Raw genomic sequence first — 72,089 nt, forward strand, 5'->3', positions numbered from 1 at the left:
AGCAAACACTCATTCGACCATTAAGCCTAAGGGCTACTCTTACTTCGAGTTTGAGCAAACACTCACTCGACCATAAAGCCTAAGGGCTACATTAACTCGAGTTCGAGCAAACACTCACTCGACCATAAGGCCTAAGGGCTACATTACTTTGAGTTCGAGCAAACACTCACTCGACCATTAAGGCTAAGGGCTACATTAGTTCGAGTTCGAGCAAACACTCACTCGGCCATTAAGCCTAAGGGCTACTCTTACTTTGAGTTCGAGCAAACACTCACTCGACCATTAAACCTAAGGGCTACTCTCACTTCGAGGTCGAGCAAACACTCACTCGACTATTAAGCCTAAGGGCTACATTAACTCGAGTTCGAGCAAACACTCACTCGACCATTAAAGCCTAAAGGCTACTCTTACTTCGAGTTCGAGCAAACACTCATTCGACCTTCGAATAATTATTCAATGCTAAGGCACTTTTGACTTGTGTATAAATTAACAAAAAAGCAAAAAGATTCGGAAGCCATAAAAGGGAAAAAGTTTTATATACAAATCTTTTACAAAGGCAACTCGGCTCGAAGGAAGTTCTTTACAAAGACCGGAAGCAGCCTCAATAGAAATAACAACAACTACCTATGATCCTAAATGGCTTGGTCTTCATCGGAGGCCGCGTCCTCGGCATCTTCCCCGCCTTTAGATTCGCTCGAGCTATCGGAGTCTTCCTCATGGAAGGCCAGCCTTCGAGCCTTGTTTTCCTCCGCCTTGGCAATTTCAATCTCGGCTCCAACATCGAATCCCTGAGCACTGACCTCCTCAAGAGCTTTTCTCCGAGCCTGCCATTTAGCATGCTCGAATGGCTTTGTCTTGGTTGACCTCAACATCGATCCTGAACTAAGCCACAACTGTAACAGAAAAGAAAGAGTGGATCAAGAAAATGAAAGGCGGCCCCATATTAAAATGCTTGAAAGGAAGTAAATACTCACGACTCATATTCCATTTCTCAGGAAACGGCATGTAGGCAGCAGAAATCAGGTCCGAGGTTTTGACTCGAACAAACCGGCCTATCCAACCTCGATCACGAGTTTCATCTATACTTGAGAACGACGCTTTAGTGGCTCGGCGAGCTAGCTTGATCAGCCCTCCTCGATAGAGTCGGGGACTATAAAGGCACATAAGGTGATCGAGGGTGAAAAGATACCCCTCGATTTTACATGAGAAGAATCACTATTCTCCAAAATGAAGGATGAATTTGACCAAGGGTCATGTCGTATCTTTTACAAAAAGCGACGATGACGGGATCTAATGGACCCAATCTGAAAGGGTAAGTATAAACACTTAAGAACCCTTCCACGTGGGTAATAATTGATTCTTCGGGCGATGGGACTATCACATGCTTGTCGCCCCAGTTGCATTCTTTTTTTACCTTTTCGAGAATTTTCTCGGTGATTAAACACTGGTACCTCGAGACCGGCTCACATCGGCCCAGTACCGAAGAGGGTTTTTCGACTTTGAAATCAATGACAGTCGAGCACCCTACCAGAACGAACTCCTCGGGGCGGGGCTCCGCCGCATCCTCGCCGCCGGTAGGCCACGATGAAGAAGCGGCCTCTTTCCACGGCACCGTTTTAGAGGTTTTCGCCATTAATGAATAAAGGAAAAGAGAATTGGGTTTGTTTGTGATGTAAAGTAGATGAAGCAGAGGGATTTTTGAAGAAGATACGAGAGTAGAGGAAAAAATTTGGATGTGAATAAAAGTTTGAATATTTATAGGCCTCATGATGACGGTTCAGAACCGGTAGTAGTCGACCAACGACTGACAAACATTTAATGTCTTGGTAACTGGACCGATGGGACATTTTTCGCATACGTCATAATTGGGATCATCACTATTGCCATCGCCCACCTAGTTAGAGTTTGGAAAATCATGTCGTTTCTCGCCATATTCCTTCCAAGAAACGAGGGGACTATCTGTATACAGTCAAAATCGGTTTTTCCCTTCGTGTAATTAGTTGAGATTGGAACATGATGGACCGAGGGTCGTCATCATAATATCGAGATGAGATCTGAAGGCAGGTTATCGAGCTCAAGATTCAGGGACCGATCAATACCGAGCTCGAAGTCAATATCGAGCTCAAGTCCAAATCGAACTATGATGTGAAATGGTGTTATCGAGCTCGAGATCTAGACCGATCAATACCGAGCTTGAATGAATATCGAGCTCGAGATCCAGAGATCGACCAATACCAAGACCGACCAAGATCGAGCTAAGAGACAAAGTGCTGTTATAGCAGCACCAGGGGAGAGAATCTCGGCGGGAGTTAAGGAAAAACTAATTAACTAATCTATCATGGGATCTCCACTATGTATTTTTAATTATATCTAAAGTGGGATTCCTCCACTATATGAAGAGTGACTATCATTTCTGTAAGGGGCATTGAAGATTCAGACATCAATGCACTCTCACATTTCAAAGATTATTACTGATATATAGTAGAGATTATCCTTTTTTGGGCTTTGGACATTGATTCATCTTGCTTGTTTATAAATCATTCTCTACTCAATTTGGTTTGTATTTTCATTCCTTTTTTACAGTCAATATTCGATATATTTCTACTTATTTTTCCAATTTGTACCAAGTTATACCACGTATCCTTAGAACTACGTATAAATTCAACTCTATCCGTTTTTCGGGTAAACACGAGCATTGTGATTATTACATTCATGATGTTTGTAGTAAATTTCCTAAAGAAATTCGCCATGATTTTCACCATACTCTTAGGGTGTGTTTGGTATGAAGTAAAATATTTTCCGAAAAATATTTTTCAATTTTTTCATGTTTGATTGGCTTAAATATTTTGAAAAATATTTTTCTTATGAACTCATTTTTCTCCAATTGGAGGAAAATATTTTCCTTATAAAGAGAAGGGAAAATATTTTCCAAAACTCAATCTCAACCTTCCACACCCTCACCCCCCCCCCCCCCACACACACCCTCACACCCACCCACCTAACCCCACACCCTCTCTCCAATAAAGCTTTTTCTTTTTCAAATTTCAGTTTTTTTTCCGTCACCACCCACCCTACACCCCCGCCCCCCCAACTTTTTTTTTTTTGTAATTTCAAATTTTTATTTTTTCGTTTTTCTACACTCCCCCCCCCCTCCCCCGCCCCCCACCCCGCACAAAAAAAATTTACTTTTTTTTTGTAATTTTGAAATTTATGTTTTTTTTTCCAGCACCATCCACCCCCTCCCCCCACCTCACTGCCCCCCACTCCGCACAAAAAAAAGTTTTTTTTTAAACTTTTTTTTTTGCAATTTCAAATTTCTATTTTTTCGTTTTTCTGCACCTCACTCCTACCAGGAAAAAAATATTTTTTTTATATATTTTCATTTTTCGGTTTACAAGTTCTAAAGTTATGAATTCGGAGGTTTATGTATTTAGAAGTTTACGAGTTTAGAAATTATAAAGTTTACGGGTTCGAAATTTCGCGATTTCAAAAGTTTAGCTGTTCGGAAGTTTATGAAATTTGTGGGTTCGAAAGGTTGTTGGTTCGAAAGTTTATGACTTCATGTTTATTGTATCTAAATTATTTATGAATACTCTTGAGAAGTTATTTTCCTTAATTTGCGTACAAAACACCAAAAAATGAATAAGATTACTACTTGTTTTTCAAGAAAATATTTTCTTGAAAATATTTTCCGTTATATCAAACACACCCTTATTCTCAGGCCCTTTCAATCCAGAAGCGGCCGAGAGCAGGTTTCGTTGCGATGCGTAGTAATAACGCTGATCTTTCCCTGTTCCAATCATATTATAGTTGTGACTCGTGCAGTTTCAATCTTCATGTTATATATATGTGCTTCTATACCCATAACCTTGAACCAAGAAATGAAATACCCTCTTCCTCTCTTCTTTTCCTTTCCTATAACCAGTGAGGCCACTACTCCTTTTTGTTCCCTTTGTGCTAAAGTTGTTCCCGCTTCCGGCTGCTGGGTATTTTACAACCACGATCATGATTACATCTGTCACTTCCACGGTGCTGTAGCACAATACGTAAAGGAGATTAATTATGATATAAAACTATAAAAGGTGGCCTTATTTTTAGGCTTTTTATTTGTAAGCCCTGTTGGCATATTTGGAGCCTTTTATTTAAGGCCTTGTTGGCCAAATAAATGGCCTTGTATTTTGAGAGGATGTGGCCAATTGTTGGCCAAGCATTTCTTTCCTCTCTTCCTATATAATGAGGACTCTCTACTCATTTGGAGACACACCAACAAGACTTGAGTCTTCATTTCTTGTTTCTTTCTTTCTTCCTTTATTAAGAGTGTTTTGTATGAGAGTTAGTGTGAACCCTTTCTTTGGAGTGATCTTGTGAGGTTAATCCCTTAGGGTATTTGGGATTAATTAGAGTATTTACTCTAATTTTGTACTCTTATTTTTATAGTAAATTGCCCCTCTCCGCTTGTGGACGTAGTTCACTTTGACCGAACTATGTTAAATTTGTGTCTTCTTTATCTACTTTAATTGTCGTTGTTATCAACTTCCATTGTCTTTGTTATTGCCATTATACCGTTGTTTGGCTATATTTCGCACTACCCGGGTTCCCGATCCTAACAAATTGGTATCAAAGCCGGATCTAACCGGGTTAGTTTCAATAACCAAAATGACTCTAACAAAGACCTATGTTGAGAAATTTGATCGAAGTGTAAATTTCGGAATGTGGCAATTAAAGATGGAAGCTATCCTAATTCAGGATGGCTTAGACTTGGCGTTGCAAGGAAAGGAGAAGAAGCCGGATAAAATGACGGATGAGGAGTTTGTCGTCATAGACAAAAGAAAAAAAGCATGTATCATTTTAAATCCCTCAAATGAGGTTTTACATGAAGTTTCTGTAGAAACCACAGCCAAAGGCATGTGGAAAAAATTGAAAACCTTATATATGAAGAGGACGGTAGAAAATAGATTTTACCTGAAGCAGAAACTTTATACAATTCGTATGGGCGAAGGTACCTCTATTCTCTCTCATCTTGATACCTTTGATTCCATTCTTATGGATTTGAGTAATATAGATGCTGAAATTAAAGATGAGGATCAAGTCGTGTTACTGCTTTGTTCTCTACCCCCATCTTTTAAGCATATAAGAGATACTATGCTTTATGCAAAGGATAATATCTCTTATAAGGATATTAAATCTATCTTAAAATCAAAAGAACAGATAGATAGTGATATTACTGGGGAAGCTAGTGGAACTCAAGCGGAAGTTGGCTTGTTTGTTAGGGGCAAATCCGACTCCAATTTCGGATACAATAATTTAGAGTATCGCTATTGTCATAAGAAACGTCACAATATCTCTGAATGTTATAAACTGAAAAATAAAGAAAAGCATAAAGAAAGAAAAAATGAGCACAAAAATACTGACACCGCCGAAGCTAGTGTAGCAACTGATGAGATTGAGGGAACTATATTTTTAGCAACTGAAACTAGTTTCAGATTAGACAATGAGTGGATTTTAGATTTTGGATGTTCATATCATATGTGTCCTAGTAGGGACTTGTTTTCTACATATGATTCAGTTGCAGGTGGAGTTGTCCAACTGGGTAACAATGTTACTTGTAACGTTATTGGCAAATGTACAATTCGGGTCAGAATGCACGATGATGTGGTGAGAACTCTCACCGATGTTAGATATGTTCCTAAGTTGAAGAAAAATCTCATATCTTTGGGCATTTTAGAATCCCTTGGGTGCAAATTCACTAGTGAAGGTGGAGTTTTAAAAGTTTTTCAAGATGCTCTTGTGATCATGAAAGTACATAGATCTAGTTCGTTGTATACTTTATTGGGCTCCACTGTTATAGGCCCTACTGCAGTTTCAGTATCAGACAACTTGTCTGATTTTGATAGCATTAAATTTTGACATATTCCCATTGGAGATTTTGCGGAGAAGGTGAAGCAAATTTACTATATCAGCCAAAATTAGGCCAAGGTGGAGATTTGTAAAAGGTGGCCTTATTTTTAGGCTTTTTATTTGTGAGCCTTGTTGGCACATTTGGAACCTTTTATTTAAGGCCTTGTTGGCCAAATAAATGGCCTTGTATTTTGAGAGGATGTGGCTAATTGTTGGCCAAGTATTTCTTTCTTATCTTCCTATATAATGAGGACTCTCTACTCATTTGGAGACAGACCAACAAGACTTGAGTCTTCATTTCTTGTTTCTTCTTTTCTTCCTTTATTAAGAGTGTTTTATATGAGAGTTAGTGTTGGGAAACACTTGTGTGAACCCTTTCTTTGGAGTGATCTTGTGAGATTATTCCCGTAGGGTATTTGGGATTAATTAGAGTATTTACTCTAATTTTGTACTCTCTTTTGTACTCTTATTGTTATAGTAAATTGCTCATCTCCGCTTGTGGACGTAGGTCACTTTGACCAAACCACGTTAAATTTGTGTCTTCTTTACCTACTTTAATTGTCATTGTTATTAACATCCATTGTCTTTGTTATTGCCATTATACCGTTGTTTGACTATATTCCGCACTACCCGAATTCCCGATCCTAACAAAATCCGACTTCAGTCCCTTTCTGTAACAAATCGTCCTCCTACACTGGCAAGTGGGGAGGTCACGCATTTCACTCACCGCCATGCTCTCAAGGTATATAACTCGGACAATCCCCTGAGTTGCAACTTCGAATTCTCAACAGGTTATATTTGCAGTGGTTGCGATTACTTTATCGATTCGATTTGCTTTACCGTTCCATCCAATATTCAACATATGTCTCATCCCCAACACCCTCTCAAATTGACTTGCTACTTAGATTTTCAAAATGAAAATATCAATTGCCCGGGCTGCCAAGGTGATTCCAGTGTTGGTCGTACTATTGCGCCCGTTGTAAATTTTATATTAATCGTCAATGTGCTGGAGCTCCCAAGACATTGTACTTGGGGGATAATGTCTCTTACGAGCTCTTCTTTTCATTCCCGTTTAAATATGAGAATGCAGAGATCAAGTGCAACATTTCCTCCTAAATAATAGTGACCAAAGATGGACTGTTATACTATATTTGTATCGATCCGACTTGTCGTTTTGAGTAATTACTCTCCTTTCTACTATTTGAAATCTTGAATAGCTTCATATGATGTATTACAAGCTCTTCTTTTCCTTTCTACTATGTGAATCGTCGGTTTTGATTTTTTCAGGTGTTTCGGAATTAGTTCGTAAGAATGAATTTCATGTTGGAAGCTTAAATTAAAAGGGTTGATCGGAGTTTGACTTTTGTGCAAACTACCCCGGAATAGAGTTTTGATGATTCCAACAGCTCCGTATGGTGATTTTGGAATTAGGTGCGTGTCCGAAAAATTATTTGGAAGTTCGTAGTTAAATTAGGCTTGAAATGGCGAAAATAGGAAAATAGAAAATTGGAAGTTTGACCGGGGAGTTGACCTTTTGATATCGGGTCGGAATGCGATTCTGAAAATTTGGAATAGGTCCGTTATGTCATTTATGACTTGTGTGCAAAATTTGAGGTCGATCCGACTTTATTTGATAGGTTTCGTCATCGAATGTAGAAGTTGGATATTTCTAGTCGGTTTCGACGTCGTTTCTTCAAGATTTAAGTGGTATCACATTAATCAAATGAGTTTCAAATTCAGTTTTGATTGAAGCATTAGATCCGTATTGAAATTACAGAGCCATAGCAAAAAGAATCGTCGAATTCGGACATTGTATGAGTAAGTTATGCCCATTTCCGTGTCAGGAACGATTTTCCGTGTCAGGTTATCTATTCAACGCTTAAACGAAATGAGGATAGTTGATTAAACCGAACTTAGTTCCTCAGCGAGACTACAGTAGTTTGGAAGTTGCAGTAAGTCTCTTGTCAGGAACAGGTTCACCCTAGAGGTGTTTGTTTTTGGGAGTATGTTACGTTTTGGTGTTTTTGTTTCTGCTGTCTGATTTTAGTACTGTTTCTGTTGTGTGTTAATCTTTGAATGAAAACTCAGTTGCCCTTCTTTTTTTATGGTTAAGCATAATTTCTGCTGAAATGTCTAAATAGTGAAAAAGGAAAACAGAGTTGAATTAGAATTATATTCATGCCCAGTAAGCGTACTAGTGAACTTGTATGCCACACAAAGCTAGACAAACTTCCTAATAAACTTTATCTTCACCTACAATTCATTTTTTCTACAGAAAATATGATCATTTTGCGTTATACTATGATTTTTGATAAATAAGACGTCCAGAATTTAAGAAACCAAGAGAAAAATATCACGAGGACATGCAGCAGCACCACCTTCCCAACAAGAATTAATTCATCGTCTTAGTGCTTTAGAGAATAAAATAACATGGATCCTCTTAGAGAAAAATAACCAATAATAATAATAATACCTTCACATTCTGAATTTTAAATAAAATCTTACGAGCGTGTCTCAAGTCAATTCAACCATCAAGAACACAAACTCTTGAAAACATTTTAAAAGGTATATATTGACACAACCCATTTTAACCCAAGTGAACTTTGTGTGGGGTTGCGTCCATCTTGACCAGCTCACACTAACTCATCTAAATTGAAACGGAGGAAGTAGTTGTTAATGTGCTGGAGCTCCTAAGATGTTGACCTTGACGGATAATGTATCGTACGAGCTGGTGTGCACATCTGCTGTTTAATTGGTTTTAGTTATAGTGTTTGTATTTGTTTTAGTTTTTCTTCTTTTCTTGATTTGTGTCTTCAACGGATATGCAGTTCAAATTAGCTTCTGTTGGCCCTTTAACCTGTTATAAATCTCAAGCTATTAGTCCGTAATCAAATTGCTTTTTTCCTTTTAATTTCAATTTCAATTTACTCTGCTTATAAACCTGAGGCATTCTACGATATGTTTTGGTGAACTTATCAATTGCATTGGTTCAAATTAATTTACTTAAGTACAAGCGAAGTAGAATGCTTTGAGTAGGCTAATGAACATAAATTCAGGCTCCTGACCTTGAATCCAGCAAGATAGAAGTGAATTTGCAAATTAGTTAGCTTGCCAAGAACAAACGAATACATTATCTATAGTAGTTTTTACCATGAAAAACAACAGACAGGAAAAACAGGGAATAGACAAGGGTTGCTTATTAACTGAAGAAGCATGTTAACATGCAAGATAAGAAGCCCTTTTTTATAGTATCCATCTCTCTGTCCCAAAATATTCTTCTATAAAGAATTACTCAAATTATACTCTACAAAAGAAATTCATTTTGCAAATTGATTCAAGTTTATTGTACCCATCCATCTCTATAATCTGAAATAGAAAAAGATAACGAATAAAGAGCTTCCATATAGGATGTCGTTACAAGAATGGTGGAATCCTCCTATTTTTTGGGTGAAATCCTAAACAAACTCAGTGGATTAAATTTAGAGTCCAAGTTGTCTTATACAGTTATACTACTATTTCCTTATATATTATTTAATAAATATTAAAAAGTGAAAATAATTGAGAATATTGGTAGATATTGGTTAAAATCATGTACGTTCAAGCTCTTGTACAGAGGTTTCCGTGTATATCGGCCTTACTAGATTGCTAGATTTTTCAATTTTTGTACTGTATGTATATCTTTAATTAGTGTTCGATGTGAAGCGAGGACACCAAGAGGTAATTTTCTATAAATATGTTATTAAGCAAGGTAATTTTTCCTTCAGCCTCTTTGGCTTCATCTTTTTCAGCTTTCGACAAAGGTAAGAGATGTATATTGCTGACAATAAACCGCTGGATATGAATGAAAACAAAACTCAAGATAAAATTGGACACAAAAATCGAAGAATAATGACGAAGTTACTAAGAGCTGCTTTTGTTGATGCCTCAGATCCTCCTCCTCCTCGTGAGGGTGACTTGAATCACTTCATCCATTGCTGCGATTACGCCTTTGAGAGAGTGAAGGCATCAAGTGCAACTTTTGCGATATTATCATCTCTGGTCGAGGTTTTGCTTGCGAGCATTGTGATTATTAGCTTCATGAGGTGTGTAGTAAGTTTCCTAGAGAAATTCGCCATCCCGGTTATGACCGCACTCTTGTGCTTAGGCCCTTTAAATGAGCAGTTTCATTGCGCTGCTTGTGGCTATGGTGATGATTCCCTGTTTCAGTCATACTATTGCTGCGAGTCGTGCAATTTCAATCTTCATGTCGAATGTGTTTCTATACCCATAACCTTGTCCCGAAAAGTGAAATACCCACTTCACCTGTTCCTTTCCTTTCCAATAACCAGTGAGGCTGCTGCTCTCTCTTGCTCAATTTGTGCTAAAGCAGTTCTTACTTCGGGTTGCTGGGTATTTTACAATCATGATCATGATTACTTGTGTCAATGAGAAGGTCGAATGCCCGGGCTGCCAAGGCAGTACTGTCAATGTTGGTCCTGTCAGGGCGTACTATTGCACCCCATGCAAATTTTATATTAATCGTCAATGTGCTGGAGCTCCCAAGACCTTGACGCTGGCGGATAATGTCTCTTACGAGCTCTTCTTTTCCTTCCCATTCAAACATGAGAAGGCAGAGATCGAGTGCAACATTTGTTTCCAGAAAGTGGTGGCCAAAGACGGACTGTTATACTATAGTCTGGAGCGTGAGAAGCTTTGCACGTTTACTGTGCCCTCAAGGAAGAAAGGTTATCTATTCAACGCTTAAACGAACTGAGGATGGCTGATTAAGCAGGATTTTTTTGCCTCAGCAAGACTTTAGTTTGTCCAAGTTGCAGTATGTTTCTTGTCACGAACTCGGTTCGCCACTTTCCTAATAGGTGTCTGTTTTTGGTAGTGTGTTAAGTCTTGGTGTGTTTGTTTCTTTTTCTTTTTTCTTTTTTCTTTCCGCCTAATGTATTTGATTCTGCTGTTTGATTCTAGTAATGTGTCTGCTGTGTTTAATCTTGGAATGAGAACTCTGTTGCCCTTCTTTTTGATAGTTAGGTTTTAATTTACTGTGGATTTTGCTCTTCCTTTGCTGAAGTCTCTAATACTGATAGTTGAACTAGTAAGCAACTTCATGAACTGTATAGACACAAAGCTAGATAAGCTTTCTAATCAACTTCATTGTCGATAACAATTATCTATTCTACAGAAAGAAAAAATCATTTCCAGTTATAGTAGGATTTTGGATAAAATAAACAAACTTCTATATGAGAAGGAAGGCAAGAATTCAAGCAACCAAGAGAAAAGATCACGAGGACATGCAGCAGCCACCACTTTTCCCACCAGAATCCGATTCCTGTCCAGGGACAATGATCCTGGTGCCCTTTAAAGATTGTGACTTCCCGTAATCTGCACCTGGATTTGCAGTGAGTGTGTTCTTGCTAATGATTCGATAAATTTCTGTTAAAATTGTCATAAATGCATCCTCGACGTTTGTGGATTGAAGGGCTGATGTTTCCATAAAGAATAGATTCTCCCTTTCTGCAAATTCTTGAGCATCTTCAACTGGTACAGCTCGAAGACTCCCTAGATCACATTTGTTACCAATGAGCATTATAACTATGTTCTTGTCTGCGTGACCTCTTAGTTCCTCCAGCCATCTAACCATATGGTCAAATGATTGACGTTTTGTTAAGTCGTAGACTAGCATTGCGCCAACTGCACCTCGATAGTATGCACTTGTTACTGCTCTATATCTGTGTGAGAGAGAGGAGATATTTGTTGTGTTAAAACAATTATCCAATTGGCAAAAGTTAATAGTATGAGCCTATGACAGGGAAAAATACTGACACCTCAATCCCAAAGTATAACATCTTAAGTAGAATTAATCCAATCAAAGTGTAGGTCTCTGCCCTTTCCTTCCACCTATTGTACTATATTACCTCTAAAGGAGGAAGATAAACCAGGAGAATAAATCCATCTACTTAGCTAGACATACACTAGATTGAGATACTTACGGATTCCCCAAAATTTTCTTCATTAACACTATAATGCTATTCTAGAAGACAACATGTCTTTACCGTGTACGCCTTATTTTAAATGTTTTGTCACTGAAGCTTTCTTGCTGGCCTTAAATACTTTACAGGATGCTCGTATACAAGCTGCTGTAAATTGTGCTAGGTGCTCTTTGAATTGCAAAAATAGAAGAAAAAAAACAAACAAGAAAGGAATGCAGTGATGTAGAAGGGTTCTCTTGAAGCGTACGTTATGCACTTGTTAGAGATAACATCAGCAAGATAGAATCGCATAAATTTTCTAGTAGTAGCTTTGTCAGCTGTGTGTGAACAAAGTCTCGCGTGGAAGGTAGAAAAGAAAAAGAAGCTACTTATAACAAGTTAGATGTTCTTAAGGGTGTAAGGCCTGTTGAAATTGGCAAAAGTACCACATCGGTGGATGACAATTTTGAATGAGAATTTCACCCTATAAAAGGAGGCCTAATGTTTAGGATTTAAACACACCTCTCATTTGCCTTTTATCTTCTTAAGGCATTTGTATCTTCTCTCTTTAGTATTATTTCACTTGTAATTTTGGAGTGGAATAAAATATTGATTGTGTCCGAGGAAGTAGGCAAAATTGGCCGAACCTCGTAAATTCTGGTGTTCTTTTATTGTTGTCTTATTGTCTTGTTTATTATTTAGTGGTTGTCATAATTTTTGGTATAGTAGTTGTGACTCATTCACACTATATACATTTGGCTTCCGCAACAATTGGTATCAAAGCCAAGGTACTGTCTAAGTATGCTCTGTGGTTGCAGCATAGTCTGATCTTCCACATCAGAAAAGATCTATCTTGGTAACTGAGTCAAGGTTCTATCTGAGTATGCTCTGTGGTTGCAGCTTAGTCTGATCTTCCACACCAGAAAAGAAATAATCTTGATTTGTGTCGTCAGCTACTAAATAATATTTGTGTCAAAATGGGAGACAGTAAACAAGAAGAATCTACATCAAGTGTCAATAATACGTCATCGTTGGCATCTTCGCTTATGACAAGAATTGTGTCAAATGCGAAATTTGCGGTAGAAATTTTTGACGGGTCAGGACATTTTGGGATGTGGCAAGGCGAGGTTCTAGATGTTCTTTTTCAACAAGGGCTAGATCTTGCCATTGAAGAAAAGAAGCCAGATGTTATTGGAGAAGAAGATTGGAAAATTATCAATCGTGTTGCTTGCGGTACCATTCGATCCTACCTTGCTAGAGAGCAGAAATATCCATACACAAAGGAAACTTCTGCAAGTAAATTATGGAAAGCACTGGAGGATAAATTTTTGAAGAAAAACAGTCAAAATAAATTGTACATGAAGAAGAGACTGTTTCGCTTTACCTATGTTCCTGGTACCACAATGAATGAACATATCACCAGTTTCAATAAGTTGGTCACAGATTTGCAAAATATGGATGCAACTTTTGATGATGGTGACTTGGCCTTGATGTTATTGGGGTCACTTCCTAATGAGTACGAGCACCTTGAAACTACTCTACTCCATGGAAATGACGAAATTTCTCTCAGAGAAGTTTGTTCAGCTTTGTACAGCTATGAACAAAGAAAGGGAGAAAAACAGAAGGGCGGAGAAGAAGAAGCACTAATTGTGAGGGGTCGTCCTCAAAATCAAACGAGGACTAAGAAGGGAAGATCCAAGTCGAGATCTAGACCCAGCAAAGATGAATGTGCCTTTTGTCGAGAAAAGGGGCACTGGAAGAAAGACTGTCCGAAGTTGAAGAATAAGGCCAGACATAACAATGGAAAGGCCATTATGGATTCAAATGTAGCTGATTGTGATGATTCAGACTTCTCATTAGTTACAACAGAGTTATCAACATCATCAGACATATGGTTGATGGACTCGGCTTGTAGCTACCATATGTGTCCCAACAAGGACTGGTTCGTGAATTTTCAAGAAGGAGAATATGGAGTCATCCACACAGCGGATAACAGCCCTCTTACCTCATATGGCATTGGTTCAATAAGATTAAGGATCCATGATGGAATGATCAGAACATTAACAGATGTTCGATATGTACCGGGTTTGAAGAAGAATCTCATCTCTGTGGGAGCCCTAGAATCAAAAGGGTTCAAAATCATTGTAGAAAATGGAGTGATGAGAATATGCTCCGGTGCACTAGTGGTAATGAAGGCCAATCGGAAGAACAATAACATGTACTGCTATCGTGGTAGCACAGTTATTGGGACAGCAACAGTGACATCCAGTGATGACAAAGAGGCAGAAGCAACCAGGCTATGGCACATGCGCTTGGGACATGCTGGAGGAAAATCCTTGAAAGCTTTATCTAATCAAGGATTGTTAAAAGGCGTAAAGACTTGCAACTTGGAGTTTTGCGAGCATTGTGTCAAAGGGAAACAGACAAGGGTTAAATTTGGTATAGCGATCCATAATACTAAAGGCATTTTGGATTATGTACACTCTGATGTTTGGGGTGCTTCCAAAACACCTTCATTGGGTGGGAAGCACTATTTTGTAACCTTTGTTGATGATTTTTCCCGAAGAGTGTGGGTGTATACAATGAAGAGGAAAGATGAAGTGTTGGGAATTTTTCTTAAATGGAAAACGATAGTGGAGAATCAAACAGGCAGGAGGATCAAGTGTATTCGCACAGACAATGGAGGTGAATACAAAAATGATCATTTCAATAAGGTCTGTGAAAATGATGGCATCGTCCGACACTTCACTGTCAGAAATACACCACAACAGAATGGAGTGGCAGAACGTATGAACCGGACTTTACTGGAGAAGGTACGGTGTATGTTGTCCAATGCTGGCTTGGGCAAAGAATTTTGGGCTGAGGCAATTACATATGCATGCCACCTCATTAATCGTCTACCATCTGCTGCTATTGATGGCAAGACACCATTTGAAAAATGGTATGGAAAACCTGCTGTAGATTATGATTCTTTGCACGTGTTTGGCTCAATTGCATACTATCATGTGAAAGAGTCAAAATTGGATCCGAGAGCAAAGAAGGCTATATTTATGGGGATTACTTCTGGAGTCAAAGGATACCGCTTATGGTGTCCAGAGACAAGGAATATTATATTCAGCAGAGATGTTACCTTTGATGAATCTACCATAACAAATAAGATGACAGTTGAAGATGTCAAACAAACTGGTGGTGCATCAAAGCAGGTGGAGTTTGAGGGAAAATTTATTTTTCCTACACAAGAAGCAGAGGAGGAAACTCATGAAGATTACCCTCTGGAAGAAGAGCCAGTAGAAAGGGAGATTCCAACTCAGGAACCTCGACAACAACTTGAATCAATAGCAACCAGCAGGCCAAAAAGGACAATAACGAAACCTGTTCGTCTTATAGAGACGGTTGCTTGTGCAACCTCAATTGTAGCTGATGGTGTTCCTACCACTTATAAAGACGCAATCCAAAGTTCAGAAGAAGATAAGTGGAGGATTGCCATGAATGAAGAAATGCAGTCCCTTCATCAGAATCATACATGGAAATTGGCCAATCTCCCGAAGGGAAAGAAAGCAATTGGGTGCAAATGGGTATTTGCAAAGAAAGAAGGATTTCCTAACCAAGAAGATGTTCGCTACAAAGCAAGATTGGTGGCCAAAGGATATGCTCAAAAGGAGGGAATTGATTACAATGAAGTATTTTCTCCAGTTGTAAAACATTCCTCCATTAGAATTATGTTGGCTTTGGTAGCACAGTTGGATTTGGAACTAGTTCAGATGGATGTAAAAACTGCGTTTTTACATGGAAACTTGGAGGAGGAAATCTACATGACTCAGCCAGAAGGATTCAAAGTTGCTGGAAAAGAAAATATAGTATGCAAACTTGAAAAATCGTTGTACGGATTGAAACAATCTTCTAGACAATGGTACAAGCGATTTGACAAGTTTATGTTGCGGCAAGGGTACAAGAGAAGCAAATACGATCATTGTGTGTATTTGCACAAACTTAATGATGGTTCCTTTGTATATCTTCTCCTATATGTTGATGATATGTTGATAACTTCCAAGAATTCGGAAGAAATTGATAAGTTGAAGATTCAACTGAAGGAGGAGTTCGAGATGAAGGATCTGGGTGAGGCAAAGAAAATTCTTGGCATGGAGATAATAAGAGATAGACGTACAAAGAAACTCTGTTTATCTCAGAAAGAATATTTGAAGAGAGTACTAAAGCGTTTTGGCATAGATAAGAAGACTAAGCCAATTAGTACGCCACTTGCTCCCCATTTTAAGCTAAGTACTACTATGTCGCCAAAGGATGAAACTGAACAGGAGTATATGTCAAGGGTACCATACGCAAATGTTGTTGGTAGCTTGATGTATGCAATGGTTTGTACGAGACCTGACATTTCACAAGCCGTTAGAGTTATTAGCAGATATATGCATAATCCAGGAAAGGAGCATTGGCAAGCTGTGAAATGGATTCTACGGTATATTCATAGTACTGTAGATGTTGGGTTAGTTTTTGAGCAGGAAGGCAATCGGTCTGTAGTTGGATATTGTGACTCAGATTTTGCGGGTGATCTGGACAAACGAAGGTCAACTACTGGTTATGTGTTTACTTTTGCAAAGGCACCAGTTAGTTGGAAGTCTACTTTGCAGTCAACAGTTGCTTTGTCTACAACAGAGGCAGAGTACATGGCTATTACGGAGGCTGTGAAGGAGGCAATTTGGCTTCAGGGGTTGCTAAAGGAGCTTGGTATTGAACAAAAAAATATTACAATTTTTTGTGATAGTCAAAGTGCTATTCAATTAGCGAAGAACCAAGTTTATCATGCAAGGACGAAGCACATTGATGTTCGGTATCATTTCGTACGAGAAATCATAGAAGAAGGTGGAGTCACGGTGAAGAAAATTCATACTACGGAGAACCCTGCTGATATGCTGACAAAAGTGGTGACTGCGGTCAAGTTTCAACATTGTTTGGATTTGATCAACATTGTTGAACACTAAAGATTGAAGATGAAGACACAACCAAAATTTGTTATTGAGAGAAAATTGAAGATGTGGAATTTTGCCAAGGTGGAGATTTGTTGAAATTGGCAAAAGTACCACATCGGTGGATGACAATTTTGAATGAGAATTTCACCCTATAAAAGGAGGCCTAATGTTTAGGATTTAAACACACCTCTCATTTGCCTTTTATCTTCTTAAGGCATTTGTATCTTCTCTCTTTAGTATTATTTCACTTGTAATTTTGGAGTGGAATAAAATATTGATTGTGTCCGAGGAAGTAGGCAAAATTGGCCGAACCTCGTAAATTCTGGTGTTCTTTTATTGTTGTCTTATTGTCTTGTTTATTATTTAGTGGTTGTCATAATTTTTGGTATAGTAGTTGTGACTCATTCACACTATATACATTTGGCTTCCGCAACAAGGCCTTTTGGGAAAACCCTGCGAATTTGGCCCAAAACAAACAATATCACACGGTGTTAAGAGTATCTTTGAACTGTTTTAGCCCAATAGCTTTTACGATGAACAATAATAGAAACTAGAAATTAAAGACAGAAGAAATGGGGAAACAGGCAAGGGCCGCAAAAAGGAAGATGCATGCCAAATATTCTGGTACTTGAAGTAGGATCATACATTGTTAAGAATAAATTATGACTTCTATGAGACTATGACAATTAACTTCTGAAAATTGGTAGAAACCAAAATTCAAGAAAAAAACATATATATAGAAATTAGTCCTTAATCACGAGGACCTAATTTCAATTTATAGTTGGCTTGGGAAGGAGCATTAAAACTTTCTTTTTTCCTCTTTAACCATTATGTATCCATAGCTCACCGGACCGACTAATACGCATTTCACGTTAGATAAGCCTACTAAAGGAAGGATATGTGGGATTCTCAATGAACAAAAATGACCCTCAAATTAACCATCTATGTTATGCGATGACTTAGTCATTTTCTCCTCTGGGAATAAGAGGTCAATGAAGATGATAATGAAGAAGCTGCAAAAGTATGAACAAGCCTCAGAACAAGAAATTAGTAAAGAAAAGAGCTTTTTTCTAACTCCTACGCACACTCCTCAATCCAGAAGAGATAGAATTCAGAGAGTGACTGGTTTCAAACACCAACACTTTTCACTAAAATATTTGAGGTGCCCTATCTATTGTGGTAGAAAGAAGATCAGTTTCTTCACAGACATGGCTACTAAAATTGTCTACAAAATCCAAGGATGGCAGGGTAATCTTTTATCAGTGGGCGGAAGGGCCACCCTGATCACACACGTTCTTCAGTCACAGTGACATAATGGTTGTTATCTTCCCTCCAAAGTCCATCCTCAAACAATTAGAGAAGCATTTTGCGGACTTATTTTGGGGAAACAATGATACCAAGAAAAAATTTCACTCGAGTGCTTGGAACAAACTGTGCTTTCTTACTAGTGAGGGAGGAGTAAATTTCAGGAGTTTAGTGGATATACAAATACTGTCGGAGGAGTCACTCCATGGCAAAAAAGAAGCAGCCTAGAGGTAGTGGAGGTTGAGATCACAAGACAACCTTTAGTCTAAGTTTATGCTAAGCAAATACTGTCGGAGGAGTCACTCCATGGCAAAAAAAAAAAGCAGCCTAGAGATTCTAGCAGCTGGAAAGAACTTATGGATATTAAGGATAAAGTTGACTCTCACATTTTGTGGAGAATACATGTAGGAGAATTATCTTTTTGGTGGGATAACTGGAGTAGGCTGGGCTACCTAGCCTCCTTACTGCAAATTCACAATCCCGGTACCCTTCTGGTAGAGGATTGCATTGTCGATGGAAATTGGAACCTTGATCTCATTAGTGAACTAGTTCCAGTTACTATTTTACAACACATCAAGCATGTGGAAATTGAGAATAATCAGGAGAAGGATAAGTCTATCTGGAAACCTTCTACTAATGGTTTATTTTTAGTCTCCTCAGCCTTTGAACTACTCAGACAAAGAAGGGAGCAACAACAAATCTGGAAACAAACTTGGATCAAGCATATCTCTTTCAAGATATCTTTCTCACTTTGGAGGATTTGGATGAAAAATATCTCACTTGATGATATTATACTCAAGTTTGGGCTTACAATTATTTCTGAATGCTCATGTTGTCGACAACCTCACGCAGAAACAGTTGAGCATGTTTTTCACACTAGTAAAAAGGCCAAACAAATATGGTCTTTTGTTTCCACAGCTTTGGAATTTACATCATACTCCCCTATTCTACGAATGAGATTTTTCACTTGGAACAACTTCATTTCTATCAATTTCTATATTAGAGCTCTGAGTCATTTTGCTCCGATTTATATTTGTTGAAAAATCTGGAAAGCTAGCTGTGAAGCTAGATTTGGAAGAGGATATCCTCATGTAGAAAGAATTTGTGAGGAATTTTATTTTCATCTGAAAATCCATTTAAAGAAGATTGGTGCTCCAATTGACTTAAAATGGAATTGGCATACCTTATGTAATGCTCTAGACAACGCCAAACCTATGTTAACTATTGTACCAGTTAGTTGGGAAAAACCTCCACTTAATTGGTTAAAAGTTAATACAGACGGTAGCAGTAACTCAGCTAACCAAACTGTTGGTATTGGAGGTATTGTGAGGGATAGAAATAGAGATTTGATTATGGCTTTTGCTAAAAAAACTCCATTTCTTCACTAACAATCAAGCTGAGGTGAAAGCAGCCTTATTTGCAATTAATTGGTGCAATCAAAAAGCTCACAGTAACATTATTTTGGAAATAGACTCATTGCTTGTTGTAAATTTGCTAACTGACAGGAATGTTATTCCATGGGAATTAGCTCAATGGGTGGAGGAGATTAAATAGGGTCTACAAACCCATCATTTCAAAATTCAACACTGTGGCAGATGTTTTAGCAAAAACTGGGAGCCACTTATTTGATGGTACTACTGTCTTGTTTGATGAATGGAAAGACCTCCCTAAAAAAGCTAAAGGATGCTCCAGAATGGATCAAAATCAAATTCCTAATTTCAGAATTAGGAAAAAGCACAAGAATGGAACTTCCTGAAGCTATGTTCTTACACATCGGTAATAGGGAGTTGTGTTCCCTCATTTTTTGGAAGCTTCACTGTTTATTCCTAATCAATCCAACACTAGGATCAACTTATTTATTTGGTGATCAATATGGGAATGACCTTGCATCATGTAATATTTTGCTAACTTTACGGTTAGGAATACCTAACTTACTTGTTGTAGAAGGAGAGGTAAGGTTTTATGTCCCCCGTCTTCATGTATTTCCTTTTTGGATTCTAATATACAGGTTGGGGTCAGTTTAAACCCCTCGTGATGGTTGGTATGGGAAAAAAAACGGCCTAATAAAGGAGTAAAAGAAAGGTTATTTATATACAGGGATCAAACCCGAGAGTTTTGGTAAAGAATAGAGGATCCAACCATCCCACCACACGTCTCTGGGGTTTAGCCAGCTTTTCTCTTAGGAATATTTTTGAAAGGAGAACGTGAAAAAAACATACAAAATTAAAAATAGAAGCAGAGAATGAAAAATTAAAGTGAAACTGCACACCTTTCTTGTCCTGCAGTGTCCCAAATCTGTGCTTTGACGGTCCTGTTATCTACAAGCAGAGTCTTTGTCTGGAATTCAACCCCAATTGTAGCCTTTGAATCTAAGTTAAATTCATTCCTTGCAAATCTAGCCAAAAGCTGAGATTTTCCAACTGCAGAATCTCCAATTAAAACAATCTTGAAAACATAATCAATCTTTCGATTATAATCTCCATACAAATTCGACATTATACCCCAAAAATCTCCCTTAACCGAAAATTCGTATCAGCCTCTCTTCCTCAACCGATGCCTTTCAAAATCTCCAGATTTTAGCATAGGATCGAGATTAATATCGATCGAAATTTCTACTGAAAATAATTCAAAAGGCTAAAATGAACCTGATGCCAATTTCTCATGAATTTGAAATGCACGATTTGAGTTAGAATTAGGCTTATTGTATGATAAAGATAATTAATTTTGAAGATCTGTTGCTCCATGCATTCATGGGAGAGTTGAGGAGATAACTTGGAAAAATACCAACGGTTAGTACGGGCCCCTTCAACTGTTTTCTGGAAAAAGGAAAATGAAACAAGGAAAACAGTTTTTCTTTTGTTTTAATTTTCTCCGGATTTTCTAATATAGAATGTCATGGACATTGCTAACAAATTTAGTAAATTTTCAGTGAAAGTTTCTATCATTTAATTAAGAGTAAATACCCTAAAATCCCCCTAAACGGTCGAGCTTTTGTCCGTTTCCTACTTAAACTATTCGGTGTCCCCAAACCTCCCCTGAACTATATTGCCCTTCATATTAAAATCCCCTCATTGCATTCTTAGATGTGCGTCTAGTACACGCTCCTAGTTGTCTAAAAAACGTGTCATGTAGCACTACACGTGACTATTTAACTCAGCCTAATATTCGCCTAAACTATTACTTTTTTGTCAGTTACGTACTTAAACTATTTGGTGTCCCCAAAACCCCCATGAATTATATTCCCCTATATATTAAAACCTCATGTTGGACTTTTAAAGGTACGTTTGTCTACCTATATTAACTTATGGTTTGTACAAAAAATTTATATAGTTTATTCATGATGTATTACTCTCGAATGATTGATTAATTCTATGAGTTTTGGCCAAAATAATATCTAATGTACTATGTTAATTTTAAATTTAATTATGATTGTACTTTATGCTAGACTCCAGTTGATAAGTCCTTATTTATATTCACTTTGTAGCACAGTTAAAATATAAATAAAGGTATATAATGTAATATTTCTTAAAAGTCATCTTGTATTACATAAAAAAGATTATACAAAATAAAATTTCGCAAATAAAAAATCAATTACCCAGCAATTATATTCTCTAATTCCAGATTACATAAAGAAGGTTCAAGAGATTCAACTTTATTCTTTATAAGGTGTTGAGTTTAATAAGAAGATTTAAATTGATATTCTTTTAGCAATATGTGTAAGGCATGAAAGAAGACTAAAACAAGAAAGAGAATATATAATTTCAGAGGAAACAAGAGAGGGAGAAATTTTTCCGAGGAAACCCATATGAAGAACCGAAGAAAAAAGGTTAAAAATGAAGAAGAAGGTGAAAATCAAAGAGGAAGGTGAAAAAATAAGGATGAATGGTGAAAAATGAGGAAGAAATATGGATATAACTGAAATAAGGAGAATATTTATTAAAATAAATAAATTTGAAAGAGGGTTAGGCTAATTAGCCATTATTTTCTGTTAGGCGGGCCATTTTGATGGCTTTTTTCAGCTACCACGCGCTCCCAAGCGAGTATCTACATATGTTATGCCAGTTCAACGACAATGAGTTTTTAATACGAGCGACAATATAGTTCAGGAAGGTTTCGGGGATACCGAATAGTTTAAATAGAAAACTCACAAAAATATGATAATTTAAGGAGGTTTTAGGGTATTAACTCTTTAATTATTTAATTAACGGATAACTAAAAATAAAGAGCTATGTGTCCTTAAAATGCTTATCATGATAATTGTTGATTCATAGATGTCTATATTCTTGAAGCTGATCAATCGTTGTTGAGTGTTTATCACAAACGTAATGATTAGATTATAATATAAACTAGAAATTTAGTTGTGAACACTAGATACGTATAAGGAGCCCCCTCCATTAGGTGAATCTTTCAAATGTGGACATAATCTATATTATAGATTTAAGATATATTGTAATGCAATTTTCACACCATAATTTAATATTGTATAGGAAGTCACTTGTAGTATTTTATTTTAAGTTATCAATAGATATTATTTTATTAAATAACGTTATCTACATTCATCTTTTAGGTGATCTCTAAATAATTTATACCAATAATATATATACTCCATCTATTTCAAAAAGATTGGCAGCTGTAGTACGTTACTATTAGCTACAGTAGTATGTTACTAATTAGTTAGATTGTCAGCAGCTATATTATAATCCTATATATTAATTAGCATACATCATTATATTATACAGCATGATCTTCTCCTTACAGGGACACTAATACACTATTGGATTTGATAAGTAAAGTTTAGCTCAATTATATAATCAGAATGTAATCACAGCTTAAAGACGGATCACGTTTGTTTGAATTCAAAGAAAGAATAAACAAAGAAGAGATAAAATAATCACAGCTTGTGAATTTGTGTCTTAGGTCACGGGTTCAAGCCCCCACACCATGCAAAGCAAAGCATGGTATTTAAGTGGAGAAGGGTAGAGGGGCGGGCCCATTATCCACCGAGTTTCGAAGGCTGCGGTTGGTCCAAAGGATCGGCCCCAGACAGATTTCTCGGTCATCAAAAAAAAAAAAATCACAGCTTAAAGACAGTCTCGATTATTAAGTGACCTTTTGTAGTGGTGATGAATATACAGTACTTCCTCCATTCCGGTTTATATGAATCTATTTGATTTTTGATCTGTTCCAAAAAGAATGACTCATTTCTAAATTTAAAAATAATTTAGCTTAAACTTACAATTCTACCTTTAATGAGAAAGTTTTATAACCACACAAATATTCTAGGCCCCTTTTTGACTTGTTTAGGACCACAAATTCCAAAAGTCTTCAGTTTTTCTTAAACTCTGTGCACAATCAAACAAGTTCACATAAATTGGAACGAAGTACTTAATATATAGATATGTTGTATGAAAAGTACATTGGATATACAGTGTGCGTGATTTTCAGCCTTGGGCCCTCAGGCTCATGTATAGAGTTCAGAACCCATTTGTGGTTCTTTTTGACAAAAAGAACGAAAATACGTGAAAAAAAGTGTGATCTAACTATGTATAACGCTCTTTTAAAGAGTGTTATACCTTAACAGACGTTTTGGACGTTAAGGTATAGCGTTCTTTAAAAGAGCATTATAAATATATAACGCCCTTATAAACAGCGTTATGCCTGGGCTGATAAGACAGTTATGCATAGCGCGGTATATAAAAGCGCTATATGTATAGCGTTGTTATATACCGCGCTATACATAGATAAAACGGTCCCCTTCCCTTCTTCCCCGAGATTAAAACCAGTCCCCTTCCCCCATTTTTTTTAAAAATCTTCAGCCCCCCCCCCCCTCCCCCCATTTTATTGATAAAAAATTCTAGTGGACCCCACCCGTCCCATAAAAAGACAAGATTGTTGGTCCCACATTCTAGCCATCCATTCCTATTATTGTGGTTTGCTTGTTTCGGACTCAAATATTCAATTCTTCAACTTTTCGAAAAAATAAATCGAGGTATTCCGATTTAGTTTATGTCGAAACTCGTATAAATAATGCATATTAGGTGTTTTGAATTTGTTCCATCTTGTTTTGTATTTTTTTTTGCGTTTAAACTGGTATGTTATTTTTATCCGGACTAAAATATTAGTGTTCTAAAATAATATGTAAAAATTGAGAAATCGTTATTATTTGTTAATAAAAATGTTAATAAATTACTTTTACTGTTTTATATGTATTTTCGTGAATGTTTTGTAATTAAAATGTATTTGTTGATTTTATCTAGTTTAGATTATTTATTTGTTTAAAGACTAGTAATATAGTGCCCTTTTAGCTTAGTAAAATGTAGAGCCTTTTGCGTAGTATCCCTATTTTTTAGTATATCTTATACTGATAGATCAAACACAAACTCTGTCCAATATACAAAAATTAATTATTTAATTTACAAACAAACATATAAAATTATGAAACTAACATGTAAAATGATAAAATTGACACACATAAGAATTCAGGATAACTTGATGCTACTGGGCCTCAAATATCGAGCCTGGAACCCATATATGAATACTTTATCTAATTAAATATTGTATAATTATAAAAAATAATTATTTAATTTACAAAACAAACATACAAAATTATGAAACTAACATGTAAAATAATAAAATTGACACATACAAGAATTCACGATAGCTTGGTGCTATTGGGCCTCAAATATCGAGCCTGAAACCCATATGTTAATACTCTGTCCAATTAAATATTGTATAATTATAAAAATTAATTATTTAATTTACACAACAAACATACAAAATTATAAAACTAACATGTAAAATAATAAAATTGACACATACAAGAATTCAGGATAGCTTTGTGCTACTGGGCCTCAAATATCGAGCCTGGAATCCATAGATATATACTATATCCAATTAAATATTGTATAACTATAAAAATTAATTATTTAATTTACAGAACAAACATACAATTAATGTTGTTTAATTTACAGTAGACGACATGGACGTGCCGCCCATGCATCCTGGACCTTTCTGCGATGAGTTATTAGTGTTACAGGGCGATCATAGGTCCGCCCACGTATGGGAGGGAGATTTACTGGCCCAGACTCTCCGCGCCAGGAGAGTGGACGACATGTGGGATTTTATGAAGGACAGAGATCTCCATCCCCGTGTAGTCCAGCGTTGCAGCTCGACTAGTCTTTGGTCATGGCCCTGATAGAGCGGTGGCGACTGAAGACGCACACATTCCACCTGCCCATTGGCGAGGCCATCATCACGCTGTAGGACGTGGAGGTTTTATATAGGCTGCTCGTTGCACTGCCTCATGACGCATGGGCAGTATTTGGACATGCTGCAGCAGCTCACTGGTTTCAGGCCACAGGATGATATTGCACACTCAGGGGTCAGTCGCATGAGTTTGACAGCTATTCGACAACATTTGGAGATATTGCACCCCGACATCACTTGCGAGACAAATGATCTACATATTCACCGGTATACGAGGTTGTTGCTGCTTCTTATGTTTGGAGGGGTCTTGTTCTCGAACACTTCGGGGAACCTAGTCAGCTTGAGATTTCTTCATCATCTTCAGCGGCTAGATGATTTACCCCAGTACAGCTGGGGTGATGTTGTTCTCGCCTACTTGTACAGGCAGATGTGCCGGACGAGCATGGGCACCCAACATGATGTATGTGGATTTTTGTCGCTGCTACAGGTGACAACATATTCGAATACTCTATTCATTATAACATATCTAGTAAAAAATTATCATTTAGTTTTACGTCAACTTTGTATGTTAGGTTTGTGCCTGGGAGCAGTTCCTGCAGTTGCAGCCACCTCTACCACCATTACCTCTGGATGTACCACCTCCTTTTCTCCCTCTAGCTAGGAGGTGGGTTCTCCGGCTGGGAGACGTACATATCTACGAGGCTCGGCATAATCTCCCCCTTTGCAGGGATTTGTTGGATATGCTGGAGGGAGCAAAGGTAAATGTATACCTAAGTTTACTTGGTATAGCTTCACATGTGTTGCGCATACTCACGTTTTCTGTTGTCATTTAATAGTTCATTTGGACGCCATACAATGACGACTTGATAGGTGGCCTGCCCGATTATTGGTCGGCCGACCGACTGATTTGGAGCACTTCCGTCCCGCTGATGTGCCTCGATATTGTGGAGCATCATGCCACGGAGCGGGTACTTCGCCAGTTTTGCCGTTCGCAGCTTGTACCGAGAGGGCCCACATGGGAGCCCACACATTATCAGCTGGATGATCGTTCTAGGATGGACGACGCATATATGGCATGGCTAGAGGCGCAGGTCGATACTTGGAACCGGCGAGCTGACCTGATTCAGCCCCCCCTTCACAGAGCCGGGCGGATACTATTCATGAGTATATGCCCCGGTACCGCCGCGTTACCCGACTTTTCGTCGGGAATCCTATTTATCAATCTGGCGGTCGGTACGTTCCATACGCCGGGCAGCACGAGGCCCTGGTATGTTTTCTGGTATTATTACTTATATAACTGTAACATAGTGTTATGTAGTTTATATTTTATACGTTGTGCAGGCTATTGGCCTACATATAGTCTACTAGATGGGATTGCAGATGCAGCAGCATGCCGGCGAGGGAGCGACCGCTTTGCACGATTATGGCCAGTAGGTTGCAGAGGTGGCTGCCCGAAAATTACAGCGAGCCTGAGAGGATCAGCGCTTAGGACACGACCCTGCTTATATGGCGTCGGAGCAGTACCAGTGAGGTAGGGGTGCCCCACGAGGCAGGGCTGCCCCATGGGGTCATGGTGGGCGGCGAGGAGGTGGTCCCCAGCAAGGGGGCGTTGAGGCCCCTGTTGATGATGTTGATGCTGATTTGCCGGGTGACCTTCATGAGCCGGACGAGTATCCCAGCAACATGCCGTCATATAGCCTTGGGTTGCAGCTCACTCTAGGGACTTCGCAGGTGACCCCGTCAGGTCCATTATTGACCACGGGCACGGACATTACCGGAGAGGATTGGGATGCGTACTTCCCAGACCTATCGACCGCTGCTAAGGATCGGCTGACCCAGATGTGAATAGTGGGTGTCGGCTGAGTTATGGCTCATCATCGAGGGGTGCTTGGGAGCTTTCACAGGCGCAAGTATATTTTTATTAGTATTTATTCTAAATTTGTTTTTTCTTTTCTCATTTATTTTCCATAAATAACTTTATTAATTTTCTTATTAAGGCTTCATCCTCGCCCGTCACGGAGGCCGCTTTGTGCGATGCTGACCTGGCTGCGACGGATGATTATATTCAGGAGTCCGATGAGATCGTGGTAAGAAAATTTAAATTGTTGTGACTTAATATATATTTTCCTATACTGAGCTGACTTATTCTTCTGTAGGTTACTACTAGACTGACGGCCCCTTCTATCGATCCTGCCAGCACTACTGATGATCATGTTGCAGCGCATCCTGCTATAAAGAGGCGACATGATGAGGATGATCCTGATAGCGTAGCCGGGCGGGATGGGATGCGCCTTAGGCCAGCGGCTGCATTGAAGCACACAGGTTGTGGAACACATTGATTTTTTTTTTTTTTTTTTGTATTTGATGTAAATATTATTTTATGTAAATAATAGCAACAATTTTTATTATTTTCGTTATATGCGCATTATGTATATATTTCTCGGGTTCTTCGTTATTTTAATACTGCAACACAAACACAAACACAACAACTTAACATAATTTAAATTCGGCACACATAATGAAAATACATGACATGGAAAGCATAAAGATAAAATACAACACTCAACACATACATTGGTTTGTTTAGTCAACTATTCTCTTCTTCAACCACTCAAATTGATCCAACAACTTATTTTTTTTCTTCTTCCACCTCTTTTAGTTTCTCCTTCAACGCCGCAATTTCTCGTTTATACATAACCTCATCACGTTCGTATTTTTTGTTCAAATCATGAATATACTGCAAAATTTGTTTGTAGCATTCCTGCTTACAGGGTTCATCAATCCACACATCAAAATTGCAAAAAGGTTCGTCGGGAATCCTATAAAACTTGTTCACACACATCCAGTATCGGCGCCCAACTTCACCATCATCCCAATAGTCCGCCATCATACATTTTTTGCCGCACTGGCACCTTGGTACATAAAAGCGTTCAGACATTTATTAAAGCGAAAAAAGAAACCCTGCTTTTATGGAGAGTTTTGCTATTGGTTATTGTTAAGCGCAGAATATAACTAGAATGCGCCCGTTATTTATAGGAAAGACAACACACATAACATAGTATTTAACTGCGATATGCTAACACATAATATAGTATTTAACCGCGCTGTCTTATCAGCCCAGGCATAACGTTGTTTATAAGGGCGTTATATATTTATAGCGCTCTTTTAAAGAGCGTTATACCTTAACGTCCAAAACGTCCATTAAGGCATAGCTCTCTTTAAAAGAGTGTTATACATAGTTAGGTAACTCTCTTTTTTTTTACACGTATTTCCGTTCTTTTAGTCAAAAAGAACCACAAATGGGTTCTGGACTCCTCATGTATAGTAGTAGTAGTAGTACTGTAGTAGTCAATAACAGTTTCACGCAACGCAAGATATTGTTCAAACATCAAATCAAATCACTTGTTTATATGTTATCTACTCAACTCATAAAGTCTCAGTTTTTCTCATTCTTGTCATTAGCACTTGTCATCACACTTCTTGTTGTGACACAGTAAAAAAGACGTACTGTTCAATATTTTCCTGAACAAAAAATTTAGAAGAATGGGAATGATTGGGGAAGATTATGAGGCATCCAGATGAAGTATACCTATTGATGAAGCTCATGCTAGCTGCAAAACTCATCGAGAAGGGGACACCATTGCAGCCACACTGGGCCTTCTGCAATACTACTCTCCGCAAGGTCTCTCGCAGCTTTGCTCTCCTCATTCAACAGCTGCCTACCGACCTTCGCAACGTGCTAAGTCAAAAGCCTTTTTTCCTTGTTTTAATGTAAAAGAAACTTTACTCAATTACCTTCAAAGTGTCTACAAGTAATAATTTTAAAAATAAGGCAAATTACCTTTCCTTTCCAACATATAAAGATTAAAATATACCTATGATTATACAAGTGTGAAAGTGCAAGAGGGGGGTGAATTATAATTTTTCTTTTCTTTTACGAGGTAGTCGACTAAATTGCTTTCTAATCGACTAGACTTTTGATATGGGATGTAAACTAAATACAGAAAAGTAAATGACACGGGATGTTTCCGAATGAATCCTACATCCACTCGCCTTGGGTTATAAGGGTGTTCTCTTTCAAGTATGAAGTTTCTTGGTACAAGTTAGTTGGTGTTGTTAAACACCAACAACTATGTCACTATATTTGTTCTTTCCTCTCTTCTTGATACAATGCCTCATCAGTGATTTATCTCTCTTTCTTATCTCCCTAGTTACACAGTAAATCTAGAGTAGACTACAATGCTTGTTTGGAGTAGAACAAAGATATTGATATTGGTTCGATCAAAGTATGTCCTTCCTTTATATCTTTTGTTGTATATATAATAACTGGGTTCTATTCTTCACCGTGTGACAGTTCAATGATATCACGGTTTTTATTAAACGGAATAGTTCTGATACCGATAATTTTTTCTTTTGAATCATCACCAAACATAATGTTTTCGCCATTGATGTTGGTAACTTCCTTGAAAGCTTTTTGTTTCCCGTCATGTGACTGGAACACGCACTGGCGAGATACCATTTTCTTTTTCGATGTTTCCTGTGGTGTTCCTGCAAAGAAAGATTATTACCTTCTTTTAGATACCCAAGCTTGCTTGAGTCCTTGTTGTTTAGTTCTACCAGGATCAGGGCTGTTTTTTTATTTCCAAATCCATCGTGAGACATTTGATTTGCGAAATCTACAGAAGGAATAATTGTGTCCAGCCCTATTATAGTAATAACACACATGGGTTCATCTAGTCTTTGATCTACTACTAGTGTTAGTACTTGTGGACTTTGTTCTGACAGGTCCTTTTCCAGTTGATTTGTATGTCACTTGGTTGTACTTGACAGAACTGTGACTGGTGGACTTGCGCATGCCATTAAGTTGTATTTGCAATTTCTGAACCTCATCTTGAAGTACATCTCTTTCGATTTCATATACTTCAAGTTTGAGTTCCCAGTCCTTCTTTTCCCTATTGAGTCTCTTTAATTCATTTAGCATTCTTTTTAGACTCTTTTAGGGTAAGATCAAGAATATCCTGCAATTCGTTACATCTATCATAGTTATAAGGTCTTACCTCACTTGTTTCACCTTGTGCCATGAAGCAATTTTCAGTATCTTCTTTACAGTCGTCGTCTGATGCATCTTCATCAGTCCAGCATCTAGAGTATTAGTTCATATTATTTTCCAAAATCGTCATAAAACATAGATTGGTTATTTCTTCATGTTCTGAACTATCTTCATCGCTCCAACTTTCGAAGGATTTATTTTTGTTGAATTCTCTAAAGATTTGTCTTTTAAGATCTGAGCATTCAGCTTGAACATGGCCATACCTTCCATATTCAAAGCACTTTCCGTTATTTTTGTCTTGCTCATTGTATTGCCTGGTTCGTCTAGATGACATCCTTCCCTTTTTGTGTTTATGTATCTTATCATCAATCCATTCATGTTTCTTGACACCATGCGAATTTCTTCTTCAAGAGATTCTGGATCATCATCAATATCATTTTCAGGACCTTCAGTTGTAGTTTTGAAAGTAGTTGTATTCTTCTTTTCTTCCTGACGCATTATCTAAAATGCTATAAGATCTCCTTGTAATTCATCATATGAAAGTTTGTCTAGATTTTGAGATTCGAGTGCAACTACTTTTATCTACCATGTGGTAAGCAAACTTCTCAGGATTTTTCGAGCTTGATCACCACTTGAGTAAGGTTTACAAAAGGCTTTCAGATCGCCAATGATTTTGCTGAATCTTGCAAACATCTCCTCAATGGATTCTCCTTCTTTCATCTAGAAGAGTTCATAATCGTGAACCAATAGGTTTATCCGAGTTTCTTTCACTTTGCTAGTTCCTTCATAGGTAACTTCCAGTTTGTTCCACATTTCCTTGGTGGTATCACAGCTTGAAATTTTCTCATACTCTTCTCCACTTATAGCATTATAAAGCAAGTTTCATTCCTTAGCATTAACTTGAACGACAGTTATTTGATCGTCTGTGTATTTATCTATATCTTCAAGATCAGCGGGTGGTTGAGCTGCTGTTGGTAGTGGATAAATTTCCTTTTTCATAACACGCCATACTTTGACACCATAGGACTTTGCATAAATTTCTATGCGCACTTTCCAGTGAGAGAAGTATTGTCCATTGAAATGTGGTGGCCTTACTTGCGATGCCTCTTCTTGAAAGAGTTCTCTAATAGTTACTTGGCTTGACATGATCTTTTATCACTAGCTGTTAAGCAAAAGATAAAAGTGTAAGACCGGCTCTGATACCAATTGAAAGTGTAAGGAGGGGGGTGGATTGTAATTTTTCTTTTTTTTTACGAGGTATTCGACTAAATTGCTTTCTAGTCGACTAGACTTTTGATATGAGATGTAAACTAAATACAGAAAAGTAAATTACAGAAAGTAAATGACACATGATGTTTTATACTGGTTCAGATTCAGAATGAATCCTATGTCCAGTCCCCTTTGGTTGCAAGGGTGTTCTCTTTCAAGTATGAAGTTTCTTGGTCAGGTTGGTTGGTGTTGTTATACACCAACAACTTCGTCACTAGATTTGTTCTTTCCTCTCTTCTTGATACAATACCTCACTAGTGATTGTTCTCTCTTTCTTCTCTCCCTAGTTACACATTAAATCTAGAGTATACTACAATGCGTGTTTGGAGTAGAACAAAGAGATTGATATTGGTTCAATCAAAGTATGTCCTTCCTTTGCATCTTTTGTTGTATATATAAGAATTGGGCTCCATTCTTCATGGCGTGACAGTTCCATAGATGGAGGAGGGCAACCCAAGGGAGTTGATCCTCAGAATCAATCAAGATGATCTATTCCAAGAATAGAATGGAACTTCCTTTACTGAACCGTTGCTTCCGTGATTTTCTTTTCTTCGCAAGCCGTTGTGATTGAATATTCTCTGTGATGCGTGATTGAATATTCTCTATAGATCTTCTACATTGATTGATTGATGCCTTCCATAAATAGATGAATCGAATATTTGTGTTCCATGAATCTCGCAATCACAACACATTTGCTCCTTGATTCTTGCTTCTGGATCTTGACTTGCACGTTTGACTCCTTGATTTTATCTTTCAGATCTTTTACTAGAATCTTTTCAATTCTTGTGGCTTCCTTCTTTGGGATTGATTTCATGCAATTAGAATTAAGTTATTTTCTATCATTAAAATATATATCTAACAATCTCCCCCTTTATTATGATGACAAAAAAACTTAATTCATTTCACTTCCCTGTTTATACACTCCACTTGCTTTTAGAGATTTTTGTGGCTTTAGTCGGCTCCCCCTCAACTTGTTGTCAGGTACTTTGAGTCGACTCCTCCTTATTCAGTTGCCCAGTAGTTGACTTTTGTTGAGTTAGTCCACTAAACCTTACCTATAAGTTAGTCCACTAAACCTTACCTATAAGTTAGTAGTACTCTATTCTCCCCCTTTGGCATCAATCAAAAATAGGGCTAAGCAAGTCTAACTACTAGCAGATAAGATTAGCAGATAGTAAGCTTAATTACAGTCATCCATAGAGTACCAAAAAAACATGCAAGATATCCAGATAAACCAAAAGAAATTGTCTAAGCAACCAACACAGATCATCGACGAAGGAAATAGGTAAGGGTGTTGCAGATAGCTTCTTTGAGGCGATCAAAGCTTGTGTTCATTGTGACTGAGATTCCATCAACACAATCATGAACTTCCTTGAAAGCTTTCACTGCCTTTTATGCGGTTTTCAGAACCATGACTCTTAGCTTGGACACGTTAGATCATATTTCCTTTGCAACTACGTAGGTATATCCAACTAAGGTCTGGGTGGCGAGGAGTAGCTCTTTGATGGTAGTCAGTTTGTCATCAAGTGCATCTATCTTTTCAAGCAACTCCGGATTGTTGACAACAGCCTGAGAAGTATCAACTTTTACCTTGGAACTGGAGAGAATCACTTTGGCTTCAATTTCCTGCGTCTTTATCCAAGTACCATCCACAACAACATATCCCATGCTAATAAACGCCCTATTGTTATAACACTTGGAAACAGATATATAGGGATAGTTTGAGAGAAGGATATTGAAGGCCTCGATGAGGTGAGTGATGACCATCCCGTAAGGTAGACTCGAAGGATCTCCGGCACATTCAATCATGAAATTGATTACCCAGGAGAACAGTTTCACCTTGTGCTTGGTGAGAAGACAGTAGACCAAAAAAGTGTCCCTTTGAAATAATGTGGTGTAAGAACCTGTTTTGGGAAGAATGATGGTGGCAACAATGTGGGCAAGAATACCGATTTCAAAATTGATGTCACTAGGTCCTAATTGACTTGGCAGTGAATCAGACAGGGAGTCAGCAAGGCATTGTTTGGCTTGTTCAAACAACACTTCAAAATCATCAGGCCAGGAGTTTTAAATAGAGCAGAGTAACCAGAACTTTTACACTTAAGCAAAGAATCAAAAGTAGAACAGTCTAGAATGATACGTTGACCTAGCATGAGTGATTCAATTTTATCATATTTCTGGGAACGAAGATTTACATAGAACATACGAACTAGATCTTCATAGACTTTTGGAGGGATTAGGTCAAAGAAATTTTTCCATCCTTGAAAAGTTAAAAAATCTTTTACCTTGCAGTTTAGGATTTCCATCTCTTCCAGGTTGATGATTCTTCCATGAGCAATTGATTTTTCTTTGAAGGTGACGAACTTGTCTTTGTTGGGTGAATCCCAATAGTTCAATTCTGACTCCACCGCACTGTTCAAGTCTATCTTCACTTTCTTTGGGATGAACGCTTCTACTTCTTCTTCCATGGAGCGCTTTCCTAGGGCCTTTTCTATTCGAGCATCATCAGAGAGGTTTTCTTGAGAAGATAAGAAACCCTTAGAGTGGTCAGAGCCAATAGTAGCTGGTTTTGACGGTTGAGAAGGAGGTTTCCCTTTAGACCGAATGTTTTTGCGAGTGAAAGCAGAGGTTTTTTTAAGCTTTAGCCATTAGAGAGTTTGAATGGAGATTGCACAGAGAAGACTCAAAGAAGAGGTGGACTTATAGATATGGAGGGAGGAGTGAAGAGACATGACTGAACCGACGTGACTGATAGGTCAGAGAAAGGCAAGATGCACGGCTGATTGATTCAGTTTTCATCTTGATAAACCAAAAGGTGGAAAAAAGTGCTAAAAATGGAGGCGCTTAATTAATGCTACAGGCAGTAATAATGAAATACACGGTACAAAAGATTTTTTACCAAAATTACTAAAACACGCAATCTTTGAAAAGTACCAAAATTCCAATACCTTATTTTAAAAAAGTAACAATGCCAAGTAAATCCCTAAGATTTTGAAATATGTCCACTAGAAGTGGCTTAGTAAAAATATCAGCTAATTAATTTTCAGTACTAACAAATGATAATTCAATGTCACCCTTAAAAACATGATCTCTAATTAAATGATGCTTGATATCTATATGTTTTTCCCTAGAATGATGCACTAGATTTTTTGATAGACAGATGGCACAAGAATTATCACAAAAACTTTTAACATGCTTAAAAGAAATATCATAGTCACTTAGTTGATGAGTCATCCAAAGTAGTTGAGCACAACATTGTCCGATGGAAATGTATTCAGCTTCAGTTGTAGATAATGCAACTGATCCATGTTTTTTACTTTTCCAGAAAATAAGTGATTTTCCAAGTAGTTGACAAGTTCCACTTGTGCTTTTCCTATCATCTTTATCTCCTGCAAGATCTGCGTCTGAAAAACCTTCAAGCTTAAAATTGTTAAGACATGGATACCATAATCCATGTGATGTAGTTCCAATAATATATCTAATAATTCATTTCACAGCTGATAAATGTGACTCCTTGGGAGCAGCTTGGAACCTGGCACATCTGCACACACTAAACATTATGTCAGGGAAACTGGCAGTTAAATACAGTAGAGATCCAATCATTCCACGGTATTTTGAGTCATCCACTGGTTTTCCTTCCTCATCTTTGTCAAACGATGTAGCTGGACTTATGGGAGTTACAAGTGCCTTTACATTGCTCATTCCGAATTTTTGTATCAGCTCCTTCGTGTACGTTGTGTGATATATAAAGATCCCTTCATCTGATTGATGAATTTGAAGCCCAAGGAAGAAAGTCAATTCTCCCATCATGCTCATTTCAAACTCATTTTGCATGAGATGTGAGAATTACTTACATAGAACAGGGTTAGCACTTCCCAATATAATATCATCAACATAAATTTGAATAATGAGATTTCCAAATGGCAGTTCCAAAAAAATGCACTTCGACATCAAAAAAGACCCATAACATCTATGTCAACTTTTGGTCTGAATACAGATAAAATGAATAGCTTTGTAGATGATCCTTCTAGAAGAGGGGGTATTCTGCCTAAATAGTAGACACAAATAATTTTTTTTGGGGGGGGGGGGGGTGTGAAGCAGTGTCAAACCAAAACACCCAACAAGCATTAGCTCTCCCTAAAAAGGAGGTGATCCAGTCGCACCTTCCAGTACGGCTACCTTGTTACGACTGGAGTACCTTTTGATGAAGAGGGTAGTATCAATCTTACCTTTTGAGAATCCATGACTGACCAAAAATGAGCTTAGTCTTTCATACCAAGCTTGAGGTGCTTGTTTTATCCCATAGAGTGCCTTAGTCAACTTAAACACATGATAAAGGAAATGTGAGTTTTTAAATCCAAGAGGCTATTTAACATAGACCTCATCATCAATGAAGCTATTTAAAAATGCTCTTTTAACATCCATTTGAAATAATTTAAAACCTTTAAAAGAAACATATGCTATTAAAATACGAATTGATTCTAACTGTGCTACCGTTGCAAAGGTTTCATCATATTCGACTGCTTCTTGTTCAGAGTAGCCTGAGGGACTAGCCTAGATTTGTTCCGGATAACTTTACCTTCTCCATTCAGTTTGTTTCTAAATACCCAATTTGTTCCTATGATTGCTGCGTTTGCTGGCTTGGGCACCAATGTCCAAACTTGATTTTTGTCAAACTGATCAAGTTCTTCTTGCATAGCTTGTATCCAACTTGAGTCTTTCACAGCTTCATCAACTTTATTTTGGCTATATTTGGGATATGAGTGCAATGTTAGCCTTTTTCTTTAGAGCTCCTCTTGTTTCCATTCCATCAGTTGGATTTCCAATTATAAACTTTTGAAGATATTCAGGTTTGCTTCTCCATTCGTTTGGTACTACTTCAGTACGTTAAATAGTTGACTCATTCTTAGGTTGATCATGCTCACTGATGTCTTCATTAGTCGACTGTAGGATTTCATTTGCATTGTCAGCAAATTCTTTTGAAATCATTTGTTCACTAATCTTTCATTGATTTTGACTGATCTCTTCATCACCTGCAAGATCTCCTCTTTGTGAACATATACAAAATTATGTCAAGCTGTCCCTCTGGCCGTCATTAGCTTTAACATAAAGTATGCTTATTATAGATTCTAAAAGATCTACTATTATTAGAGTAACTGAGAAACATACCTTCATCACTTCTTGGGTCAAACTTACCAAGATTATCCTTACTATTATTGTAGACAAAGAATTTGCTTCCAAAAGGATGAAAGTATCCAATATTGGATCTATTACTAGTTCATATGGAGTCTTCTTTAAAATAGGTCGAATTAAGCACCTATTGAGAATGTGACATGCTATGCTTACTGCTTCTGCCCAGAAGTGATTTGGTAGGAAATGCTCTAGTATCATAGTTCTTGCCATATCCTACATAGTTCTATTTTTAAACCACTCCATTATGCTGTGGTGACCTTTGGTGCTGAAAAGTTACGAGTGTATCCTTGATCATTGCAGAATTACTCAAATGCTCTGCTTTCAAATTCTCCTCCATGATCACTCTGAATAGTTGAGATAGGGCACCCCTTTTCTCTTTCTATCTTTTTGCAAAAAATCTCAAAGTTCTTTAGAGCCTCATCCTTGTGAGCCAGAAATATTATCCATATAAAACGTGAGTAGTCATCCATAATAACAAAAGCATACCTTTTTCCTCTTATACTAGCAGTTCTAGTAGGTCCCAACAAGTCCATATGTAGTAGTTGAAGAGGCTTGCTAGTGGAAATTATATCCTTAAGTTTGAAAGAGTTTCTAGTTTGATTACCAAGCTGACATGCAACACATACATGATTTTTAGAGTAGTTTAGCTTAGGAAGACCAATGACCAAATCATATTTGGAGAGTTTTTCAATCAAATGCATACTGGCATGACTAAGCTTTTTGCGCCAAATCTAGGGATCATCATTGATGGATGCAAAACAGATATGACTTTCCATATTATCAATGCAATCTAAAACGTAGACATTTCCAAACCTCTTTCCTAGAAGAGTGATTTTACCGTATTCATCTTTAAATAGCACAGCCATCTCTTTTGAATTTCACTTCATATCCAGAATCACATAGTTGGTTGATGCTTAGCAGATTGTAATTTAGTCCGTCAACAAGATAAACTTCAATGATATCACAGTTTTTATTAAACGGAACAGTTCTGATACCAATAATTTTGCCTTTTGAATCATCACCAAACATAATATTTTCTCCATTGATGTTGGTAACTTCCTTGAAAAGATTTTTGTTGCCTGTCATGTGACTGGAACACGCACTGGCGAGATACCATTTTCTTTTTCGATGTTTCCTGTGGTGTTCCTACAAAGAAAGATTATTACTTTCTTTTGGTACCCAAGCTTGCTTGAGTCCTCGTTGTTTAGTTCTACCGGGATCAGGGTTGTTTTTTGGTTTTCAAATCCATCTTGAGACATTTGATTTGCGAAATCTACAAAAGGAATAAATGTGTCCAGTCCTATTATAGTAATGATATACATAGGTTGATCTAGTCTTTGATCTACCACTGGTATTAGTACTTGTGGACTTTGTTCTGACAGGTCCTTTTCTAGTTGATTTATATGTCCCTTGGTTGGACTTGACAGAACTGTGACTGGTGGACTTTCGCATGCCATTAAGTTGCATTTGCAATTTCTGAACCTCATCTTGAAGTACATCTCTTTCGATTTCATACACTTCAAGTTTGAATTCCCAGTCATTTTTTTCCCTATTGAGTCTCTTTAATTTATTTATCATTTGTTTGAGACTCTTTTAGGGTACGATCAAGAATATCCTGCAATTCGTTACATCTATCACAGTTATAAGGTCTTACCTCACTTGTTTCACCATGTGTCATGAAGCAATTTTCAGTATCTTCTTTACAGTCGTCATCTGATGCATCTTCATCAGTCCAGCATCCAGATTATTTGTTCATATCATTTTCCAAAATCGTCATAAAACATAGATTTGCTATTTCTTCATGTTCTGAACTATCTTCATTGCTCCAGCTTTCGAAGGATTTGTTTTTGTTAAATCCTCTAGAGATTTTTCTTTTAAGATCCGGGCATTCAGCTTGAAGATGGCCATACCTTCCGCATTCAAAGCAATTTCTGTTATTTTTGTCTTGCTCATTGTATTTCCTGGTTCGTCTAGATGACATCCTTCCCTTTTTTGTCTTTCTGTATCTTCTCATCAATCCATTCATGTTTCTTGACACCATGGGAATTTCTTCTTCAAGAGCTTCTGGATCATCATCAAAATCATTTTCAGGACCTTCAGTTGTAGTTTTGAAAGCAGTTGTATTCTTCTTTTCTTCCTGACGCGTTTTCTCAAATGCTATAAGATCTCCTTGTACATCATATGAAAGTTTGTCTAGATCTTGAGATTCGAGTGTAACTACTTTTGTATGCCATGTGGTAAGCAAACTTCTCAGGATTTTTCGAACTTGATCACCACTTGAGTAAGGTTTACAAAAGGATTTCAGATCGCAAATGATTTTGCTGAATCTTGCAAATATCTCCTCAATGGATTCTCCTTCTTTCATCTAGAAGAGTTCATAATCGTGAACCAACAGGTTTATCCGAGTTTCTTTCACTTTGCTAGTTCCTTCATAGGTAACTTCCAGTTTGTTCCACATTTCCTTGGCGGTATCACAGCTTGAAATTTTTTCATACTCTTCTCCACTTATAGCATTATAAAGCAAGTTTCGTTCCTTAGCATTAACTTGAACGACAGTTATTTGACCGACTATGTATTTATCTATATCTTCAGGATCAGCGGGTGGTTGAGCTACTGTTGGTAGTGGATAATTTTTCTTTTTCATAACACGCCATACTTTGACATCATAGGACTTTGCATAAATTGTCATACTCACTTTCCAGTGAGAGAAGTGTTGTCCATTGAAATATGGTGGCCTTACTTGCGAGACCCCTTCTTGAAAGAGTGCTGTAATAGTTACTTGGATTGACATGATCTTTTCTCACTAGCTGTTAAGCAAAAGATAAAAATATAAGACCGGCTCTGATACAAATTAAAAGTCCAAGGGGGTGAATTGTAATTTTTCTTTTTTTACGAGGTATTCGACTAAATTGCTTTCTAGTCAACAAGACTTTTGATATGAGATGTAAACTAAATACAGAAAAGTAAACTACAGAAAGTAAATGGCACATGATATTTTATACTGGTTCGGATTCAGAATGAATCCTACGTCCAGTCCCCTTGGGTTGCAAGGGTGTTCTCTTTCAAGTATGAAGTTTCTTGGTCAGGTTAGTTGGTGTTGTTATATACCAATAATTTCGTCACTAGATTTGTTCTTTCCTCTCTTCTTGATAAAATACCTCACCAGTGATTTTTCTCTCTTTCTTCTCTCCCTAGTTACACAGTAAATCTAGAGTATACTACAATGCTTGTTTGGAGTAGAGCAAAGAAATTGATATTGGTTCAATCAAAGTATGTCCTTCATTTGCATCTTTTGTTGTATATATAAGAATTGGGTTCTATTCTTCACCGCGTGACAGTTCAATGATAACACGATTTTATTAAACGAAACAGTTTCGTACCGATAATTTTTCCTTTTGAATCATTACCAAACATAATGTTTTCTCCATTGATGTTGGTAACTTCCTTGAAAAGATGTTTTAGCCCGTCATGTGAATGGAACACGCACTGGCGAGATACCATTTTCTTTTTCGATGTTTCCTGTGGTGTTCCTGCAAAGAAAGATTATTACCTTCTTTTAGGTACCCAAGCTTTCTTGAGTCCTTGTTGTTTAGTTCTACCAGGATCAGGGATGTGTTTTGGTTTCCAAATCCATCCTGAGACATTTGATTTGCGAAATCTACAAAAGGAATAATTGTGTCCAGCCCTATTATAGTATTAACACACATGGGTTGATCTAGTCTTTGATCTACCACTAGTGTTAGTACTTGTGGACTTTATTCTGACAGGTCCTTTTTCAGTTGATTTGTATGTCGCTTGGTTGGACTTGCGCATGCCATTAAGTTGCATTTGCAATTTCTGAACCTCATCTTGAAGTACATCTATTTCGATTTCATATACTTCAAGTTTGAGTTCCCAGTCCTTATTTTCCCTATTGAGTCTCTTTAATTCATTTAGCATTTTTTTGAGACTCTTTTAGGGTAAGATCAAGAATATCTTGCAATTCGTTACATCTATCACAGTTATAAGGTCTTACCTCACTTGTTTCACCTTGTGCCATGAAGAAATTTTCAGTATCTTCTTTACAGTCATCATCCGATGCATCTTCATCAGTCCAGCATCCAGAGTATTTGTTCATATCATTTTCCAAAATCGTCATAAAACATAAATTTGCTATTTCTTCATGTTCTGAACTATCTTCATCGCTCCAGCTTTCGAAAGATTTGTTTTTGTTAAATCCTCTAGAGATTTTTCTTTTAAGATCCGGGCATTCAGCTTGAAGATGGCCATACTTTCCACATTCAAAGCACTTTCCGTTATTTTTGTCTTGCTCATTGTATTGCCTGGTTCGTCTAGATGACATCCTTCCCTTTTTTGTATTTCTGTATCTTCTCATCAATCCATTCATGTTTCTTGACACCATGGGAATTTCTTCTTCAAGAGCTTCTGGATCATCATCAAAATCATTTTTAGGACCTTCAGTTGTAGTTTTGAAAGCAGTTGTATTCTTCTTTTCTTCCTGACGCGTTTTCTCAAATGCTATAAGATCTCCTTGTACATCATATGAAAGTTTGTCTAGATCTTGAGATTCGAGTGCAACTACTTTTGTCTGCCATGTGTTGAGCAAACTTCTTAGGACTTTTCGAACTTGATCACCACTTGAGTAAGGTTTACAAAAGGCTTTCAGATCGCCAATGATTTTGCTGAATCTTGCAAATATCTCCTCAATGGATTCTCCTTCTTTCATCTAGAAGAGTTCACAATCGTGAACCAACAGGTTTATCTGAGTTTCTTTTACTTTGCTAGTTCCTTCATAGGTAACTTCCAGTTTGTTCCACATTTCCTTGGCGGTATCACAGCTTGAAATTTTTTCATACTCTTCTCCACTTATAGCATTATAAAGCAAGTTTCGTTCCTTAGCATTAACTTGAACGACAGTCATTTGATCGTCTGTGTATTTATCTATATCTTTAGGATCAGCGGGTGGTTGAGCTGTTGTTGGCAGTGGATAATTTTCCTTTTTCATAATACGCCATACTTTGACATCATAGGACTTTGCATAAATTTTCATGCGCACTTTCCAGTGAGAGAAGTGTTGTCCATTGAAATATGGTGGCCTTAGTTGCGATGCCCCTTCTTGAAAGAGTGCTCTAATAGTTACTTGGCTTGACATGATCTTTTTTCACTAGCTGTTAAGCAAAAGATAAAAGTGTAAGACCGGCTCTGATACCAATTGAAAGTGCAGGGGGGGTGAATTGTAATTTTTTTTTTTTTACGAGGTATTCGACTAAATTGCTTTCTAGTCGACTAGACTTTTGATATGAGATGTAAACTAAATACAGAAAAGTAAACTACAGAAAGTAAATGACACATGATATTTTATACTAGTTCGGATTCAGAATGAATCCTATGTCCAGTCCCCTTGGGTTGCAAGGGCGTTCTCTTTCAAGTATGAAGTTTCTTGGTCATGTTGGTTGGTGTTGTTATGCACTAACAACTTCGCCACTAGATTTGTTCTTTCCTCTCTTCTTGATACAATACCTCACCAGTGATTGTTCTCTCTTTCTTCTCTCCCTAGTTACATAGTAAATCTAGAGTATACTATAATGCTTGTTTGGAGTAGAACAAAGAGATTGATATTGGTTCGATCAAAGTATGTCCTTCCTTTGCATCTTTTGTTGTATATATAAGAATTGGGCTCCATTCTTTATGGAGTGACAGTTCCATAGCTGGAGAAGGAAAACCCAAGGGAGTTGATCCTCAGAATCAATCAAGATGATCTTCTTCCAAGAATAGAATAGAACTTCCTTTACTGAACCGTTGCTTCCGTGATTTTCTTTTCTCCGCAAGCCGTTGTGATTGAATATTCTCTGTAGATCTTCTATATTGATTGATTGATGCCTTCCGTAAATAGCTGAATCAAATATATGTTTTCCATGAAGCTCGCAATCACAACATATTAGCTCCTTGTTTCTTGCTTCTGTATCTTGACTTGCATGTTTGACTCCTTGATTTTTTTTCTTTCACATCTTTTACTAGAATCTTTCCAAGTCTTGTGACTTCCTTCTTTGGGATTGATTTCCTGCAATTAGAATTAAGTTATTTTCTATCATTAAAATATATATATATATATATATATATATATATATATATATATATATATATATATATATAATAAAAAAAACATTTTTTCATTCCTTTGTTTTCTCCTTAAGTTCATCTTCAAAAACAAAATTTGGCAACCTAATACCTTTCTTCTATGCATGGATTTTGTTTTGCCATCGATTTCATTTGGATGGTCACTCAACTATTATTTCATTTCATTAGAGTTATTAAACTATTTTTTGGATGGCCTATGCTTCTTTTCATCTACTCTCTAGCCGAGGGTCTATCGTTAACAGTCTCTCTACCCTCCTAAGGTAGGAGTAAGGTTTGTGTATACATTACCCTCCCCAGACCTTACTTATAGAAACTCACTGGGTTTATTGTTGTTGTAATGTTATTAAATTATTTTTTGCAACGAAAATGTTAGTCAACTTTATTTAAGTATCACAAAAGTCACTAATTATCTTTCGTAAACAAAAAGTGTGTCAACTTTCATGATTAAGGAGTAAAGGTGAGTTACTTTTTATTATAAAAATAGATCTATACGTCAGTGAAGCTAGGTTACCAACTACATCATATCCCTTTGGTGCGGCCTTCCGCGGACCTTACGTAAAAGCAGGATTACTTTTTTTTAGTATAAATGTTTTTCGTACAATAAAGTAAAAGTCAATGATCATACATAAATTACCCCTGTTGCCTTGTGAAGGTTGAGTTTTATAAACTTCCGTCCAACTCTGCAGGTTTGTGTTTACTATTTGGTTCTACGAGCACTTGACACTGTTGGTATGTTCAATTCCATAATCTCTCATCAGTTTAATTTCATGATATACAGTAGGAATTCTAATCAATTTAAGCATTATTCTATTGGTTGATTTCTGTAAGCATTGGAATATTGCTTCACTAATTTTGTTTTTTCCTTCTAATGGACAGAGGATGATACCAGCTTAGCTACTGAGGTTAGAGTACCTATCCTGAGAAATGTTTACTGCCACTTCTATGATCGTGAATGGCATTTTTCATGTGAGTGCTAATTGCATCTCAACTTTGTTATTCTTGCTTTTGTAATTAAAGAGGCTCCATAGGACAAGCTTTGACAAACATGCGTATTTGGTTCTTGGTTTTCTTCTTCATAAAATCTTTTACACTATTAATTATAAGGTTTCCAATTAATGCTTATCAAAAAAGTAATTTATTATTACTTTGCAAGCGACCTGATCGCTTAAATACTTTTTACACCGTCAAGCAGGGGCGGAGCTAGAGTGTCGGTTGCGGATTCAGTCGAACCCAGTAGTTTTGGTTCAAACCTTGTATTTATCTTATAAAATTCATTTGATATGTTAATTTAGAACTATTTACTTAAAATGATTAGAATGCCGAGCTTATAAGCTTCAAATCCTAGTTTTGACTCTACCGTCAAGTGCACAGAGCGTAAATTCAATGCACAATAGTATCAGTTGTTTTCCAAAAAGAAATAATTAGCATTGTACTTTTATTTTAGAGGAAATGATCTCACCTTAGTTTCATTTCGAGATATAGTTTTTTCCCCCCTTCATTATTCTTTCCTACTTCTCTTCTATAGTAATTGAGTCATTTCTTTTCTTATTTTATGATATTTATGTGAAGTTTTCTGGATTAGTTGCCTTATACCTGTTGTTATTCATTAGGTGGTACAAAGGCCTTCAAGGTTCTCATGGACCAATTCCATGATGTTTCCACTGCTTTCCTGGAGCTTGATAAAAAGTTAGTTCTTGCAAAAGATTTTTGCTTTTCTGCTATTAATTAATGTATTGTTGTATATTAAGAATTGATTGCAAAATATTCCAGAATCATAGTTTGAAGTCAAAATCAGAACAATAGTTTTATGTGAATGAACGTTCTACGTATTTTGCAGTTATCAGGAGGTGATTAAGGATATTACCAAGAGGATGGGTGAAGGGATGGCAAAATTTCTATGCAAGGAGGTGATTCAGGATATATATTAACTTGAACATGTCTAATGTGCATTATGAACTTTAATAGAATGGACGGGACGGGTTAAATTATACTCATCTTTATTTTGCTATTCCTCTTTCCCTTCTTCAATTCCCTCTCCATGATTCAAAAGCCTAAGAAAGTTTGGGTCTCACCAATCCATTTGTCTTCTCAGTACTGTACCAGAAAATTTAACTTTGACATCTGCAGCTTTACTAAAGTTTCTGTCAATGAATTTATTATTAGTATTTCTGCAAGTAATAATTTATATACCTGCATATATATCGTCTACATATTTTGAGGAACAATATAAGAAAACCATGAATTGCACGTTTTGTCATTTTGGAGTAATCTTCTATGTATCTGGAGAAAAAAGAAACAGCACTAAACAGTATCGACAGATGAGAAATACTTGATCTTTTGATTGATAATTTCAATGGCTAGTCATCATTCTAATCTAGATTTTCTAAAGCATATATGACTTACGAAAGCGCCACTTTTATAATATCTAAGCATACTTCACTGCAGGTCCCTCAACCCTTGTGCAGGTAGAAACACTCGATGATTATAATGAATATTGTCATTATGCAGCTGGACTTTGTGGATTAGGCTTGTCAAATCTTTTTTATGCTTCTGGAAGAGAAGATTTAGCACCAGAATCCCTCTCCATTTCTATGGGTTTATTTCTTCAGGTAATGCATGTTTAGCAGTCCTCAAAAAACTGTCTAGTGACATAAATGATAAAACCATATTTGGAAATATATTTCAGAAAATAAGCATTATTAGAGATTATCTAGAGGACATAAATGAAGTACCCAAGTGTCGTATTTTCTGGCCCTGTCAAATTTGGAGTAAATATGTTAACAAACTTGAGGTTAGTTTTCTTTGAAATGAGGTTATAGATGTTTTATCATCTAGAATTCATTTTATTTCATCATAACAGTAATAGTCCTTGTTTGAAGTTCATATTTTGGTTCATTGCTCTGAATCTTCTTTATGTGCCTCAGGACTTTAAGTATGAGGAAAACTCAGTCAAGGCAGTACAATGTCTGAATGAAATGGTCACTAATGCTTTATTACATGCAGAGGATTGTCTGACTTACATGTCTAATTTACGAGATCCTGCTATCTTTCACTTCTGTGCAATTCCCCAGGTATAAACTTTCCTTGAACAGTTCAAAATTTTTGTTTTTGCCCGTTATCCTAATATTTTGTACAGCATATTGGTGAGTGTCTGAGAATGGAACGCGTTCTGGAAAGTGTAAACAAACTCACTTTAAGCTTACACTTTAGTAAATCATTCAGTTGTCTTGTTACATATGCATCCCATATATGGTGTATTACAATAATTTTCATACTTCCAGAAATATAATACTCCATTACTTTTGTTCATATTAAGTAATCCTTCTTGAAGCATTCATTGCCTTTACGGTGCTTTCTTATACTACCAGATCATAAATATGGAGAACTTGGCGATGTACTACAACAACATTGAAGTTTTCAAAGGCGTTGTAGAAATGAGACAGAGGTAAAGATACACGGCTTCTCAATATGCATGTCTATAATTTCAATTGGACAAGGAAATATACATGATTCTCAATATGCATGTCAAACTTGAATCAGAGGTTTGTTATGTTTCCTTGTTATTCTTCTCTGGAAATTTTTGTAAGTATCAGTTGATGACTTTATCTACCACCAGGAAATCTTACATATTCAGCTGTCAGCCTAATTGTTATATTCAACTTCTGGTGAGTTTTTATGCTGATATATAGTTCATACATTTCATTAGCTTTTCTGCAATAAATTTCGATTATTTTCCTTGTCATCATACTGGCTATTCCTTATATATCAACAAAAATACCTTAAGAGACCATAGGTAAGCATTCAGATGACTCTACTCTTATTTGAGTAAAATGCGAAGAATGTGAAAATGTAAGAAAGAGAATCTTGATTACATTAGTAAAAATAAAATAAAAAACTGTTGGACTCACATTTGTCACATATATATATATATATATATCAAAATCATATTTCGACAGAATTTTTTGTTGCTAAATAATAAACAAAGAAAAGCAAACTTGTGTTCTATATGATCAGCATTCCAAGTGTCTACTTCATTGTATCAAATAACAATCATACTTAGTTTTCACTGGTTTTGCTAGCAAGGATATTAGGATTGGCATTCAATCTTAAACACAAGCAAAGAAACATGGTGGTTAATTAATACAGTAGTGCTTGCTTTTCATATTGTGGAAATACTACCTTATTCATTTTCCTTCATTTTGTATTACAGGTTTGATGTAGAAGAAAAGAGAAGTTTAGTCAAACAAGTGGAACCAAGTTGTAAATCTTTTAAAGATGATTGCTATATCCATTGATATATTCAATCTCCAGAATTCTCAATGTGGGTAATGGCTATGCAATCCTTATTAGTCTTATTCCTGGTAGATGTACTCAGTCGTCTATATTATCCCTTGAACATCATATCCTTGGTTGTTTAATACTTTCTTGGTTGATAAATTTCTATAATATATCCTTTTGATTTTCACTATAAGAACGGGTTATCAAATTATTTAGTAGGGTGCGGTTTGTGTTGTTTGGTACTATGTTTTTTCTTTCGCGGGGTTTTGGTGGTGGGAGGGGGGGGGGGGGGAACATTAAAAATATCATCTCTGCCCCCTTCCCAAACCCCTAAGAAAAAGAAAAAAGAATACACTCCCTCTGTTCCAATTTATGTGAACCTATTTGATTGGGCACGGAATTTAAGAAAAAATGAAGACTTTTGGAATTTGTGGTTCTAAACATGTAAGAAAGGAGTCCAGAGTATTTGTGTGGTTATAAAAGTTTCTCATTATGGGTAGAATTGGAAGTTTAAGCTAAATTGTTTCCAAATTTAAAAAATGGTCATTCTTTTTGGAACAGACCAAAAAGGAAATAAGTTTACGTAAACTGGAATCGAGTGAGTAAATGATTTCACTCTTTGAATGTGGATGTATTATCCACATGAACAACCCAGAATTAAAGGCCTAGTTCTACTCTGTTATAGTTTGCTGCTCTGGCGAACCTGCTTTTCTTTGTATCCTCTCTCAGTACAACTGTCTTGTTTATGCTTTTTAATTAAAACCCTATATATGGATTCCAAACTTGAATATGAAAAGGAGCTAGAGCCAACATCAATTTGTTGTATACACATAATCGTTTTTCTGGTGAAGACAAAAACATTAGGTGGTTTCTTTCCATCTATCTAAGTCTTGGTGGATAGAGTATACATGATAATTGTTGATGGTGGGAGGTAGCAGGTATTCTGTGAAAATTAGTACAGGTATGCCCAAGTTGACCTGGACACAGCGATTATTAAAAAAACACTAGTCGTTAATTAAGTACTTCCATGCCTTATTCCTAAAGGTGTGCCCGAGTGGGATTCAATTGAATCCCCTTCGTCAAAAACCATATTGACAAATAGAGTATAAAGGAATTTTTTTTGTTTTTTTAGTTTCCCACCAGGCTCAAAAATTACTTAGGTTAAAAGTTTTTTTTCCCTCTCAAGTGCTGTAATTGTTAGAATACATTCACGTGTCAGTCATTCATTACAGCACCTCACACACTAGTCAGTGCTGTGGGGCTGTCATGGGGCCAAAGCTGTCGTGTATCTTTGCACTTTTGTTGTCACATTTCCACCTCAGAACTGATATGGTATGAGCATTCCCAAGGCAATCCCAACTAACCAATTCAATGCAATGAAATAATATCAGTCCCTTTTTCTAATTGGACAAGAAAAAGGCATAGCAGTAAGCACTAAGCAGAGATGCTTCTTAAAATTTTGTGTTCCTTCAAATAATAGAATAGGAATCAGATAAGGTTCCTCTAGGGAAAAGGAGACACAATGGTCATCTAGGCAGTTAAAGATTTAAGTCATATAGGCTTTAATATTTAGATACGTTTGACTTCCACCAATAACAACCTCAGCCAACCCCATCTTGGTCGGTCTATAAATGGAAAGGAGGGATCCAACAGCTCATATATAAGATCAAGTGGGAAAAAAGAAGCATTGACTTTTATGCTAATTCACACTTCTTCATTAAGCAAAAGAAAAGGAGTCTGTGCTATGTATACTGACAGTGTAAAACGTTTCACATTATTATGTTAAGTTAGACCTTTAACAACATGTAATTTTCAATATCAGACCTGATATGATAACCTGAAAAATAGAATAATAACCCGCTATTACCTGTTATATTGCTAATAATGCAAAAGTACTTTATGTGCATTACTTAAACTCGAAGAGAAAAAGGAATGCATATACCAAGGAATACATAATCTTATTCTTGCATGTCCTATGCAACTAATGTACACTTTTCCACTAATTATGTTGTTTGAACTTTGAAACATTGTTAGTTTATAGCATCTACCATCTGCAAAAACGACAGCCAAAGATCTGTTTTTTTCTTCTTCTTTGTGTTATTCCTTGTTCTTTTTCTAAAGTTTCTAACCTATACCCTTTTGAAAAGAAACTCCATTCATGTATACTCCTTCACTTGTACTCTTCTCCATTGTGCATAAGCAAATCAGACCCTTTGGTTTTACAATGGCTTTTGCATTGCTGAGCATTTGCAGTTCGCCCGATGATCAGTGAGCGTCTGAAAATCATGACATAAATGTGTGAGAAGTTTCAAGGATAGAATTGATTAAACCAGATTTTGGATTTATGCTTCCAAATTGTACCTTGTACTGTTTTTGGAGGTCTTTAATGTACTCCACAGCCAAATCTAACATGTCTGCTGTGTTTGTTTGCTGCCAACATGATTTTACCTTAATAAGACTCCATCACAAGAACAAAAGAAAAGGTGCTGAAATTGAAAGAAAAAGGAAAATTGGTATGAAAAATCTACCTTGTCCATGTTGGGAACAAGCTCCTGTAGCTTCCTCATTCTTTCACTTATACGAGTTCTTCTAACCTGAAATAATTCTTGATTCATAATTGAACTTTAAGACTGACTTCTTGAGAAATTTCAGAGATGTTGACAAAAATGAACATAAGACTTAGATTGGGCTTAAACATATATGTACATGTATATGAACATGTTGTTTATGTCCTACCCTTTCTGCAATGCTCCTAGGATGAGTAGCACAGCCACGTTTGGCGCGGATCTTACAGGGAATAGTAGTGTCTTGGAAATGCAATAACTTCTCAATAGCTGCAATTTCAGCTGGTGTCTTTGGTAAACTTAGGTGGTGTGACAAAACTGGAGGCCTATTTCCAAGTTCTTCAATCTGGTCACAACCAAGAATGCCAATTCAAATTCCACATAATATAACAAATGATTTCAAATAGCTTCCCTACATTTTATTTCCATACCTGATTAGCATTAGCAAATAGCTTCCCCTCATTATCTAGTTGATGGGAATCATTCCAAGAGGTAAAAGGGAATCCCATATTGTAGAATTGAGCTTCTGAGTTGCCATCTCCAGACTTGTCATCATCAAGTACAGTTGTTATGCTTCTCTCGTTATCGACCTCTGAGATTCGAGACAACATTCCTAATGATGAAGGTGCCCCTGATGGGAAACTACTACTAAAATGACCTTTCAACCTGCTTGAAGATGGACTTGAATCTCCATTAGCACCATTTGCCATTCTATAACCTCCACCACTGCCTTTCAACGTGCCATAGCCTGTAATTCCATTAAACATTAAGTAGCTAACACTGAAACTTCTTATTAGTGAACACTATAAGAGTGTCAAGAATGCAGAAGCCAACACAATTATATTAGGGAAAGAAGGTGGGGAAAAGCACCTGAAACTCCCATTTCATACTAGAAGTGGATGTAGGACATGCTCTGTGGATTCAACTGAACATACTGTTTTTAGCTCGATCTATGTTAAAATGTGTACATATAATATGATCACACTCATTGAACCCACGACTCTACATCCTGGTTTCGCCTCGATTTAAACTTACCAACGACTCTACATCTTGCCATCATATACTCCAATTTGGAACAGATATGAACAGAAACTAAATCAGGGCAAACCAGAGACATGGTTTCATCTGCTTAATCTTTTAGCAACTGCTAGAAACTCTAAATCCACCAATACTTAATTAAAAAAATTAACTGAAAAAATATATAACCGTACAACAACAACTATACGAATCCTCACTTTTTCATTTGTATATAAATTTAGAAGTATTAATGAATGCACCCCTTTACCTACTTTTAAGAAAATAAAAATCTAGAGTACTTTCCCAAAGAAGAAAGATGAAGAATGAATATGAAACAGTACATACCAATTTGAGAATTGAGGTGAGAGAATAAGCCAGGTGGAGAAGTATTTTGCCTCATAAGATTTGATGCCAACTTGTTTTGCCTCTCAAGATTATTATTTCCCAATGAGCCCATCACCCTGTACCCACCACCATCCATTGACCCCACATCACCACTAGTATTTTGCCTTGGATATTGAGGTGGCAACTGTGAATTCTGAGAGACCAATTGGTTATTTAAACCAGCAAGATTGAACCCTTTATTCTCACTGCCAAAATTTTCAATCTTTATTACTCCATCTGTGAGATTCTCAAACAAAGAACTTGGAGCTGAACGAAACCTTAACAAACCAGAATTCATGTTCTGGTTTTTATCAAACTCTGAGTCCATTAATAGCTCTCTGTTTTTTTTTTTTTTTTTGGCAAATAACACTTCTTTATGTTTGGAATTTGCAGAATATATAGAACTAGAATCAGAAGATAAACATTTGGGAGTTGATTAGTACCATATATTTCTTCTGCATAAAAGTTATAATCTTTGTCTGAAATATCAGCTTGTTTGTTAAGCAGTATGGAGATAGAAATCTTCAAGAACAAGCAAGAAAGAATAGTCTGCTAAGATTTTTTCTTTTTTTTCTTTTCAGAGAAGAAGCTTTTAGATCTCTTAGCTAGTGTATTTTCATGAAAGAAGAGTAGCAAATTATAGAAAAAGGTAATGGAGAATTTTTTATTTTATTTTTGGTGTGGTAAATAAGTGGAACCCTGAGGTCAATACAGGATAATTAGAAAATGCAAGAAATAGAATGATCTTTTAATTTTTCGGTATTGTCCCTACAAATTTAAATTCATGTTGAGTAAATCTATTAAGAGGTAAAATGCTCTTAATAATAATTTGTTTTATTCTTAGACACAATATAAAATCTCTTATTAAAAGTGATGAAGGAATCCTTATCATCACGCTATATTTGTGGTGATAAATAAATAATCTACCATTTGAACTGTTTTTAGAGGATATATATATATATATTAGACGGTTGAATCTAAGCTCTTTTGAAGGTTTTGGTTGCATGGATTTCAATTCCCACCGAGGGGGACAGATGTTCGAGCCACTCTTTTTTTGTTTCTATTTTACTTTGTGTACAATATTTGTGGAATTAGAAATTAATTATTCTGTTGTATCTACTAGTTTCCTTTGTTTTCCTGCACGGCTGCACTACGTGTTACGACCATTATTGGAGCATCTAAAGATTCTTGACTGTTAAAAAAGTAAAAATGTTAGATTGTGCCAATTCAATAATATTACTGCAAGCATTTTCTCTTCTTTTTTTCGGAATAATATTATTATGCTGCGTATATATTACTTGACATTCCAAGATAACAACATAAAGCCTAAGGTATTTCGAATTTATTTGATTTTTGAGTAGATCTGTGTTGCGGAAGATCGTGGGTTAACTAGCACACAATCACACACAAAGAAAATAGAGAAGAAAAATCCACACAAGGATTTAACGAAGTTAAGCCTAATCCTCGGGGCAGAAGCAGAGAGTTTTTCATTATGAATGAGAAAAAAATCACAATACAATCTCTAGAATCCCCAATTACAACCTCTATATATAGATCTCAAATTGTCCCAAAAAGGTTTTCCAATTTGACAAGGGCTATAAGTTTTCTTTTCCCAAATCTATTAGGACAATGAGTTTTCCTAAACCTACAGGGATTATAGGTTTCCTTAAAATACAAGAAAATAATTCAAGCCACAAAATAACAAATCTCCCCTTTGGCTTGAATTCTCTTCATTAACAAGAACAACATCTATCTACCTTGCCCTCAGCCCTCACGAGGGCTCTACCCATTGCCACACACATCAACCAAGTCTAGGCAAAGCCTAAACTTGTTAAGAGACTCAATCTCTTCAGCCATAGCACTAATCCGTCGATTTGGTTCTGTACCCGGAATAGCTTCTGGATAGTTATAACACTCAAACGCATCAACGGTCTTTGCAACTGTCAAAGCAAATCCAACAGGATTCGTATATCCAAGAAGATTCCCATCAACTACATTTGCAAACCTTTGCGGTCGGTTGATCACTATCTTCTCTCTGCATGTTGCAATGTTATATGGTTGTTGTTGCGCATGTGCATCAACATTATCATTTTGATCAATATTTTGCACCTCCTCCACTTCATCTACTTTAGAACTACTGGGCTGAGCTAGTAGAGATTCAATTTCTAGCTCTATGCGGTCACTGACACCATGATCTATTTTCGCTATTGCCTTCTCCCTCTGACTGTCCAGTGAGGCAGATTTATTTAATGTTATATCCCTACTGATAATTAGCCCTGGAGTCTTTTGATCTGTGCACCACAACCTATAACCTTTCTCTCCAGTTGCATACCCTAGAAATATGCACTTCTTTACCCTCGGCTCAAGTTTTTCATCACTCACATGAGCATAAGCAGGACAACCAAATATCCTTAAATTTGAATAATCAACAGGCGAGCCGGATCATACCTCAAAAGGAGTTTTGAACTCAATAGTTGTGGATGGAGATCTGTTGACCAAATAACAAGTTGTATTGATTGCTTCAACCCAAAAATCATTTTTAACATATGAGTGTGAAAACATGCTCTGTGCCCTATCACAAAGCCTTTTGTTCATATGTTCTGCAATATCATTTTGTAATGGTGTTCCGACACAAGCGTGGTATCTCACTATGCCCTCTCTGCTGTAGAAATTATCGAACTCGGAATTGCAAAATTTCAACCCATTGTCATTTCGAAGATGCTTAACTTTTCTTTTCGTCTGCCTCTCAACCATCGTCTTCCATTTAACAAATGTCGGAAATGCCTCATCTTTTGTTTTTAGAAAATACACCCACACCATCCTTGAGTAATCATCAATCAAAGTCATAAAATACCTAGCACCACTCTTGGAGAGAACTCTATTTGGACCCCACAAGTCTGAATATATAGAATCTAACTTGTCTCTAGTCTTGTGCTCGGCCTTCTTGCTGAACTTTACCCTTGTCTGTTTACCAAATATATAATGCTCACAAAAATTTAAAACTTAATTTTTATACTCATTCAGCAAATTCTACTTATTCAACAAAGACAATCCATTATCACTCATATGACCAAGTCGCAAGTACCATAACTGAGACTGATTCAGATCATTTTTCCTAGAAGCTACAACAGCTTCCCTTTCAACTACACTGGCCTGAAGATGATACAATTTAGAATGCAGTTTACCCTTCATGAGTACCATGGAACCTTTACACACTTTAAGTATTCCATTCTCGGAGTGAAACTTATATCCCTGATCATCCAAAGTCGAAAGAGAAATCAAATTTTTCTTTATTCGAGGAACATGCCAACACTCAATGTTTCTGATAATTCCATTGAACATTTTCAATATGATGTTACCAATCCCCTCTACTGTAATGGATTGTCATCTCCCATGTAGACAGTCCCACTGATCTTCTTGTAAGTTGCAAACCAATTCTTGTGTGGACACATGTGGAAAGTAGCACCGGAATCAAGAACCCAGGAATTCCTCCCATGACTAGAATCCACGACACAGACTTCCCCTACATAACCACTACCATCAGAATTATTGCTAGTGTCAACAACATTTGCCAAATTATCTATTTTTTGCTTTCCTCTTTCCTCTTTTCTCTTTCAGCTCAGGACAATCTCTCTTGTAGTGATCTTGCTCCCTGCACTCATAACAGTTCTGCTTCCTTGCTCTAAACTTCGATCTGGCTGTTGACTTTTTTCTATTAAAGTCTGTTTGTTGTGTTCTTCCTTGTCACGACCCCAAATTCCCTCTGCAGGATGTCGTGATGGCACCTAGTCTCTAAGACTAGGTAAGCCTATCAATGCGGAATAATAATAAATATCTGAAATAAATAAACTATAATTCAAATAATTTTAACTCCCAAAACCCGGTAGAAATAAATTACAAGCTTCTAAGAATTTATTATCAATGTCTCTATATGTCAAGGTCTAAATAAATTATAAGGAAGCAACATAAAATGATAGAAGGGGACTCCGGAGTCTGCGGACGCTGGCAGATATACCTCGAAGTCTCCGTGCGTAGGTAACTCACTGATGTCTAGGCTAGTAAAATGTACCTGGATCTTTATAAAAAGATGTGCAGAAGTGTAGTATGAGTACATCACAGCGGTACCCAGTAAGTGCCAAGCCTAACCTCGGTAGAGTAGTGACGAGGTTAGGTGAGACCCTACTGGAATATAATAATGGTATGGTAAAATGTTTATCAATATAGTAAAATAAAATGACATTGGAAATGAATCAAATAGTATGTCACATTTAATGACACCAAATAATTGCAAATAATATCTCGTGGAATCAAAACAAAATTTCCTTCAACTTTATGAAAATCACAATAATTAATCGAAAGCAACCATGGCCATAAATCAATATCAACAAGGGCACTACCGAGGTACCGCCTCGTAGTCCCAAATTATAAATAATTTCACAATATCTCATTTCCTTATACCACCACGGGAGCCTTCACAATTTATTTAAAGAAAGCATTTTTCCCCCAAAATAGTATCACGCGTTTTAGCCACCCTTATCACACCGCATGACTTCTAGTAGTCACCCCTACTAGCCACCGTATCAAGCCACCCTTATCTCACCGCATGTGTTTCAACACCCAGACCTTATACCACCGCATGCGTATCAATATCACAATATATCACAATTTGTACCTCAAGTGCCCAATATTTCAATTTTCCACAAAAAAAAAATCAACAACAATATTTTTCAATAATAAAGAGCTCACGGCTCATGCCAGAATAATCCAAAAAAAAAATCTTACGAAAATATTCAAGAATAAATAATTCAGGAAAATAATATTTTAAATTTTTAATACGTTGCTTCAATATCAAATTTAAAAATGTCAAATACTTCATATTAATAATATTTAATTTAAAGAAAATCAACCTTCAATAATGCACAATATAAAAGAAACCAAGTTTCAATTAAACAGGTAAAACAATTAGCAGGAAAAAAGGTAAACAAATTTAAAATATATATCACCGATCAATGATGAAGAATATAACAAGATAAAATAATTTAATAACTGCGCAACAATGATTTACACAATTTAAAAATATAATCTTTCACATTTAGCTCATGTACACACTCGTCACCTCGTGTACACGACTTTCAACATATTTCAATAATCACATTAATATCAATTCTAGGAGAAATTTCCCCCACACAAGGTTAGACAAGTCACTTACCTCGACTTGCTCCAATTTAATCAAGTATTATACTTTTTCCTCGATTTTTCGACTCCGATCGACTCGTATCTAGTCATAATTAATTCGATACAGTCAACAAAAATTATAGAATTAATTCTATATGAAAATACTATATTTTTTTTCAATAAAAATCCGAAATTAACTCAAAAATGGCCCGTGGGGCCTATGTCTCGAAATCCGGCGAAAGTTACGAAATATGAACGCCCATTCAACCACGAGTCTAACCATACCAAAATGACTAAATTCCAATAACGATTTGACCCTCAAATCCACAAATCTATCCAAGAGGGTTTTCAAATTTTTCCAACTTAAATCACCAATTAAATGTTAAAAACAGTGATGGATTCGTGTAATATAACAAAGATTGAGTTAAGAACACTTACCCCAATATTTTTTCTTGAAGATATATCAAAAATCGCCTCTGCTCAAGCTCCAAGTTGTTAAAAATGGCGAATGAGACGAAACCCCCCTGTTTTTATACCTTACGGATCTGTCCAGGCTGACCTCGATCGTGGAGTCCGATCCTAGACCTCGATCATGAGAGTACGATCCTGGACCTCGATCATGGGAGTCCGATGATGGGGAGTCCGATCATGGCCCTCGACCCTGGGGCTCGATCACAGCCGTCGATCCTGGCTATCGATCATGGCTTCGATCCTTATGGCCTTCGATCACTGGCCTTGGTCATAACCCTCGATCCTGGGCCTTCGATCAGTGGCCTTCGATCATGGATCTCGAGCCTGCCTTCGATCCTTGGCTCAATTTCTGGGGGCTCGATTGCACAGCAGAAGAGAATTTGTAGCAGCTTTTGCAGCAGCTGTTTAAGTCCCATTTTTGATCCGTTAACCATCCGAAACTCACCCGAGGCCCTCGAGACCTCAACCCAATACACCAACAAGTCCTAAAACATCATACGAACTTATTTGAAACCTCAAATCACATCAAACAATGCTAAAATCACGAATCACACATAGATTCAAGCCTAATGAACTTTGAAACTTTCAATTTCTACAAACAACACCGGAACCTATCAAATCAAGTCCGATTGACCTCAAATTTTGCACGCAAGTCATAAATGACATAATGGAGCTATGAAAATTTTCAGAATCGGATTTCGACTCCGATATCAAAAAGTCAACCCCTCGGTCAAACTTTCCAAAAATTTAACTTTCGGCATTTCAAGCCTAATTGCACTACGGACTTCCAAATAAAATTCCGATCATGTTTCTAAGTCCAAAATCACCATATGGAGCTGTTGGAATCATCAAAATTCTATTCCGGGGTCATTTGCACATAATTCGACATCCGGTCCCTATTTGAACTTAAACTTTAAATTTTTCGTCAAAATTCCATATCTCGGGCTAGGGACCTCGGAATTTGATTCCGGGCATACGCCCAAGTCCCAATTCAGGATACGGACCTACCGAAATAGTCAAAATACTGATCTCAGTCCGTTTGCTCAAAATGTTGACCAAAGTCAACTCAGTTGTGTTTTAAACATCTCATTCACATTTTAATCCATTTTTCACCTAAAAATCTTCCGAATTTTTTTTTTACGGACTGCACACGCAAGTTGAGTAACGGTAAATAGTGCTTAGATCACATAATTAATCATTAAATTTAAAGATGACATTTTGGGTCATCACATTCTCCACCTCTAAAACAAACATTCGTCCTCGAACGGAGTTAGAAAAAGTACCTGAGCTGGTGAATAAGTGTGGATAACAGCTGCGTATATCATGCTCGACCTCCCAAGTCGCCTCCTCGACCGGATGACCCCTCCACTGAACCTTCACGGAAGCAATGTTCTTTGACCTCAGCTTTCGAACCTGCCTATCTAAAATAGCCACGGGTTCCTCAATATAAGATAGATCCTTGTCCAACTGAACCGAACTGAAGTCTAACACATGTGACGGATTGCCATGATATTTCCGAAGTATGGAAACATGGAATATCGGATGAACCGCAGAAAGACTAAGTGGTAGTGCAAGTCTATAAGCCACCTCTCCAACTCTCTCAAGAATCTCAAAAGGCCCAATATACCTAGGGCTCAACTTGCCCTTATTCCCGAACCTCATCACACCCTTCATAGGCGAAACCCAGAGCAATACCCGCTCACCAACCATGAATGCGATATCACGAAGGCTCGTCCAAGCCAAGGACGGGAACTCATCAGAACAAAAGAGGTATGCCTCCCTTATTATCTACTCATAATTTTTGTGTGTCACCTACAGAGATAGTCTACGTAGCCGAAGATGAGATCAGACCCGAACACCATAACATCCGACGCCCTCTATGAGTTCCACCAGGAACGAGGGCACAAAACTGAAGATTACATCGCTATCAGACAAGAAGTCGTAAACATGTCGCGACAAGGGCACCTCAAAGAGCTGCTGAGCGACAGGGGGGAACCAATTTTGCCAGAGGACGCGAACACCAAGGACTGCCAAAGCCACCATCACCAGCTTGTACCATCAACATATTATCGGCGGCAGCGATGACGCCTCTATCAACAACGTGAAGTTCACCACTACCCACAAGCTCAAGTGATCTATCACTCGCGAACGATACGACGAACTCGAAGAAAGTATCATCTTTGAGAAGTCGGATGCTGACGGTTTGACTTTTCCTCATAATGATGCCCTCGTTATTAGTTTACGCATTTTAGATACCGATGTCAAACGCATCATGGTAGACGACGGGAGCGACGCATGCATTATCCATCCCCGATTCCTTACCCATATGAGACTCGAGGATAAGATAATGACACGCTGTATCACGCTAACTGGTTTTAATAATGCAGTTGAACGGACATCCGGGGAAATTACACTCTATGTCTTAGCCGGCGGCGTAACTTTAGAGACAACGTTCCACATCATGGACCAGGCCACTACATACAACACCATAGTGGGACGACCGTGGATACATCCCATGAGAGCCGTCCCCTCCAGCCTATACCAAATAATTAAATTTCCAACACCATAGGGGATATTCAGTATACGCAGAGAACAACGCATATCTCGGAAATGCTACCACATTCCCTTAGACAAAACGGTCACCCAACAAAGAAAGGATAAAGAAAAAGAAGCATAGCAATCAACAGGGTCGAGGTTGGAGCAAGATGAGACCGAGGACGTCATCAAATACCCCGACACGGTCGAAGCTGCAGGATCGACCATAGAAGACCTCGACTCCATTCAATTGGACCTCAACGACTATAGCAAGAAGTCCTATACGGTTACAAACTTTGGGAACCAGGTAAATTCTGTCCATTCTTAACATCTAACATAGATTTGTTTGCTTTTAGCCATGCAGATATGTCGGGCATCCCGAAGAAAATCACCATGCACAATTTAAACATCAACCCATTCCACTCCCCAGTGAGACAAGTCAGGCAAAAATTCAATCCTGTTATCAACGATGCAGTCCGCGAGGAGGTGGAAAAACTACTAGAGAACGGTTCCATAAGGGTGTCGAAGTACCCCAAGTGGATCGCCAACATAATGATGGTCAGAAAGAAAAATGGTAAATGGCGGATGTGCCTGGACTTCACAGATTTGAACAAAGCATGTCCGAAGTATTTGTTGTCGTTACCTCATATCGACTAACTCATCGACGCAACAACCGGGCATGAGCTATTACATTTCTTGGACGCTTATTTGGGCTATAACCAGATACTTATGGAAGAGGAAGATCAGGAAAAGACCACGTTCATCACCCACCAAGGAACGTATTGCTATCAGGTCATGTCGTTTAAACTAAAAAACACAGGGGCTACTTATCAAAGGTTGGTAACCAAGATATTCAAAGACCAGCTCGGTAAGTCTTTGGAGGTATATATAGACGATATGTTGGTCAAGTCCAAAAGGGCAAAGGATCATATCGATCATTTGAAAGAAACTTTCTACATACTCAGACGATACGGAATGAAGCTGAACTCGAAGAAATGCACGTCTGGCGTAGCCTCGGGAAAATTCTTGGGTTTCCTGGTGTCGCAGCGAGGGATCGAGGTTAACCCCGACCAAATCAAATATATCGAGGGGATACCAGAACTCTTAACCACTATAAAGCAAGTCCAAAGTTTGACAGGTCGTATCGCCGCCCTATCAAGTTTCATTTCGCGGTCATCGGATAGATGCAACAATTTTTTTGGCGTACTCAAGAAGGACAACGGCCTCGAATGGACTTCTGAGTGCATCCAGGATTTGCAAGAACTAAAGGCATACCTATCATCATCGCCCCTGCTCTCAAAACCCGAACCTGGGGAGAAACTCCTCGTCTATCTAGCCGTATCCGAGGTAGCAGTAAGCGCATTCTTAATCCGCAAAAATAAAGGTACGCAATCTCCCATCTATTACATTAGCAGAACACTCGTTGACACTGAAATGAGGTACCCACACCTCAAAAAATTAGTTATGGCCTTGGTCGTAGCTTCACGGAAGCTTAGACTCTATTTCCAATGCCACCCCATCTCGGTCGTCACAACCTTTCCCCTGAAAGCATTTTGCATAAGCCTGAGCTATCCGGGAGGCTGGCCAAATGGGCCGTCGAGCTAGGTGAGCACGATATCACATACCAGTCGCGAACAGCGATAAAGTCACAAGTGCTTGTCGACTTCGTTGCCGACTTTAGTGCAAAAATAATGCCTGAAATCGAAAGGGAAGCCATCCAAACTTCCCTCCAAACACAAGACCTCAAGGTTCTATATACCGATGGCACATAAAATGCATCAGGGTTCGGACTCGTACTCATACTCGAGGTCCCAACAGGCTAAGTAATTCGCCAGTCCATAAGGTGCCCGGATATGATTAACAATGAGGCCGAGTATGAGGTCGTAATTGTAGGGTTAACGCTAGCACTCAAATATGGGGCGAAACAGTTGAAACTCTGTTGTGACTCCCAGCTTGTAGTCAACCAAGTCACAAGGACTTTCCAAATCAATAACAAAGATTGCAAAAATACCAGACCAAAATCTGCAAGTTGTTGCCTCAGTTCGACGAATGTCGGCTCGATCAAATCCCACGAGCACAGAATGTCGAAGCAGACGACCTCGCCAAACTAGCCGCAGACCAAAAGCATCACGACCAGAGATAAAAGCGTAGTCCACCTCCTCAACTTATCACTAGACCAAATCGAGGTAAGAACCATAAACTTAACTTGGAACTGGCGCAATCGCATTATCGCATATTTGCAGGATGACACACTCCCACGAGACAAAAAAGAGGCCAAGAAACTAAGAATGCAAGCGGCCAGATACAGTCTCCTTCATAACGACATGTACAAGAGGGCTTACGGCGGCCCTCTAGCGAAGATCTTAGGCCTGAACCAAACCCAGCACGACCTCGAAGAAGTCCACGAAGGCCATTGTGGAGCTCATTCCGGCAATCGAGAAATGGTCAGATGCCTCATATGGGCGGTTACTACTGGCCCACCATGAAAAAGGATGTCACAGACTTCGTGAGGAAATACGAACAGTACCAAAAGTACGCCCCAATGATTCACTAAGCAGGCGAACATCTCTACTCGGTCACCTCCCCTTGGTTGTTCATCAAATGGGAATAGACATTGTGGGGCCTTCCTAGCAAGGCAAGGTAATGTATGATTCCTTTTGGTTTTAATTGACTATTTCTCTAAGTGGGTGGTAGCAAGAGCATTTTCCCAAATACGGGAACAGAAGGTAATCACCTTTATATGGAGAAACATCATATGCCAATTCGGCCTACCCAAGGAAATCAGATGTGACAACGAACCACAGTTCACATGGAAGAAAATCATCGATTTCTTCGAGAAATGGCACATCAAGAGAATACTCTCAACCCCATACCACCCAGCAGGTAACAGGCAAGCAGAGTCCTCCAATAAGTCTATACTGAACATCATGAAGACAAAGCTCGAAGACGCCAATGGACTGTGACCGAAAATGCTACCATAAGTATTATGGGCCTATCGAACAACTCCGAAGACGAGCACAGGAGAGACGCCTTACTCTTTGGTCTATGGGACTAAGGTAGTATTACCGGTGGAGGTCAAAAAACCCAGCCTAAGATACTCCCAAAAAAGCGGCACGAGCAACAACGAAAGCAGAAGGCAGGAATTCGACGAAATCGACGAATGAAGAGACATGGACTACATAAGAATGGTCACCCCAAAACAACAAGCATAACGTTAGTACAACAAGAAAGCAAAGGACCGGCCACTCAAAGTCGAGGACTACGTACTGAAAGCCAAAACTCAAGCGAGCAAAGATCCCCGAAAAGGCAAGCTGGGAACAAATTGGGTTGGTCCGTACAAAATCACATCCAAAGCGAACAACGGTTCATTCCAACTAGAGGCAATGGAAGGAAATCTACTACCAAACAACTTGAATATCAGCCACCTCAAGTACTTCAACTTCTGAGAGAAAAAGCGTCCCCCAAGTCGTACTCTTTTTTCCATCACTTGAGTTTTGTCCCATTTGGGTTTTCCAAGGAGGTTTTTAACGAGGCGGCGAAGGAAACGCTTTGAGTTAAAGTTTGCGAAGATATGGTCATGGCTACTATTTCATTTCTCGACCTATCAATACTCTCCAAGTCAACGTAACCAATGAAGGGACTAGATAGACTGGGACTGCGACTGGAACGCCAGCCAACACCCAAAAATATGTAAATTTCTCCAAGTATATAACCAAAGCAACAATGTCAAAGTAATAAGAAACTTACGCTTATCATCACACTTTTGTTTTTTAAGGTTATGTTCGACCCCGCTCGAAAAATACCTATCGGCCCTCGGTCACGATTTAATAAAAGGTTATGTTCGACCCCACTCGAACAAACACCTATCGACCCTCGGCCACAATTTAATAAAAGGTTATATTCGGCCCCACTCGAACAAACACCTAATGGCCTCGGTCGCGATTTAATGAAAGGTTATGTTCGACCCCGCTCGAAAAAACACTTACCAGCCCTCGACCATGATTTAATGAAAGATTATGTTCGACCTCGCTTGAGCAAACACCTATCGGCTCTCTTCCGCGATTTAATGAAAGGTTATATTCGACCCCGCTCGAACAAACACCTACCGGCCCTCAGCTGCGATTTAATGAAAGGTTATGTTCGACCCCGCTAGTATAAATACCTACCGGCCCTCGGCTGCGATTTAGTGAAAGGTTATGTTCGACCTCGCTCAAACAAATACCTATCTACTCTCGACCACATCCCAACAAAGAAACAAAAAATACACGCAAGTACAGAAAATAAACCACAAGAAGAGAAGAAGAATCAAGGAACAACTTTGATATTTCACATAAAACTGTTTACAATAGGCTCGTGGAGGCGCCAACAAAAAATACACAAAAAATCAAAAGGGAAAACTACTGGTCACCACCATTAGGGCCTTCAACATCCTCGCCAACTTGGCCCTCAACAACATCGCCACCCAGAGCATCAACGCCCTCTCCATCGCCATCTTCTCCCTCAGGATATGCAGCATCATACCAGGCATTTCCTCGAGCCGGTTTACACCCTCGTCCCCCTCGTCATCACTGGCCTCGGGTGTAGCGGATCATACCTATAAGCGACTCAAGCTTCACGAGCCTTAACACGAACATCTTCGAGGGAAGCCTCAGAAACTGATCCAGTCACATGCAAATCTCGAAAGACATCTAACTAGGCCTCGGCATGGATCCACTCCTCGTACAACTCCCAGAGGAATATTGGGAAAATCTAAAGTGAGGGAAGAGGATGGTCGTGCCAGTAACTGGGCCTTCTCAGCCTCCAGAACAGCAACTTGGTCGTAGAGGCCAGAAGTCTCTTTATCTAACTCTCTGATCCTCCCATCAAGTCGCTCTTCTTTAAGCCTTGTTGTTGTTAAGTCATTTTCTCGCTCTGAGCGGAGAATCTGAATAACCACTTCAAGAGACTATGCTTTCCTCAAACCCTCCGACCGAGCAGACTTCGCCTTCTCTAGCTCCTGCGTCTTCTCGGCGACCTCGCTGCTAAGAGCCTCCGCCCTAAATTGACACTCCTCAAGCTGGGCTCGCAGTAAAATCACCTAAGCTTGGAGATCGTTGTATTGGGCTTCGACCCCCTTGCTGATCTCGAGCTCTTCCTCCTTGCTCCTCAACGTCTCTTCCAAGACGCTGCACTTCCCCACCATCCGTACTAGCTCCTCATCCATCGCCTTCAAGTTATCCCTCAATTGGCGCACATCGCCGCTTTCGCGAAGCCGACACCAAAGCTCCCTGTACTTATCAAGGACTCTGAAGTACTTGTCCTTCAACTTCACATAGATATCTTTACGCCTCTGCTCCCTACGAGCACTCTCAATCTCCAGGACGAGCGTCTATAAAACGAACAAAAGAATTTAGAGACTATGAAAGAACAAAACCAAAGGAAAATAACTAACAGCGAATGTACTCACCCGAAGGGCGAGGCCGACAATGTTATTTGATAGGTCACTGTCATTCATATCATGAGGGTCATACCCTCAACTTCAGAACTAAGAGGGACAAGGGAGTGGATAATCTTCTCGGTATCCACAAGAAGATTACGGTCCATCGGGATCGTAATAGTTCTCGAACCCCCCTCCAATACCTGAATTTGAGTAAGTCCCTCGTCAATCATCCTCAACTCATCTACATCCATGTCAGAATCGGATCCAACATCCTCCTCAGCAACAACCTTACTTCTATCATCATTTGAAGGAAGTGCATCCGCCGCAACCCCGGAAGGTAGGCCTCTTTGTGTCTTGGAAGAACAGGACCACCGCTGCTCACCATGCCTTCGAACACATCCCCCACAGGTCATATATTCGTATTCTCTAAACAAACAGCCTCATGACTAGCCTCAGGGCCTCCCCGATATGCACTGTGGCCGTCTCCCGAAGGACAAAACCACACTCTCATACATCGGCGGCCGTCGACCTCTCTCCCCCGACGTCCACGACCCTCCTCTTACGAGGAATCAAATTGATACCATAGCGCGTGAGTTGTCCGCGTAGCACGTGAGTTTGCAGTGCGGATCCAGGTATTGATATGATGGTACGTGAGTTGTCCGTGCTTAGCGCTTGGGCTTTGGGAGCCCCTCCGGTGTCTATACACACCCCCAGTGAGCGCAGAGTGTTGAGTGTTTTGAGTATTGAGTGCTGAGTGCGAGTGATGAGTGATGGAGTGACACTGTTGTGAGGTTGAATTTATTTGTGCTGTTGCTACATTTATCTGTTAAAATTCTTTGTGGCATTTACTAAGTTATGGGATTTACCTGTTTATTTCTGTTTATTTTTAAATTGTGAAAAATAAATAATTAGACTGTTTGTCACGACCCCAAATTTCCTCCGTAGGATGTCGTGATAGCACCTAGTCTCTAAGACTAGGTAAGCCTATCAATGCGGAATAATAATAAATATCTAAAATAAATAAACTACAATTCAAATAATTTCAACTCCCAAAACCCGGTAGAAATAAGTCACAAGCTTCTAAGAATTTATTCTCAATGTCTCTATATGTCAAGGTCTAAATAAAATATAAGGAAGCAACATAAAATGATAGAAGGGGACTCCGGAGTCTGCGGACGCTGGCAGATATACCTCGAAGTCTCCGTGCGCAGGTAACTCACTGACGTCTAGGCTGGTAAAATGTACCTGGATCTGCACAAAAAGATGTGCAGAAGCGTAGTATGAGTACACCACAGCGGTACCCAGTAAGTGCCAAGCCTAACCTCGGTAGAGTAGTGACGAAGTCAGGTGAGGCCCTACTGGAATATAATAATGGCATGGTAAAATGTTTATCAATGTAGTAAAATAAAATGACATTGAAAATGAATCAAATAGTATGTCATATTTAATGACACCAAATAATTGCAAATAATATCTCGTGGAAATCAAAACAGAATTTCCTTCAACTTTATGAAAATCACAATAATAATCAAAGGCAACTACGGCCATAAATCAATATCAACAAGGGCACTCCCGAGGTACCGCCTCGTAGTCCCAAATCATAAATAAATTCACAATATCTCATTTCCTTATATCACCGCGGGAGCCTTCACAATTTATTTAAAGAAAATATTTTTCCCGAAATAGCATCCCGCGTTTTAGCCACCCTTATCACACCGCATGACTTCTAGTAGTTCCCCTACTAGCCACGCGTATCAAGCCACCCTTATCTCACCGCATGCGTTTCAACACCCAGACCTTATACCACCGCATGCGTATCAATATCACAATATATCACAATTTGTACCTCAAATGCTCAAATAATTTAACTTGCCAAACTAATTTAACAACAATATTTTTCCACAATAAAGAGCTCACGGCTCATGCCAAAATAAATCATCAATAATAGTTGCCATAATAAAGAGCTCACGGCTCATGCCAAAATAAATCATCAATAATAGTCTGCCACAATAAAGAGCTCACAGCTCATGTCAAAATAATTAATCAATAATATTCTTCCATAATAAAGAGCTCACGGCTCCCTCACAATGAGTATAAAAATATTCAGGAGTAAATAATTTAGGAAAATAATATTTCAAAATCTTTACTACGTTGCTTCAATATCAAGTTTAAAAATGTCAAATACTTCATATTAATAACATTTAATTTAAAGAAAATCAACCTTCAAATAATGCACAGAATAAAAGAAACCAAGTTTCAACTAAACAGGTAAAACAATTAGTAAGAAAAGATCAAACAAATTTGAAGTATATATCTCACATCAATGATGAAGAATATAACAAGATAAAATAATTTAATAAATGCGCAACAGTGATCTACACAATTTAAAAATATAATCTTTCACAATTTAACTCGTGTACACACTCGTCACCTCGTGCACACGACTTTCAACACATTTCAATAATCACATCAATACCAATCCTATGGGAAAGTTTCCCACACAAGGTTAGACAAGTCACTTACCTCGACTTGCTTCAATTTAACCAAGTATTATGCTTTTTCCTCGAATTTCCGATTCCGATCGACTCGTATCTAGTCATAATTAATTCGATACATTCAACAAAAATTATAGTAATCACTTTCATAAGAAAATATTACATTTTCATTAAAATCCGAAATTAGCTCAAAATTTGCCCGTGGGGCCCACATCTCGGAATCCGGCGAAACTTACAAAATCCGATAACCCATTCAATTACGAGTCCACCCATACCAATTTTACCAAAATCCGATAACAACTCGACCTCCAAATCTTAAATTTTCTTTTTTGGATGATTTTGCAAAAATCTTGATTTCTTCCATTTAAATCCGAAATAAATGATGAATATGACCATGGATTTATGAAATATAATCACATTTGGATATAGGACACTTACCCAAGTTGAAGTCTTGAAGAAATCCTCAAAATCGCCCAAGAACCGTGCTCCAAAATGAAATGAAGGAAATGACCATTTTTGGTCCTTAAGTTTCTGCCCCAAAAACACTATTCCGGTCGCTAAAAGTCCAATCCCGTCGCTAAAAGTGTCACATCTGGTCGCTAAAGGTGCACACCAGTACTATTTACACCAACAGTTTTATTTCACTAAAAAAGCTCTAACTCCATCATACGAACTCGGAATTCGACGATTCTTGTTCCTATGAGTCACAAATAAAACTACGAACCCATTCATTCAATGAAAACTCAATTCGGAGCTCATTTGCTCAATGTGATACCAATTTCGCTCGTTAAACAATTAACTCATATTTCACGCTTAAAACTCAATCGTGACTTGATGAAATTAGACCAAACTTTCCAGATCACTCCTATAATTCATTATCAAAATGTCGAAAGTCTCGAAATCGAATTTCGATCTCTAGAACTAAAAATGGACTTTTGGATCATTACATGCTTATGTTGAAAACATCAAACTCTTCCTCGATAGCCTGTAGTGTATCAATCATAACTTCTTGTACTCAACTCCAACTGCCAAACGGTTTAAAGTTCTGCAAACTAGATACAAAGTACTACAACTTTCATGTTTTGCTCATTGCCCAACTCCTTATAGATTGCTAGATATAAGCTCCCAAAGTCAGCCCTGTGCAGCAGAAATTTATGGCGATGCACACTGCTGTAGCAAAAATCTGCAGTAGCAGCTTCAGTCAATCGATCATAACATTTTGTATAAATGTCTGAATGATAAATGGTTTATCATTCTGGAAACTAGAATCAAAGGACTACAACTTTCATGTTTTGAAAATGTTCAGATTCTTTATAGATTTCGAGATATAAGCTTCCAAAATCAGCTCTGCGATTGCACCGGTTGCTGTCCAAAAACAGCTTCTGCAGCAGAAAAATTCCAGCAGCTCCTTTTTGTCCGAAATTCATTCCGTTAACCTTCCGAAATCCACCCGAGGCCCTCGGTACCTTAACCAAATATACCAACATGTCCCAAAATATAATATGAACTTAGTTGAGGCTTCAAACCATGCCAAACAACGCCGAAATTACGAATCGCGCATCGAATCGAATTATGAGTTTTCAAATCTTCCAACTTCTATATTTTGCGCCGAAACATATCAAATCAATTCCGATTGACCTCAAATTTCGCACGCAAGTCATAAATGACATAATGGGTTTATAAAAAATTTCAGAATCGGATTTCGACACGGATATCAAAAAGTCAACCCCTCGGTCAAACTTCTTAAAAATTCAACTTTCGGCATTTCAAGCCTAATTCCACTACAGACTTCCAAATAAAATTCCGCAAAATCACCATACGGAGCTGTTGGAATCATCAAAATTCTATTCCAGGGTCGTTTGCACATAATTTGACATCCGGTCACTATTTGAACTTAAACTTTTAATTTTTTATCAAAATTTCATATCTCTGGCTAGGGACCTCGGAATTTGATTTCGGGCATACACCTAAGTCCCAAATCACGATACAGACCTACCAAAATTGTCAAAATACTGATCCGAGTCTGTTTGCTCAAACTGTTGACCAAAGTCAACTCAGTTGAGTTTTAAAGCTCTAATTCACATTTTAATTCATTTTTCACCTGAAAACTTTCCGAAATATTTTTACGGACTGCACACTCAAGTCGAGTAATGGTAAATAGTGCTTAGATCACATAATTAATCATTAAATTTAAAGATGACATTTTGGGTCATCACATTCTCCACCTCTAAAACAAATATTCGTCCTCGAATGGAGTTAGAAAAAGTACCTAAGCTGGTGAATAAGTGTGGATAACAGCTGCGTAAATCATTCTCGACCTCCCAAGTTGCCTCCTCGACCAGATGGCCCCTCCACTGAACCTTTACAAAAGCAATGTTCTTTGACCTCAGCTTTCGAACCTGCCTATCTAAAATAGCCACTGGTTCCTCAACATAAGATAGATCCTTGTCTAACTGAACCGAACTGAAGTCTAACACATGAGACGGATCGCCGTGATATTTCCGAAGCATAGAAACATGGAATACCGGATGAACCGCAAAAAGACTAGGTGGTAGTGAAAGTCTGTAAGCCACCTCTCCAACTCTCTCAAGAATCTCAAAAGGCCCAATATACCTAGGGCTCAACTTACCCTTCTTCCCGAACCTCATCACACCCTTCATAGGCGAAACCCGTAGCAATACCTGCTCACCAACCATGAATGCAACATCACGAACCTTCCGATCCGCAAAACACTTCTGTCTAGATTGGGCTGTACGAAGTCGATCCTGAATCAACTTAACCTTTTCCAAGGCATCCTGAACCAAGTCTGTACCCAAAAGTCTAGCCTCGCCTGGTTCGAACCAACCCACTGGAGACCGGCACCGCCTACCATACAAGGCCTCATACGGAGCCATCTGGATGCTTGACTGGTAACTGTTGTTGAAAGCAAACTCCACAAGTGGTAAGAACTGATCCCAAGCACCCCCAAAATCTATCACACACGCACGAAGCATATCCTCTAGTATTTGAATAGTGCGTTCGGACTGCCCGTCCGTCTGAGGGTGAAATATTATACTCAACTCCACACGAGTACCTAACCCTCTATGTAAAGCCCTCCAAAACCATGAGGTAAACTGTGTACCCCGGTCAGAGATGATGGATATCGGTACACCGTGAAGTCTGACAATCTCGCAAATATATACCTGAGCCAGCTGCTCTGAAGAGTAAGTAGTAATCACAGGAATAAAATGAGCTGACTTAGTCAATCTATCCACAATCACCCAAACTACATTGAACTTCCTCTGAGTCCGTATGAGCCCGACAACGAAATCCGTAGTGATCTGCTCCCATTTCCATTCTGGAATTTCCAACTTCTGAAGCAATCCACCCGGTCGTTGATGCTCATATTTCACCTGCTGACAATATAGGCGCCGAGCTACATATTTCATTATGTCTTTCTTCATCCGCCTCCACCAATAGTGTTGTCTCAAGTCTTGCTACATCTTCGCAGCACCCGAATGTATGGAGTACCGCAAACTGTGAGCCTCCCGGAGAATCAATTGACGAAAACCATTTATATTTGGCACACATAGCCTGCCCTACATCCGTAATACATCTTCATCTCTAATAGTGACTTCCTTGGTATTGCCGTGCTGAACTGTGTCCTTAAGGATAAGTAGATGGGGGTCATCATACTGACATTCCCTGATACGATCATAAAGAGAAGACTGAGAAGCCACACAAGCCAAAACTCGACTCGGCTCGAAAACATCCAAACTGACAAACTGGTTGGCCAAGGCCTGAACATCCAAGGCCAAATGCCTCTCTGCTACCGGTAAATATGCTAAGCTGCCTAAACTCTCCACCTTACGACTCAAGGCATCGGCCACCACATTGTCCTTCCCAGGATGATAGAGAATGGTGATATCATAATCCTTAAGCAACTCCAACCACCTCTGCTGCCGCAAATTAAGATCATTATGTTTAAATAAATGTTATAGACTTCGGTGATCGGTGTAGACCTCACAATGGACACCGTACAAATAATGCCGCCAAATTTTTAAGGCATGAACAATAGTTGCTAACTCCACGTCATGTACATGATAATTATTCTCATGCACTTTTAACTGTCTGGACGCGTAGGCAATCACCCTACCATCTTGCATCAACATCGCGCCGAGACCAATACGCGACGCGTCACAATACACAGTATAAGACCTTGAATATGTAACTAATACCAATGCTTGTGTCGGAGTCAAAGTGATCTTGAGCTTCTGAAAGCTTAACTCACACTCGTCTGACCCTGCTAGTTTCAAGATATGATATAAAAGAGAATATTCTAGTGAATATTCTCTGCACTTGTACTATTACGGTTTCTTAGAAACATGTTCCCTATAAATAGAAAAAGACATAATGATAGGGGACATGTAATATTCATTTGTAAATAGCACACTTTGACTTAAAGAATCAGATCCCATTTTGCTAAGATACAAACATCACCTTTTCACTGAGATTCTTGCCTAAACTTTTTTACTAGATCCGAGAATAACTCAAATATTCAAAAGATTGTCTATCATTCATCATTGTGAGAAATAACATCCATTTATCCCATCCTTTCTTGGGTGACTCATTTATTCTATTTACTTAAATGATATTTATTGCTATTCATTATCATTGAATACTACGTTATTGCTTATGATTTCTAGAATATTTATTGTATGTCACTGCCACTGTCCGGCCATATCTATGTAATATTTGTTGCTTCTTTAAG

At 38.0% G+C, this 72,089-nt stretch overlaps 3 protein-coding genes across 4 annotated transcripts; 1 reads left to right on the forward strand and 2 right to left on the reverse strand.

Moving 5' to 3' along the window:
• Window positions 1-11,022: 11,022 nt before the first annotated feature.
• On the reverse strand, window positions 11,023-20,980 carry LOC107799708 (ras-related protein RABA4d-like). The gene is made up of 2 exons (XM_016622847.2): window positions 20,415-20,980; window positions 11,023-11,618 (listed from the first exon to the last, which is right to left on the reverse strand). The coding sequence occupies exons 1-2, from the start codon at window positions 20,639-20,641 to the stop codon at window positions 11,171-11,173; spliced, it is 675 nt and encodes a 224-aa protein (XP_016478333.1). The 5' UTR covers window positions 20,642-20,980; the 3' UTR covers window positions 11,023-11,170.
• A 7,936-nt stretch (window positions 20,981-28,916) lies between these two features.
• LOC107799710 (squalene synthase-like) lies at window positions 28,917-49,121 on the forward strand. Its single transcript, XM_016622850.2, has 12 exons — window positions 28,917-29,087; window positions 34,531-34,533; window positions 43,688-43,730; window positions 43,878-43,967; window positions 44,612-44,687; window positions 44,839-44,908; window positions 45,467-45,610; window positions 45,688-45,792; window positions 45,926-46,072; window positions 46,370-46,446; window positions 46,618-46,666; window positions 47,212-49,121. The coding sequence occupies exons 1-12, from the start codon at window positions 28,917-28,919 to the stop codon at window positions 47,215-47,217; spliced, it is 981 nt and encodes a 326-aa protein (XP_016478336.1). The 3' UTR covers window positions 47,218-49,121.
• Window positions 49,122-49,218: 97 nt separating this feature from the next.
• LOC107799709 (transcription factor bHLH130) lies at window positions 49,219-51,907 on the reverse strand. 2 transcript variants are annotated; one of them, XM_016622848.2, is made up of 6 exons: window positions 51,206-51,901; window positions 50,275-50,591; window positions 50,016-50,189; window positions 49,808-49,873; window positions 49,641-49,709; window positions 49,219-49,555 (listed from the first exon to the last, which is right to left on the reverse strand). In XM_016622848.2, exons 1-6 carry the CDS (start codon window positions 51,570-51,572, stop codon window positions 49,499-49,501), a joined length of 1,050 nt encoding a protein of 349 aa, XP_016478334.1. In that variant the 5' UTR covers window positions 51,573-51,901; the 3' UTR covers window positions 49,219-49,498. The 2 variants fall into 2 exon arrangements, with proteins under 2 accessions (XP_016478334.1, XP_075087060.1); XM_075230959.1 differs by lacking the exons at window positions 49,219-49,555; window positions 49,641-49,709 and having other exon boundaries at window positions 49,808-49,884; window positions 51,206-51,907.
• Between the last annotated feature and the right edge of the window lie 20,182 nt (window positions 51,908-72,089).

The sequence above is a fragment of the Nicotiana tabacum genome, chromosome 15, assembly GCF_000715075.1.
Source record: "Nicotiana tabacum cultivar K326 chromosome 15, ASM71507v2, whole genome shotgun sequence".
Classification (NCBI taxonomy): Eukaryota; Viridiplantae; Streptophyta; class Magnoliopsida; order Solanales; family Solanaceae; genus Nicotiana; species Nicotiana tabacum.

Bases quoted from the DNA above. Each gene is read 5' to 3' on its own strand.
- LOC107799709 (XM_016622848.2), bottom strand. From the start codon at position 51,572: ATGGACTCAGAGTTTGATAAAAACCAGAACATGAATTCTGGTTTGTTA. The intron at 50,190-50,274 runs GTATGGAAATAA...GGTTGTGACCAG, and splicing joins TATTTGCTAATGCTAATCAG to ATTGAAGAACTTGGAAATAG. The intron at 49,874-50,015 runs GTAGGACATAAA...GAATTATTTCAG, and splicing joins CTAGGAGCATTGCAGAAAGG to GTTAGAAGAACTCGTATAAG.
- LOC107799710 (XM_016622850.2), top strand. From the start codon at position 28,917: ATGAGGCATCCAGATGAAGTATACCTATTGATGAAGCTCATGCTAGCT. The intron at 44,688-44,838 runs GTTAGTTCTTGC...CGTATTTTGCAG, and splicing joins TTCCTGGAGCTTGATAAAAA to TTATCAGGAGGTGATTAAGG. The intron at 46,073-46,369 runs GTATAAACTTTC...TTATACTACCAG, and splicing joins ACTTCTGTGCAATTCCCCAG to ATCATAAATATGGAGAACTT.
- LOC107799708 (XM_016622847.2), bottom strand. From the start codon at position 20,641: ATGTCGAATTTGTATGGAGATTATAATCGAAAGATTGATTATGTTTTC. The intron at 11,619-20,414 runs GTGTGCAGTTTC...TCTCTCACACAG, and splicing joins GACACTGCAGGACAAGAAAG to ATATAGAGCAGTAACAAGTG.